The following is a 69,565-nucleotide window of genomic DNA, read 5'->3' on the forward strand; positions in this document are numbered from 1 at the left end:
ACAGGGCCTAACACAGGGTTCTGAACTTCAGGAATAAACGGGGGCTCAGGAGGAGTAGGCAGGAGGGGGGCTGGCAAAGGACCTAGAAGTTCCCATCCTGGGCTCTTGATCTCTTGCAGTAACTTCACAGCCTGAGGCAGAAGCCTAGATGAATGAGAAGCAGGACAGAATGTTCCAGCAGCCACCAACTAGAGCAGAGACACAAATATTTACTAAGCCTAGGGGCCTCCCCAACATGCTGGCAGAGTTGGAGGGAACAAGTGTTTGGGGCCTCTCTGTAAGGGCAGGGAATACATTGCAGGGAGAAGCCCCATGGAGAGGTCTCCCCTGACTCCAGCCTCTCCGTCACATTGGTATATGAGTCCCTCATACCCTCAAGTATGTAAAGCCAGTCACAAAGCACCTTCTCAGCCATGGGCAGTGTGGGGAGCTGATCTCCATCTTATAAGTAAGGAAACTGAGGCCCACAGAGGGAAGATAACATACCCAAAGCCAGAGGGCTGGGAAATGTGAGAGTCTGCAGTGCAAGGCTGGACTGGAAATGCTGCCCCCAATACCAGTAGTCTCCAATCCTGCATCTGCCCACCACACCCCCTCCCCAGGAACTTCTCTTGACCCTGGCTGGCCTCCTCCCTGACTGACCCCCAGACCCTCTTCTTTGGCGAGTCTTTTGCACACTTACTTCCTGCAGCTCCCGGGCTGTTCTCTTCCCAGGTTAACCTCCCCTTTCTTCTTTTTTTTGAGACAAGATCGCACTCTGTCACCCAGGCAGCAGTGCAGTGGCATGATCACAGCTCATTACAGCCTCAACCTCCAGGGCCCAAGCAATCCTACCATGTCAGCAGCCTCTCAGGTAGCTGGGACCACAGGCACGTGCCACATTTTTTATTTTTGGTGGAGATGGTCGTCTCACTATATTGCCCAAACCGGTCTGAAACAATCCTCTTCCCCAGCCTCCCAAAGCTCTGGGATTACAGGTGAGTGCCATCCCACCCAGCCCCTCCCCTTTCTTCCTATTTCCCAGCTCAGAGAAGCTTTCTCACCTCACACCTCTCTCTCTAAATTGTGCCCCTCCTCCCTCATCTAGCTGAGGCCTGGCCTCTCATCTAGGAAGCCCTCCTGGACTGCTCCCACTCACAGGGCTCTTGGGCTCTCAAGATTGCATGAAGTATGTTCATATTGTACTGTCCATTAAAAAAAAAAAAAGCAAGAGGGACTAGCACACAGCGGTTTGGGTCCTAGTTGCAGTTGTCACCAACTTACTAGGGTGACCTCAGGCTCCCCTACTCTCTCTGAGCCTCAGCTCCCTCATACCTCACCAGGGAATGGAGAGTCTAGATGAGAAAACCCTGGCGGTGAGCACAGGTCACAGCTGTTGGGGTTTTTGCTGGCATCAGCATTGCACCCTCTAGATCCCTTCCCATCCATTACCATCTGGCCCACACTGCCTTGTTCTTGTTCTCCCCTAGGGGTGGGGGGCCCGTGTCTGGGTGGACAGCCCAGCTCCAGGAGGTGCTGTGTGTGCAGGGAGCCCTGCTGTTCCCCACTGGCCCCAGTGAGCCAGGCCTTGGCTTGGGGCGGAAAGAGCCCAGGACTGGCAAGCGCTGCCCTAAGCGAGGAAGCCCAACCCCTAACTTTAGGTTTTAACTTTGCCTAGCCAAGAGCAAACTCTCTCTCTCTCTGTGCCAGTAGTATTAGAAAGAGCCCCTGGGAAATGCTGTTTTTGTCCCCTGAGGCAGACTTTTGGGGAGTCCAAAGAAGGGCTCCTCATGGTACCGACTATCACAGAACAGGAGACAGGAGCAGGAGACGGGCTGGGAAGATGCCGCGACTTGGGGACCGGATAGGAGGGCCCTTGTCCTGAGGCTGCGTGGGCGTAGCAAGCTCCAGGATTTTACTTCGTTGGAATGTTCTTTTGAGCTACTTGGGGCTGTGACTGAGAGAGCTCGTGGGGGGCTCAGGCTCTTTCAGAGTCACCCGTGTGGCTCAGCCACTGCGCCAGATCTTGGAACATCTAAGGCAGAAACAGAACCAACACCCGCAAGCCTCCAACGGCCCCTGGAGCTCAATCCAGCTCTTGGGGTGGAGGGGTTGGGGGAGGTGCGGGGGCGGGCACGGTGGGGGGCGGGGCGGGGCCCTGAGGCAGCAGCTCCACCCCGCGCCCCTAGTCGAGTAAACAAGCCACGGGCGGCGACTGGGGGCCGCTCCTGCAAGCCGGGGCGCCCGGTTACATCACGGTTCCCCGGAGACTCCCGCCCCAGCGGCCGGGTCCCTGAGGCCCGCGCTCGCCCGCTGCCTGTGTCCGAGGAGCAGAGAGCTGGCAAGGGCCCGCCAGGGCGGGAAGGCTCCCACGATTTTCACGGAGGCCCCTGGGACTTTGTTGCAATTGGGTTCAGCCAGAGCATGGGCTGAACCTGGACGCGCGGGAACCGCACCTCGGTTTCCCCATTTGTGAAACCTGGAGGCTGTATTAGGATTCTGTGCCTCCTATTAGGATTCAGCTGGGGGAAGGAGAGCGGCAGCCAGGGCCAGGGCCAGCCCCAGGCGGGCTGTGACCGGGCTTTCCACGTTAGGGTTTTGGTGGGTGCCCGTAAGGCCACGGCCCCAGAATGCATGGAGACAACTCTCTGGGCCAAGGCCCAGCAGGACGACCTTGTATCCTAGCATCCTCCTGTCCCCACTTGCTGCTGGACACGGACCCTCTAGGTAAAATTCAACAATAGTTCTTGCCAGCCACCCTCACGGAGGGTTTGTGCCAGTGCTTTGGAAAAGATGTTGGATTGCCCAATTAGGCGGGAGGGAGATTTCTGCTCAACATCAATAACTCGATCCACCTCGGAGCCTGAGCCACTGGCCTGGAGGAGGCTGCCGGGGAGGCAGGGGTCGTGAGCACCCAGCTTGGGAGACACTCAAGCAGAGTACGGGCCAGGCACGGGGAAGAAGGTGGCAGAGGGCATGCTTGGCAGCATCTCCAGGAGCTGTCCTGCCCTGGGGTCCATGATTTAATGATTCTGCACCTACACCGTCTGATAAGGTAGCTGCTATGACTGTTGAGTACTTGAAATGTGTGGGAACCACTAGGAGCCCTAGAGTTGGCATAAACATTATTTTAAGCTGAAGACATTTGAGATTCAACAGATGCAGAGAAAAGCCTCCTAGGAGCTTCCTTTATCTGACAAAAAACAGTAACTTCTGGGAAGTAAGGCTACCATAAACTCTCTCATAGGGGGAGTTTCATGGCCCCAAGAAGACAGAGAGACCACTCATACCTGTATAGACAAATATTTTCACAAACTTTATCACCTGTCAGTTCTCTTAAAACCCATTTGTCTTTCCTAAAGAAACTTATTTGTTTTTCCCATAGAAGCTCTTTCTTTCACCTCCCTTTTCCCTACTAAATTAGGTATATAAGCCTTCAACTCTATTTAACCAGCCAGCTACGTCCTTTGTTGGTATGGTATGCAGACATAATAAACTTCTCCTCCTGTTAATCTGTCTTTTGTCAGTTTAATTCAAAAACTCCAATCACAGAATAAAAGAGTGTAGAGGAAAACTTTTTTCCTCTCCTGCAGGGGCTAGTATGTATTGATATGGGTGGTAAGTGTAATGTATACACAGGGTTTAGGAGACTTAGCATGAAACAAAAGAATGTGAAATATCTTAATAATTTTGTATATGATTACATATTGAGATGGTAACATAGGGTTCCATTAGATAAATTGGGTTCTCTTAAATATATTGCTAAAATTGATTTCATCTGTTTCTCCTTACTGTCTGCTAGAAAATTTCAGATAACATATGTGGCTCATGTTTTATTTCCATTGAATAGCACTGCTAAATGTCAGGTGACCTTGTATCTTTGGGTTGGCTTTTCCCAAGCAACACCACCACATCTCTATTAACTGAATGCTCTTGTGTCAAGTCCTGAGCAGCGTGGGCAGTGGGGAGTGGAAGAGGAGGGGGCACAGTGCCAGCCCTCGGGAAGCTGCCAAGCACCTCTTGGCTTCCAACTTGGTCTGGCCACATCCTCCTGCAGTCCTGCTTCCCCTCCTCCACAGGACAGTCAGGCCAGCAGAAACCTGGGCAGAGGGTTCTGGGGCTGGCCAGGGCTCTGAGAACTCAAGGAGGGAGCTCCATGTTGGCCAAGGATTCAGAAGACAGTGTGGCCAGCAGCCAGGAACTATGACTGCACCGAGTGCTGTTCCCATGCCCAGGACCACAGATGTGTCCCGGGCCTCACTGCCCAGCACCTCCTGGCTTAGTGGCCACAGAGTCCTCTTCCTGCTCTGCCAAGCACCATCTGGCTGTGGTGGAACAGGCTCCCCTGCTCTCCCATCCTCTCTGCCATCTCCCATTCCCCAGGCCTTGCTGGATTAAAACATTTTCCTGATAATCATTCAGGGATGTAGGCTGAGGTCTAAGAAACAAAGCTACCCTGAGGCCCCTGAAAAAATAAAACAAAATAACAAACTTTAGCTGGTATTTCTGATAAACAGCCCACACTTGGCAATTTAGAGGGATGGTCTGGGTTGGTGTGACCCAGGTTTAACCCCTGCAGCTGATATGAATGTGACAGCTTTACAGTCCTGTAAAGCTAACCAGACCTGTACATAGTTAAACAACCTTATCTAACATTCCTCTTCTTCTCCTATATAAACTTGCTCATAACAGCCAGCACTCTTATCATGCTTATTGTGTGCTAGGCCCTGCTTTGGGATCTTACAGGTTTGTTTTGTTTTGTTTTGTTTTGTTTTGAGACGGAGTCTCGCTCTGTCCCCCAGGCTGGAGTGCAGTGGTGCGATCTCAGCTCACTACAAGCTCTACCTCCCAGGTTCATGCCATTCTCCTGCCTCAGCCTCCCGAGTAGCTGGGACTACAGGCGCCTGCCACCACGCCCGGCTAATTTTTTGTATTTTTAGTAGAGACGGGGTTTCACCATGTTAGCCAGGATGGTCTCAATCTCCTGACCTCGTGATCCGCCCTCCTTGGCCTCCCAAAGTGCTGGGATTACAGGCATTAGCCACCGCGCCTGGCTGGATCTTACATGTATTAATTCATTTAAGGCTGGGTGCAGTGGCTCACGTCTGTAATCCCAGCTACTCGGGAGGCTGAGATGGAAGAATTGCTTGAGCCCAGGAGTTTGAGACCAGCCTGGGCAACATAGTGAGACCCTGTCTCTACAAAACATGAAACATTTAGCTGGGTGTGGTTGCATGCACCTGTAATCCCAGCTACTTGGGAGGCTGAGGTGGGAGGATCATTTGAGGTTGGGAGTTTAAGACCAGCCTGGGCAACACAGCAAGACACTCCCCCTACAAAAATTAAAATTAAAATTAATTCATGTAATTTGGATTAAATTGGATTTCATGCACAACAAACCCGTGAAGTGAGTGCTATTATTATCTGCTATTCACAAGTGAGAAGCTGAGGCACAGAGAGGTTAAGTAAACTTGCTCAAGGTCACACAGCTACAAAGAGGCAAAACTGGGATTGCAACCCGGGCTGTCTGGCTTAGTATTCGTGCTCCAAATCACTGCATGACATGGCTTCTCCCGCAATGCTGGAGGACTCGATTGTGTTTTGTTTTCCTAAACTTGTTCCCTTTTGTTTTCCTAAACTTGTTCCCAACTTATGATAAACCTGTGACAGGTGTTCATGATCCAAAATGTGTCTGAGTTTGGCTTTAACAAATTAAACATGAGATGGGAAAGTGACCAAATGCATGAGGAAGAAGAAAAAAATTCCAGAAGAATAAATCATTCTACCATCCTTTGTCCATGGTGTCTGTGTGGGTGGACAAGGGAATACTATGTAAGAATGGGTGTAGCTTGTTCAAAGATAAACTATAGCTGAAAGTTGCAGCCTGCATTGATAGTCGCCCCTAGTATAGCAAGCTGCCTGAGAGGGCTCCAAAATGGAGACATATCTGATTTGCAGAGGCAGGGGAGGAGGGCTACATTGTCACAAATAAGAATAAAAGAACAGGCGTTTCAAACAGGGATGGGGGTGGGTAGAAACCCAAGAAGGCGTCAGCAAGCTGTGACCTGAGTGGGGTGTAGCTGCACAGGAAACAGCTCTAATGGGTTTTCAAACAAGGACGGCTACTGTTTAATCGTCCCCGTTGCTTGTGCTGAGCTGGGATGTCATTCTTCTCAATCTCCTGACCTTTGGTCAAAGCCTAACATCAACCCTGCTTTATGACCGTCAGTGCTGAGCCAGTCAGTGCTAAGGGGTGAGGGGGCATGAAGCCTGGAGAGGAGTGGGCCTGGAGGCCATGGGCACTGGGCAAGTTGCTGAGTGGGGAGTTGACCTGGAGAAACAAAGGCCCCTTTGCCATCCTCAGAGTCACTAGGGGTGCCGGGTTCCTGCCAGTCACAGGATGTCCAGCCAGAGTAGCATCTAGCTCCTGAAATCCAGTACATGCTCTCCTCCCAAGTCAGGTGTCCTGGCCCAGGGCTCTGTCTGCAGAGTGGTGCCTTTGGGTTGGCAATGGCCCTGCGTGGATCCTCTGCTGAAAGCTAAGGACCTTGGGTCCCAGGCACAGGGCAGGCCCTGGGCTACTGCTCTAGACTTCCTGAGTCAGAGAAAGCCCTGCTGGGCCTCCCAAGGCCTCATCCTGACACCTGAGTCAGCCTCCTTCCTCTTTCTGAGCCACCCTCATCTGACCTCCCCCGGCCAGCCTGCCTCTGCAAGTGGGGCCTCATAGGGACATTGTAATGGGGGAGCAGACTCCAGGTGTAGTTCATTTATTTATCCATCCTTTCCTGTTGTTTATATTGACCTGTATGCCAGATACATAGGTTTTCTTTTTCTTTTTTTTTTTTTTTTCATTGCACTCAGGCTGGAGTGCAACAGCATGATCTCGGCTCACTGCAACCTCTGCCTCCTGGGTTCAAGAGATTCCCCTGCTTCAGCCTCCCAAGTAGCTGGGATTACAGGTGCCCGCTACCACGCCCAGCTAATTTTTGTATTTTTAGTAGAGAGAGGGTTTCACCATGTTAGTCAGGCTGGTCTTGATCTCCTGACCTCAGGTGATCCACCCACCTTGGCCTCCCAAAGTGCTGAGATTATAGGTATGAACCACTGCACCTGGCTGATACATAGGTTTTCTAATTTAGTCTTACAATATACCAAAACATAGGTTTTGTTTTTGTTTTTTTGAGACAGGGTCTTGCCCTGTCGCCCAGACTGGAGTGTAGTGGCATGATCACAGCTCTCTGTAGCCTTGACCTCCCAGGCTCAAGTGATCCTCCCACCTCAGCCTCCTGAACAGCTGGGACCACAGGTGTGTGCCACCACACTAGGTAATTTTTAAAATTTTTGTACAGATAGGGCCTCACTATATTGCCCGGGCTGGTCTTGAACGCCTGGGTTCAAGGAGTCCTCCTGCCTCCCAAAGTGCTGGAATTATAGGCATGAACCACCACACCCGAATGCTATTTTTATTCTTATTTATTTATTTATTTATTTATTTATTTATTTATTTATTTTGAGACGGAATCTCAGTCTGTCACCCAGGCTGGAGTACAGTGGCGCGATCTCAGCTCACTGCAACCTCTGCCTCCTGGGTTCACGCCATTCTCCTGCCTCAGCCTCCTGAGTAGCTGGGACAACAGGCACCCGCCATCACGTCCGGCTAAAGACGGGGTTTCAACGTGTTAGCCAGGATGGTCTCGATCTCCTGACCTCGTGATCCTCCCACCTTGGCCTCCCAAAGTGCTGGGATTACAGGCGTGAGCCACTGCTCACAGTATTTTTATTCTTAAATAACAGATGAGGAAACTGAGGGGCCCAGGGCAGCTGGGACACAAGTCCTGTCTGAATTGTGCTGGTCTTCCAGCTTGGTGGGGGTGGGATGGAGGCAGCCTGGGCTGGGGACCTGAAAGCAGAAGAGGGGATGAAGGGAACTGGGTAGGCTTGTGGACCACAGGCCCACATGGAAGCCACATCCTGGCAGGCGAGGGGATTGTGAAAGAGAAGGCAGGTGGGGTACAGGAGAAAGATGGGAAAACGGGGGCAGGGAGCAAGAGACCCTCCAGGCCTTGCAGATGCAGGAGTTGGGCAGGTAGAGGATAGATGTAGTGGGAGGGAGGTGGGTGCCCAACAGGGATCACTCTGCAGGGGAGGTCTCAGGCAGTAAGTGATGAAACTAATTTGAGTGGGGGTGGCCGATCCAATACCTCCTTTTCTGCGCTAAAGAGGAGGGAGGGGAACTAGCTGAGCAATCTGTGCATTCAGCCACCCCTAGGGGCTGTCCAGGGGCACTTGTCCCCAGAGAGGAAGGTCAGCTCTGTCCTTGGAGGTTGAGAGCGAGTAAGCAGACAAGCACTGTGCTAGTTGCGTTTCATTCAAGATCTTCCCTCCACACCCAGTAAGAAAGGCATGACACTAGGAGTTCAGAATCAGCCTGGGCAACAGAGCGAGACCTTGTCTCTACAAAAAAAATTTTAAAAATTAGCCAGGTGTGGTGGCACATGCCTATAGTTTCAGCTACTTGAGAGGCTGAAGCGGGAGGATCACTTGAGCCCAGGAGTTCAAGGCTGCAGTAAGCCATGATGGCACCACCACACTCCAACATGGGTGACAGAATGAGACCCTGTTTCTATAGAAAAAAAAAAAAAGGCATGACAGCCCCATTTTAGAGGTGAGAAAACTGGGGCCAGCCATGTCCAATGACTTGCCTGAGGTCACAGAGTTAGGCTGGGGTGCAACCAAGATGCAAACTTGCCTTTGCTAGTCTGGTGAAAGAACTGGGTATAAATAGAAACCCCAAAGCAGTGGGTGCCAGGAACAGGACTGGAGGCTATGAGGGGAGCAGGGATGATTGAATACCCCCACCCCAATACTACCCCCAAGGCATCTGCTTATTCTGGACCCAGAAGGAGAGGCTGGGGGCATTTCTAGGTATCCTGTGGGTACCACAGAGGTTATGCACACTCTGGCATAGTAAGCCAGGCAGAGTGGTCTGAGGGAAGGGAGTGGGGATAGGGGAAGGGGTAGAAGAGAAGGTGGGGAAGGAAGTAGGAGGAGGGACTGAGGGGGAGATGGAGAAAGGGAGGAGGAAGGAGGGAAGGAAGGAAGGAAGGGGGGGCAGGGAGGGAGGGGAAGGGGAGGGAAGGAAGAAAGGAAGGAAAGGGGAGGGAGAGAGGAAGGGAAGGAGGGAAGTGGGGAGGGAGGGAGGGAGGGAAGGAAGGAAGGTTGGTTGTCGGCCATGGTTGCATGTGTGTGCCTGGCTGGTTCTGTGTCCCTCTGTGTGTGTGCACGCATGTGCTCACATGTGCACGTGTGCATGAGTGCAACAGTTTTTTCTCCTTGGTCCTCTAAGTTCCTGTGAGTCCTGCCGGGCCAGGAAGTCTCCATTTGGGGCATGGCATTGGGATCCCGGCCAACAGCCCTAGACTTGTCCACAGGCATTGGGGGTGGGTAGGAGGGTTGGAAAGGCAACGGGGAGGGGTAGGAGGGGTGAAGCCTTCAGGCTTGGGGTGGCTGGGAGGGACAGTGAATGCCCCAGGCAGGCCTATATACTCTGGGGGGCTCTCTTGGTTATTCCAGGCCAGATAGTCCCCAACACACATGTGTACTCCAGGCTGCACGGCCCAGCTGGGATCCTTCCCCACCCCTTAGGCTTACTTTCTCTAGAAGCACTGGGCATTGCTGTGCCCATTCTGCACTAGGTTCTTCATATTCACAGTCAGTTGATCTGCCTGATTATCCCATGATGTGGTTAATGGTTATCCTCATTTTTTTTTTAAAAGAATATCACTGTATTTATTTTCCTACAGGTAATTTTTCTATGGCTTCAACATTTTCTCTTCAAATTAAAAGAAAAATTTCCCAAAGTTTAGAACTGGATCACTTGGCCCTTTCTCTTATCTCCTTCCAGTTCAAAATGCTTGCATCTCTTAATGGCCAGCGTCCTCTTGGATCTGCAGGTAGGCTCAACACATTCTAGCCTTAGCACAATCTTCTTTGTGGTCTTGCCCTTCCTATACTGTGTCACTTTGTGAGGCTGATGCTTACCACACTTTTTACAGAAGGCGCTTCGGGTTTTAGGTACGTTGACCATCTTTGCAGCAGGGCTGTTTTGTCTGTATGATGAAAACAAGAAACAGCGTCCAAGACCTTCACCTCGCACAGCTCTCCCCTAACAGGAAAGGGCCCCCCCCCGCTTTTTTTTTTTTGAGACAGAGTCTCCCTGTGTTACCCAGGCTGGAGTGCAGTGGCATAATCTCAGCTCATTGCAACTCTACCTCCTGGCTTCAAGTGATTCTCCTGCCTTAGCCTCCAGAGTAGCTGGGACTACAGGTGTGCGCCACCATGCCCGGCTAATTTTTGTATGTTTAGTAGAGATGGGCACTCGCCATGTTGGCCAAGCTGGTCTTGAACTCCTACCTCAGGTAATCCACTCACCTTGGCCTCCCAAAGTGCTGGGATTACAGATGTGAGCCACCACGCCTGGCCATCCTCATTTTTTTTTTTTTTTTTTGAGACAGGATCTTACTCTGTTGCTCTAGCTGGTGTACAGTGGTGTGATCATGGCTCACTGCAGCCTTGACTTCCTGGGCTCAATGATCCTCCCATCTCAGTCTCCTGAGCTGGGACCACAGGCACATGCCACTACCATACCCAGCTAATTATTATTATTATTATCAATTTTTTGCCAGGGGGAGATGGGGTCTTGCTATGTTGCCTAGGCTGTCCTTGAACTCCTGGGCTCAAGCAATCCTCCCACCTCGGCCTCCCAAAGTGCTGGGATTACAGGCGAAAGCTACCTTGCCTGGCCTTATCCTCTTTTTTTTTTTTTTGAGACGGAGTCTCGCTCTGTCACCCAGGCTGGAGCGCAGTGGTGCAATCTAGGCTCTCTGCAAGCTCTGCCTCCCGGGTTCACGCCATTCTCCTGCCTCAGCCTCCTGAATAGCTGGAACTACAGCCACCACACCCGGCTAATTTTTTGTATTTTTAGTAGAGATGGGTTTTCACTGTGTTAGCCAGGATGGTCCTGATCTCCTGACCTCATGATCTGCCCGCCTCGGCCTCCCAAAGTGCTAGGATTACAGGCGTGAGCCACCGCGCCCGCCCTCATTTTTTATATCTGTGTAAACTGAGCCCCAGAGAGATGAAGTGACTTGCCTAAGGCAGCACAGCTAAGAAGTAGCAGAAGCAGGATTTGAACCCAGGAAGACAGGGCACCAATCTCAGCTCCCAGCCCCTTCAGCACAGAGTGAGGGTCCCATGCCTTCTACTCCACCTCACCCTTCCAGCCTCAGGAGCACATTCACAAGTACAGGGAGGGCCCCTCTTCTGTTCTGTGAGGCCTGCATCAACTTGTCATGGGGTGGGAAGCCCAGCTCCCTGGTAGAATCACATCAGGTCATAGTGACAGAGTCCTGGCTCCCCAGGGACTGGCTCCCAGCCACAGCTCTGGGGGCTGGGATAGCACTCTATACCACTGAACCTGCAGCACAGGGCCAGCCAGTCATGGAGCCCCTCAAATCCATTGGTGCACTGGGGGCCAGAGGGCTTGCAGGAGTGGATGAGAGGTGGCTCAGCCTTGGGTAGGCCCTGGCTGAGAAATAAAGAGGCCGTTCATGAGTGCAGATGTGGTTCCGGTTGGCTGGGCCCCAGGGAGCCTGAGCAGGCCTTTCTTGTCTGAACCCAGATCTACTTCTTGGGTTCGTCAGCATTCCCTACCGCTGCCCTCAGCCCCACAGCCTGGCCAAGCAGTGGGACCAGCCTCTCAAGTTGCCCTGAATGCCTTCGCGGGCCTCTTGCCTTCAGGAGTTGCGTGCTGCACCTTCTGGAAACAAACAGGGACCATGGTACCAGGCGGGGCTAGACTGCCACTCCTGCCCTCCCCCTGGCTGCAGTCAGATGTCAGCGTGCAGCACTGGGGGTGTGGGTCACAGGAAGGCCCTGTGGGCCTCTGGAGGGTTCCGCTCAGGAGAAACATCATGGGCAAGGAGGACTGTGCAGGGGCCGCAGGTGCCCCTCCGATGGCCTGTTAGAGATGGGGAGCTGTGGAGGTTTCTGTGTCCCTTCCTTTTAACTGAACAACCCCGGCTGGACACAGTGGCTCACGCCTGTAATCCCAGTATTTTGGGAGGCCAAGGCAGGTGGATCACCTGAGATCAGGAGTTCGAGGCCAGCCTGACCAATATGGTGAAACCCTGTCTCTACTAAAAATACAAAAAAAAATTGGCTGGGCATGGTGGTGGGCGCCTGTAGTCACAGCTACTTGGGAGGCTGAGACAGGAGAATATCTTGAACCTGGGAGACGGAGGTTGCAGTGAGCCGAGATCTCACCACTGTACTCCAATCTGGGAGACAAAGTGAGACTCTCTCTCAAAAAAAAAAAAAAATTGAACAACCCCTTTCCAGGACTTTTGTCCCCATTAGGAGTGTCCTGTTGTGTTCTCTGGCTACTGCCCCAGAATTAGGTTAGGAATGGGGACAGAACTGGGCCTGGGAGCTGGGATTAGAATGGGCTGGGATTGGGATGAAGCTGGGCTAGTCTGGGCTGGGCACAGCTGGGGATAGGGGTGGCAGGCTTGAAAGCAGAGGGTTTTACTGGAATGACTGTCTATCCCCCGGCCCCTCTGCATTGAGCCTGTCAACCTGAATGATGAGATTCAGGCAACATGATTAAATACTGAGTTTATTGGAGTGCAAAGTTTGACGAGGGCATAGGCTCCAAAAAAATGGGGTCCAAGTGCTCTGAAGTGAAGAGATTTGAGGGTCATTTATATAGGCAAGGATGTAAACAGGATTACATCATTTTTCACACATAGTTACAGCAATTGATTGCTTATAGGCAGTGTTTCTTTTTTGGGAAAAGTATATTTGATATTCCACATTAAGGATATAATAGTCAAGGGGTCTTTCATCTCAGTCAAGGGGTCTTCTATCTCAGGGACATCTGGTCTAAGCCAGGAACAAGGAAGGAAATTAATTTATAATAAAAGGTCAGTAATTAAGAGGTCAAGCTCTGTGACTCAGTCTCCAAAGGCAATCTTCCTCAGAGCCTAGTAACTGTTATTTTCATTCTTGTTGTTTTGTTTGTTTTGCTTTGTTTTTGTTTTTGAGACAGGATCTTGCTCTGTCTCCCAGGCTGGGGTGCAGTGGCGCAATCACAGCTCACTGAAACCCTGACCTCCTGGGCTGGGCTGAAGTAGTCCTCCCACCTCAGCCTCCTGAGTAGCTGGAACTACAGGTGTGCATCACCACTCCTGGCTTCTCTTTCTCTTTCTTTCTTTCTTTCTTTTCTTTCTTTTCTTTCCTTCCTTCCTTCCTTCCTTCCTTCCTTCCTTCCTTCCTTCCTTCCTTCCTTCTTTCTTTCCCTCCCTCCCTCCCTCCCTCCTTCCTTCCTTCCTTTTTCTTTCTCTCTTCCTTCCTTCCTTCCTTTCTGTGTGTCTTTTTCTTTCTTCCTTTCCTTTCCCCTCCCTCCCTCTCCCTCCCTCCCTCCCTCCCTCCCTCCCTCCCTCCCTTCCCTCCCTCCCTCCCTCCCTCCCTCCCTCCCTCCCTCCCTCCCTCCCTCCCTCCTTCCTTCCTTCCTTCCTTCCTTCCTTCCTTCCTTCCTTCCTTCCTTCCTTCCTTCCTTCCTTCCTTCCTTCCTTCCTTTTGGTAGAGACAAGGTCTCACTATGTTACCCAGGCTGGTCTCAAACTCCTGGGCTTCAGCAGTCCTCCAGCTTCGTTCTCCCAAAGTGCTAGGATTACAGTTGTGAGCCACTGCACCTGGCCCCTAATAACTTTTAGAAGCCCCAAACAGATGATCCAGTTCCTTCAGAAGCCTTTGGAAAAATGGCAGACTGAGGAGGTGGTTTTGGCTTTCTGGACTTCACAGAACTTCTTCCCAGAGAAGGGAAAGCAGACTTCAGCCCCACATTGTTGGGAATAGGCCCCCAAATCTGGCCATAAACAGGCCCCAAAACTGGCCATAAACAAAAAATCTCTGCAGCACTGAGATACTCGTGATGGCCATAATGCCCATGCTGAAGGTTATTGGTTTACTGGAATGAGGGCAAGGAATACCTGCCCCACCCAGAGCAGAAAACCGCTTAAGGCATTCCTGAACCACAAACAATAGGATGAGCAATCTGTGCCTTAAGGACATGTTCCTGCTGCAGATAACTAGCCAGAGCCCATCCCTTTGTTTCGGCCCATCCCTTTGTTTTAGTAAATCTATAATCTAGAGAAACAATGCTTATCACTGGCTTGCTGTCAATAAATATGTGGGTAAATTTCTGTTTGTGGCTCTCAGCTCTGAAGGCTGTGAGTACCCTGATTTCCCACTCTGCACTCTATATTTCTGTGTGTGAGTCTTTAATTCCTCTAGCGCTGCTGGGTTAGGGTCTCCACGACTGAGCTGGTCTTGGCACCACATCTTCTCAGAGTCCTGCCTGCTTCTTAGGAATTGGCCTGAGGAAGGAGGAACACGGGTTGAGGCTTACTGCCTGCTGGGCCTGATCCAGTGGCATTAGAACACTGGGCACCTGACCCCACCACAAACTTGGGGACACAATTCATCATCCCATAGTCAAAGACCCTGGAGCTCAGAAAGGTTAAGAAGCTTGCTCCAAGTCCCACAGCCAAGAGTGGCAAGTTGGGATCTGGGCCTGGATTAGGTGGCTGGTGCTGATTCTGTCACCAGAGTATCCCTAAGAAGGCAATACTAATCCAAGCAAGGAGACACTAACAGAGGTTGTCAGCACCAGGAAAGTGACGCCGTGGTTTCCCAGCAGTGAGACTTTTCTGGAAGGAGTTAGAGACCCATGCTGGGGTCAAGCGCTGCTCCAGCCAAGCCTCCTCCCCAGCTGCAGGGCATTTGCCTGGCTCCTGCCACTGGGGTTCTAATCTCATGACTGGCCTTGGCTCAGGGTCAGCCCCAAGATGCCTTTCAGTCTGGGGGCTGTGGTCAAGGCTGACTTCCGGCCTGTCTGGGTCACCTGCACCTCTCACCTGTGCTGTTCACACTGGTTCCCTGGGCCCGACCTATGTTCCCTCCACCAAGCCCAAGCTCACCTTCTGCCCTGTGCCACCGTTGCCGGCTTCCCACCAGTTGCTCTGTTGCTCACCACACCACCCACCTCTTGCCATCATCTCCGGAAGCTGGGGGCTGTGACCATTCTTGTTCCAATGTTAAAGATGGGGAATCTGAGCTCAGCAAGAGGAAGCCTCAACCTCCCCTTACCCCAGAGCCACTCCACTGTGACACGGTGCCCATACGTCCCCTGCCAGCACCTCACCTCTCCTTTCCTTTCTTGGCAGGAGGCTCTCTCTGACCCCACCAAACAGGCTGTCCCCTACCCACTGCTCTCAGCTCTGGCAGCCTCTCCAGCCAGAGCCCATAATCCAGCCACTTGCAGCCTACCATGGGCTGGGTTGGGGGGCATTCTACTGTCTTCAAGAGCTGAGGGACTGTCAGGTGAAAGATGGATGCCAGGGACTGAGGGGTCATTGCGGGGGATGCCGGAGAGAGCCAGGAGGCCCCGGATGGAGGCCTGAAGGGATAAGCCGAGCTTTCTAAATCCCTGGCTGTGCCAAAGCCACCCACGGGGACTTTCCGTTACTGACCTAACCTCAACTGGATTTGGGCATCCTCCTGGCTTCCCCAGCCGGCCAGGGCGTACCAACTAGGCAAAGATGGCTGAGGAAGGTGTGTGTGGAGCTGACACGGGGGCCCCGGGACTGCCGGAGAAGCCTTGTCCTGGGTGGGGACCCTCTTCTCCCTGCTCCTTACCCAATTCCCTGGGGGATTCTTTGGTTCCCCTGCCCTATGCTGGGGTGCAGACAGGCCACCTGAGGCCTTGCCAGCCTGGACTTGCTCCAGCTCTGGGCCTTGAGGTCATGGAGACCTCCTGAAACCCTCCCCAGGGGAGCTCTTCACAGGCAGACCGGCCCGATAAGGTGCTAATTACTGAACTAATTGGAGCCTGAGCTACAGATGGCCTGGTTGACAGGAGGTGGGGACTGCTGGAGCAGAGGGGGCTGCGGAATAGGGTCTGGAGGGAGGATGAGGGAGCCCAGAGCTGGTGCAGGGTGGGCTGTGTTTGTTCAGGAGTTATTGATTTATTAGCAATGATCAGCTCTTTGAAATGCGTTCTGGTCTCCTCCATATCTCTCCTGGCCCTGGGTTTCTCTCTGGGAAAAGATCGGTGTTCTGAAGCCACTGCTTGCTGGGAGGGGTTCATCAAGAACTCGGGGGCAGAATGTTCTGCTCTGGTGAGTGACCCGAGCCAGAGGGAGGCCCACGGCCTGTCCTGAGGATTCCAGGCCTGCTGCAGCCAGCAGACATGGCACCGGGTGGTCTTGGAGATGGCCTGTGATAACACAGTGACACCACTGAGCCAGGTCACCTTGGAGGGTTCTGGGGCTCACCCCACACCTGGCTCTTTTGGACTTTGGCCTGCTCCTGCTCCTCTGTGAATAGCTGGTAAGGGGCCAATGACTCTAGAGGACTCACAAATTTAAGATGAGACTGTCTGCTCCCTGGAATGAGGGTAGGGGAGCTAGGGAGTCTACCTTGCTGCATCCAGAAAGGAAAAGCCTAGCACCCTCTCCCCTCCCCCAGACTTCCTTCTTCACAGCCCACCCTTCTGGCACAAGTCATTCTTAACACCCTGGACCCAGGGAAGACTTTGGTCACGTTGGGCCAGGCCCCAACTCTCAGCAGGGTAGCATGTGGCTGTCACTCACCCATCTCTAGCCCCACTGGCTCCCCAGGGCTCCTGGCACACTGCACTTTCTCTGGTCTTCAGACCTTTGTCTGGCTGCCTCCAGCTCTGCCCCCCTGGACTGCTTTCTGCCTAGTCAAGTCCTCTCCACTCCACAGGCAGGCTCCGGGTCCATCTGCATCTCAGGCTGTGCAGTGACCTTCTGCCTGACCTTCTGCAGCATCCCCTGCCCCCGCTCCTCCACACTCCACACGTGGCCCAGGACCCATTCTGTAGGTTATGAAAGCTGGGAGGCTAACCCCCTACCCACTCTGAAGGCTTGTCTACCTCTCTCCCAGAATGCGCTGAGAACTAAATGAAGTGATGGATAGGAGAGGACCGTGGCAGTAACCGTGACAATTGCTCCAATTGTATGAGTGCCTATTTCTGAGCCAGGCATGGTGCTATGTACTTTCTGCACAGGTCTCCTCATAGTAACCCTACAGGGCTGGAAGTTTTCCTATACCCACTTCTCAATGAGGACACTGAGGCTCAGAGAGGCCACGCAACTGATTCAAAGTCACACAGTTCCTAAGTGACAGTCTGGGGACTCCAAAGTCACCATCTCTCACAATGGGAAGGGGGTTGTTGTTATTTTTTTGCCAGCCTGTTTCCTTCCTGCTTTCCCCTCCCTCCCTGCCTGCCATCATCTGCCTGGTGAGTTTGCATCACTCCTAGAGCCCAGGGGTCCAATTAGGGGACTCCCCCAGGGAAGCTGACTGAGGCAATCCCTGCCCCAAGGGGGCCTCCCTGAGCTGAAGTTTTAATTAGTCATCACTGCTCTTCCTGAAACTCTGACCTGCCCATGGCTGTACCATCCCAGGCTGGCCTTGTGGCAGGAGGCAGGAGGCAGGAGGCAGGACTGGCGTTCAACCCAGCTGCACAGCAGAAGCTGCCCTGGCAGAGCAGAGAGATGTGGCCGGGCTTCCCTCCCACAAGGCTCTCTGCATCCACCTCAGCATCACCTCATTTATTTTTTTTTTTTTTTTTTTTTTTTTTTTGAGACGGAGTCTCACGCTGTTGCCCAGGCTGGAGTGCAGTGGCGCGATCTCGGCTCACTGCAAGCTCCGCCTCCCGGGTTCCCGCCATTCTCCTGCCTCAGCCTCCTGAGTAGCTGGGACTACAGGCGCCCGCCACCGCGCCCGGCTAATTTTTTGTATTTTTAGTAGAGACGGGGTTTCACTGTGGTCTCGATCTCCTGACCTTGTGATCCGCCCGCCTCGGCCTCCCAAAGTGCTGGGATTACAGGCTTGAGCCACCGCGCCCGGCCAGCATCACCTCATTTAATTCAATAAATGGATTACAAAATAAATGGACTAAGTGACTTCATCCATTAAATATATGAAATACATTAAATGAGCTAATATTTGTGAAGCATTTTAAACAGTGCCCAGTACATAGTAAAGACTAGGAGTGTTTGTTAAATCAAAAAAACAAGTCAGCAGAGATGAGGGGAACAAGGTACCGCATAGGACCCAGAGCTATTTTTGGACATAAAGATGGCACATTCCTGGGTCGCTTGGCAATGGTGGGTGGCCCATGTGTGGGTGGTCAGCATCTGTAATCCTGCCCCTGCAATGTGGGAAGCTTGGGGTGTGTGCCAGGCACTGCACTGAGCATTCATGCCCTGCAAGCTGTCTTAAGAAATGGGGTTAGAATCCCATTTTTCAGAGGAGATGATCAAGGTTCACAGAAGCAATAAACACGTCCACAGCCGGCACGGTGGCTCACGCCTGTAATCCTAGCACTTTGGGAGGCCAAGTCAGGAGGTTTGCTTGAGGCCAGGAATTTGAGACCAGCCTGGTCAACATGGCAAAACCCCATCTCTACAAAAAAATTAGAAAAATTAGGTGGGCGTGGTGTGGTGATGCACACCTGTAGTTCCAGCTACTTGGGAGGCTGAGGTGGGAGGATCACTTGAGCCCAGGAAGTGGAGGTTGCAGTGAGCTGAGATCGCACCATTACATTCCAGCCTGAGCAATAAAGCCAGACTCCATCTCAAGAAACAAAAAACAAAAACAAAAACAAAAAACAAAACATGTCCAAGAAAGCATAACCCCGAGAGGTAGGGCAGGATCTATTGTTTATTGTCATTATTATTTTTAGTTTTCTTTCTGTTTGCTTGTTTTTTTTTAGGGCAGGATTTAGATCCAAAGCCTAAGCCCTGCACACCGGAAAATCCAACTCCTTATGCCCCTCCCACCCCTACTCAGGACACAGGGTGGCCGGCAAGAAGGCCACAGGGCCACACCACCAGACGCAAAAGGGAGAAGGGTGCCCTTCTCTGTTCCCACTCAGCTTCCCTTCAACCTCCAGGAAACCTGAGGGCTCTAAGTATGACTGTTTGTGTTGAGGACCCAAAACCCCCTTTCCTGGGGCCAGGCTGTGAGTCTAAGGCGAGATAATAACAGGGAGTTTCTGAAGCATTGCCCCCCTACTCTGGTGAGCAGGAGGCCTCCTGACCGTGACCCCAGTCTCCCACCCTGCTTGGCTGCTCGCCTCTCGCCTCAGCAGCAGTGCCGCTGTGCCAGCCCTGAGCCAGAGCCAAGCCCTCCTTGGACGCGGTTGCCTGGTAACCCGCCCTAAGTGACGGAAACCCCAGCGGGCCGCTAATGAGGGGGCAGCAGCCAACCACCTGGCCAGACCCAGCCGCCCCAGCCAGCCTTAGAAAGGCTTCCACGATAGTCCACCTGGCCCGCCCACGGTAGGAGGGGAGGGTGCCCTAGCACTGGGGGAGGGGGCACGGTGGGGCAAGGAGGAGCTGGATTGGCAGCCCCCCAAAACTTTGAACTGGGGATCTGGGGGAAGGTGATTCCCGATGAAGGCCAAGGCTTGACCAAAGCGAGGGGGGGCACTGGGCTGGAGTCAGGGTTGTGGGTAGGGCGTGCCCAGGCCCAGGCTCCAACCACCACTCTGGAAACAGCTGTGATGGCTCTGCCCAGGGCGCCGAGGCCGGGGGAGGGGATCCCCAGGGAGAGGCCCTGGCGGGGGAGAGGAGGTGATGAGGGCGGCTGGCAGGAGTCCAGGCTGTGGGTAGGGGAGTAGCTCCTGCAGCACAGAGGGAAATGCATCAGTCCCTTCCCTCTTTGCAGGGGTCCCCCCACTTCTCCTCACAACCCTACCCCAGGCTGACGGTCTCCAAGGAGGGGGCTGCAGGCAGCATGAGGCAGGCAGGTGGAGCTCGGCCAGGTGTTTTTCCATCCTAGGTCTGAGAGGGGAGGAGGGGACGGAGAGGAAGTGGCAGTGGCAGAACCAAGAGGAGGCCTGGTGTATGGACTGGACAGGCCTTCGGGAGACTTGGGTTCTGGAGTTGCCTGCCTGAGACCCCAGGCAGATAGCTGGCCCTCTCTGTCTCATTTGCCCCGTGTTGAAATAGGGGCTGGAAACAGGCTGCTGGTGTCATGGGTCCTAAGAGGCTGACAGGGGTAGCCCAGGGCTTTAGGGGAGCTTTGGGCAGTAGAGGCTCCTTCAGGCTCTCATTTCTGGGCCTGGGTAGGTTTTTCTGCCTTTCTTCCCTTTCAGATGTGCATAGCCCTCCTTCACCACTAAACCTTCACTCCATAACTACAGCCTGACTCAGTCCTGTGGTGGGCACTAGAGTCACAGCCCAAGGGCAGACCCAGGCTCCACCCTGGAGGAGGTCCCTCCCCAGGATAAGAGGCAAGTCAGGCTTATAGTCAGGCAATTTCAGCACAGGGAGCTGAGGCTAAGATGGAGGTCTGCTCTGGGACCTCAGAAGAGATGACCAAATCCAGCCTGCAGCTCAGGGAAGGCTTCCTGGAGGAGGGGTCCCAAGCTGAGTTTTTTTGACGGGGGTTGTGTAGGCTCTTGGTTTGTTGCCCAGTCGGAAGTACAGTGGCCTGATCACAGCTTAGTGCAGCCTCAACCTCTTGGGCTCAAGTTATCCTCCCACCTCAGCCTTCCGAGTAGCTGGGACCACAGGTGCATGCCACCATGCCTGGATAATTTTTTTTTTATTTGTCCCACTCAGTTGCCCAGGCCAGCCTTGAATTCCTGGGCTCAAGTGATCCTCCAGCCTCTGCCTTCCAAACTGTGGGAGGATTACAGGCATGAGCTACCGTGCCCAGCCTCTGAGCTGAGTCTGAAAGGCCAAAAGGAATTAGCAAGGAAACCAGACAAGCAGCCAAGGCAGAGGGAGAGCATATTCCAAAGCATGGAGGTGTGACCTGAAAGGAACCTTGGCTGGTTGGGGAGACAATCGGTACGATCAGGAGACATGCCAAAGCCAGAGTGGGGAACTGGAACCTGAGGGCACCGAGGAACCACAGGAGACTCCAAGCTAGGAGTGACCGGCTAGACATAGGCATTACAAAACTCTCTCTGGAGGTAGGGAGGGAATATTTCCTGCTGCCTCCAGCACCAAGCCTTCAATGGCTGGGCTTTGGCACAGTCAGAGTTGGACATCACAGTCCCACCCTCCCCGAGTCCAAGGCCCAGCAGTTCTGTTCCTGAGGCCTCTCTCCCACTGTGGCAGACCCACCTCCACACAAGCACCCATCTCACTGCAGAGCAGTAGTCTGTTTGAAGTCTGGGAGACAGCACTGGGACCCATCTACTGCTGTACCCTCAATGCCAGCATAAAACCTGGAGATCCTCAATATGTGACAGAAGGAAGGATGGGAAGGAGAGAAGGAAAATCAGCCCACCATAGCTGTTAATTAAAGAGTGTTCCCCTCCTTTGCAGGAGTCCCTAAATCTTTTTTTTTTTTTTTTTTTTTTTGAGACACAGTCTCACTCTGTTGCCCAGACTAGAGTGCAGAGGCACGATCTCAGCTCACTGCAATCTCTGCCTCCCGGGTTTAAGTGCCTCAGCCTCCTGAGTAGCTGGGATTACAGGCTCGTGCACCGCGCCAGTTAATTTTTGTATTTTTAGTAGAGATGGGGTTTCTCCATGTTGGCCAGGCTGATCTCCAACTCCTGACCTTAAGTGATCCGTTTGCCTCAGCCTCCCAAAGTGCTGGGATATTTTTTTTTTTTTGAGACGGAGTCTCACTCTGTCGCCCAGGCTGGAGTGCAGTGGCCGGATCTCAGCTCACTGCAAGCTCCGCCTCCCGGGTTTACGCCATTCTCCCGCCTCAGCCTCCCGAGTAGCTGGGACTACAGGCTCCCACCACCTCGCCCGGCTAGTTTTTTTGTATTTTTTAGTAGAGACGGGGTTTCACCATGTTAGCCAGGATGGTCTCGATCTCCTGACCTCGTGATCCGCCTGTCTCCGCCTCCCAAAGTGCTGGGATTACAGGCATGAGCCACTGCACCTGGCCAGGGTCCCTAAATTATTGTGCACGGTTTGTTGTTGTTGTTGTTGTTGTTTTTCTAGCCAACAGGCCAGCAGATGCAGTCCTCCAGAGGGATCCAGTGAAAGCCTGCCCCACTTCTCAGTCTTAGGGCCTCCTCTCTGAGCGACTCTGATTTTCTCTGGAGGTAGTTGGGGGGCTCCTTCGGAGTTTGAGAGGCTCCCACTCCCTGCTCATTGTGGCAAAGCAGCAGGCTGCCCCCACCCCCAGCCTCCCCTGCAGAAGGATGCCAGTTTCCCAGCACACCTTTGGAAACTGGCTCACCTCACCCCAATCGGACCCCATGGCCCTGTCCTCCTCCTGTCCTATCCAACTCAGATCCCTACGATGCTCTGAGTCCATGCTGATGGCCGTCGACACAGCCCAGCTTCAGGCTCTGCTTGCTTTAGTGGCAGCGCGTTCTTGAACAACAATTGTGTCTGAGCTTCCCTCAGAACGCACTGGAGTCACACAGTCCTTCAGGGACAATCCTAGCTCTCCATTTCTCAGCTATGTGAACAAGTGGCCTCCCCCTCCTTCTCTAGAGCTACCGTTACTGGTTGAGGGTAGTTGCCCAGGTTATTGGTATTTCGAACAAAGAATTGGACAAAAGGCACAAGCAAGGCAGCAAAAGCTCCAGCAAGAGGCTCACGAGCACTGGTTACAGAATTTTCTAGGGTTTGTATACCCTCTAGAGGTTTCCCATTGGTTCACCCCAGTGACCCGCAACCAGTCTGACTGGTTGAAGAGTAGGCCCACGACCAGTCTGATGGGTTGCGGGAGGGGACCAATCAGAGGTACTTTCATTTTCCAGCTACCACTCAGTAACTGCCATACAGCAAAAGGCGGGATTGCAACTACCATGCAGCAACTGCCACCTAGTAAAAGGAGGGGTTGAAGAGGGAGTAGTCTCTGATATCCAGCATGAGTCGGCCATAGGTTCCCTGCCTCCAGACCCTATTCTCCTGCATCATTACTACTGGTTGAAAGCTTACTACAAATCAAGCTGTGAAGTCACTGGAGCCCTGTAGCAAGTCATGTCCCTGCAAAGATGAGCGAGCTGAGAGCTAAGGGGCTTGCCTAAGCCACACAGCTCAGTAGATCAAACCTCAGCGTGCTTGTTTTTCAAACTCCTGCTTCATATGGTTGTAAAAATTAAATGAGATATCAATTATCTCAGAGATAGGTACAGGAGCTCCATGCCCAACCACTGACACTGAGATATTCCTCTTCCGGGAGGGGAGAGGGAGCAATGAGCAAGTAGAGGGCAGACAGGGCAGCAAAAACAGTGTGAGGGGCCTCTCTGGAGGAGGCAGTGTCTATAGCTGGGTCTGCAAGGATGGAAGGGGGCATTGCTGTGTGTCTCAGGGAAAGGTGCCACACTTCTCTGTGTCTCTGCCTGTAGAGTAGCTGCCAGCTCCACGTCACACTCCTTTGGGGTGTGGGAGCTCCTCCAAGGAAGGTGATTTGTAAATAGCAGGTGTGGCCTCATTAGAGGGAATGCCATTGTTATTAATAACCATAACATAATGAGCCAAGGCTTAGGAGCTGACCTTTTACCTTGCATTCCCAGGGAGCCAGGAGAAGTAACCGGTGTCTGGGACGGGGTGGAAGAGGAGTGTGTGTGTCCCATGTGGAACCTGGGCAGACCTGGTGGTGATGGGGGTGGGGTAGGGTGAGAAGAAACCTCCTTTTCTACACTACTTTCTTTTTCTGTGTTAACTCCACCCAGGAAGCCCATATAAGCACAGAGGGTTCCCTTCTCTGCTTTTATTCACACTATTCCTTCTCATTAGAATATCACATCTCTGCAAGACCACAGTGCTGATAAAAACATGTAGAGCTCCCAAGGCAGTTACCTTATATTGATTGCCTTCATTCTCTGTAGGTGCCACACTCCACCATTGGTATAGAGAGGAAAAAGGGCAAGGTCAGAGTCTTCAGGAGCTCATAGTCTGGGGACACTCTATGAGCTTCCTAGAGTTTACAAACAATTTCCCACACTGATGTTGGCCCACACCACAGTTGCTAAGGCACGTCTCTCTCTGCTCCCTTTTTGCAATGAGGAAATTTGAGGCTCAGAAAGTTACAAAGTAGCTCCCAAGTCCCCCCAGTGTTGTGTCCTTTCTTTGGCAGTCCAGGGTGTTTAAGTGATGTGGAAAAGGAACAGACAAGATACTGTTGAGTGGGGCTGCTGTCTGTGTGAGGTGTCCCTGAATTAACACAAGGCTCAGCAGTGCTGCAAATCTTAACTAGCCCCTAGTGTCTCAAGACAGTTGCTCATCCTGGCCTGGTTGGTCCCACTCCAACTCAGGGAAATTGGAGAGACCACTGGGCACAACTGAGCACACAACCTGAGACTCCCAGACCCCAGGGGCTAAGAACACAGCCCTCCTCCCACCCCACTAGCAGGGCAGGGACAGGGTCGCGGGCACGGTGCTGGAGGAGGAGGGCTGAGCAGAGTTGGTAAGGGGCAAGAGCAGGGAATAGCCTGTGACCTCCAACCCTTTCTGAGTGTGTCCTCCCTATATGGTTCCAGACTCTATTTCTAAGGTTCTTCCAGCTCTACATGAAGTGACACTCTTCCCCCACCCCTGCCCCCACTCCCCAGGTGACCTCACTTCCTCTTCCTCTTTCTCTTCCTACCTGCAGCCCCAGGCCCTCCTCCTCAGCTCCAGCTGCTCCAGCTGCTTGGTGATTCTTGGAACCTGCAGCCTCAGGCCTGTTCTGCTGACTCAGGCAGAACTTACCTTTGGGATCTGAGGGGATAGTTTTGCTTCCTGAACTGACTCTGGCCTTTGGCATGTCCACCTGCCCTCCCCTCCCCCACTGCACACACCTGTTCCCAGTCCTCAGGCAGCCCAGGAACTTCGTGGGACCAGATTCTTTCAGATAAAGTAGCACTGAGGGGCTCTCATCCACAGTCAGATGGCCCAGGAAGAAGCAGCCCTTCCCCACCCTCCAGCCTCTCTTTGCAACACACCATTCCTGGCTGGGTGTGCTTCCCTCCACCCGCCTCGTAGGCTGCGCGCAGGTCTGCCTCACGGAGGGAGCCTCGCCCAGGCTACTTTGCAAATCCCCCAGCACCCTCATTCCTGGTCGTTCCAGGGATGGGGAGATTGCCGCTTCCTCAGACAATTGCCCTGCCCTAGCAGGAGTCTGGAAATTGCCCTTATTGACTACACCAAAATGAGGGGACAGATCAAGAAGCCCTTCTCCAGCCCCCTAATACACTAGTGCTGGACAGCGGAATGCCGGCACCTACTGTGTGCCAGATATTTGCAAACACCCTTTTCCAAGTTTACACCGCCACCGCTATGAGGAAGACAGAATTCCACTTTTGCAAATAAGGAAACTGAAGCTCAGCGAGGTCAAGTGGCAGGCGCAAGGTCACATCGCTAGAAAGTGGCAGTGAATGAACGATCTAACGGAGCGACTGAAGGCGCGTGACCGGCCCGCCGGGCACTGGTTCGTGGAGCGTGGCGGGTACCGGCGGTGCACAGCGCCCGCGGCCCGCTCCCGGCAAGCTGGCCCCACGCTGGCCCCGGCACCCGCTGCACACAGGAGCGCAGGCTCCCAGAGGCGGGGCCGGGCTCTGCCCCCACCCTGCGAGGCGCCCCGCCCCCGCCCCCGCCCCGCCCCCAGCCCGCCCCGCCCGGGACCGCAGACGGCGCCCGGCGGCGGCGCGAACGGCAGTGAGGAGCGTTACTCGGAGCTTGCTGTTCACCGCGACTTCTCGCGCAGGGCCCGGCCGTACTAGGACCCGCGGCCTGGGCGACGCTGGAGGATGCGGACGCGGAGGCGGCCTGGGGTAGCGGCGGCGGGAGACCTGGCGCTCTGCGGGTAGGAGCTCGCCAGCTCGGCGGGCGCGGAAACTTGGGCCGAGTTTGCGGGCGGCGCGTGGGGAAGGGGCGGATGGCGCTGCTCCAGGGCGCCCCTACCGGCCGGCCTGGGGACGGAGCGCGCCGCGTCTGGGCCGAGGGGCTGCAGCTTCTGGCTGCCGCCGGCCCTCCGCGACCGGGCTGCGGGGCAGGGGTGGCGACGCTGCTCCGACTTTCCCTGGACTTCGAGGCTCCCGGGGCCTGCTAGCGCCCTGGATCTCCGGCGGAGGCCAGGCGCCCAATCTGGCCAGAAGGAACTCAGGCCGAGCCCTCGGGCCTCCCGCAGGGCCCTGCTCAAGTGGATTGCCGGGGGAGGGCGTTGGGGGGAGGTAGGGGACAAGGGGGCACTGGAGGGCTGGGCCTGGGGGCGGCGGGCGCTGAGGCGCCGCGGGGCCCTGGACGCGCCCTGCTGGGATGGGACGGCCCTGCGGTTTTTTCGCCACCTCTTGACTCACCCGTCTGGCCTCAGCCCAGGCTGGCGGGATCGCCCTGAGGCGGAGGCTGCCCGGACCCTGCGGCCGGGCCGCCCCTGCTCCGGGACCTCCAGCCGGTCTGCGGGCGTCGGTGTGGGGCTGGGTGCGCGGGCCTGCCTGCATGCACACGTGTGCCCGGGGCCAGAGCGAGGGGAGAGCGCAGTTCTGGAATGGCGTGTGTGCAGATGTGGGCCATGCACGTACGTGCAGGCACGGGTTTGCATGCGTGGCGGCGGCCTGTGTGTCAGCCTGCTGGATGCACGTGCGTCTCGGCGCTGCCGGGAGGGGCTTGGGGACACCCGGAAGCCCGCCAGGTCGGGCGCGGCGGCAGCCTCAAAGCTAAGTCGGCTGTGGGCCCTAGGCACCAGAATTATGCTCAGGGCGGCTAGGGCAAAGGGGATAGAGACTGATCCCTTTCGCTTTCCCCTCCACTGGAGAATTTGGGCTGCCCCAGGTTGGATTGTAGCGTCTGGAGAGTCCGGAGCCTCAGGTAGGGAAGGTGGGAGATGGGAGAACATTCGGCGAGGCCCGGTTCAGCCCTCCAGGAGAATCCACATGCTGGCCAGAGTTGGGCAGGAATCTCGCTCTTCATCCTGATGTTTACCATCGGCCATCCCTAGGCACCTAGAAGCTGAAAGTGGGAACAGAGAGCTGTTTCCTTTCCCACTGTGTAAGGCAGTGGTAGTGCTGCGGTGGTGGGCTCTTCTCTGGAACCCTGGCCTGGGTGCTGGCTGAGTGACATTGGAGCTTGGCAGAGGATCAACAGAGCTACCTCTCAAAGATGACCTGAGCCTGCTTCCTGGGCACCTGCCCTGTCCGAGAGCTTGCTTGCTTTAGTATGGGTCTGGGAAGGAGGCACCTACATTTTGGCAACTGTCTTGAGTGGAGGAGGAGTCTCCCTTGAGGGAGTGTATCCTGGGCTTTCCACCTCCTCCTGGCAGGAGATAAGGTCATTCCCACGTCCCTAAGAGTTCTGTCTTGGCTCCCTGAAGCCACCACCCCTCCCACGAAGACTCTTGAGGGTCCCAGGTGGTCTCCTGTCTATTGGCTGGGTCCCAGTTAAGGGCCTCAAGAAGTCTCCAGGGCAGAGGGTATTCCTTGGGCTGAGGCCCAGGAGAGAGGGACTCCTGGGGTTGGGGGTGGGGACCCAGCAGACCCCAAGGAGCGTGTGGGGGAGGTGAGACCGAAGTCAACACTTAACCCAGAGTGTCCCAAGGGTAGGGTGGGCAGGGTCCATACCCCAAAACCCTACAATTCCTTCTCACAGCATTGCTGTGGAGTGAGATGGGGGCTTTCACCCCTCGATAGCAGGTTTCTATCATAGGACACTGTTGTTGGGACTGTCACCTGTGTCCTAATGGCTCCTCCATGTCTTCTCTAGGCTGGCCTGAGATGTGGGGTTCTGTCCAGATGAACCACCTTGCTTTCTGAGTCTGCCTTGGTGTGGGAGTGGGCATTGGCCCCACACTAGGCTTGCCCTTCCTAGCCCCAAAACGTGCTGGTCTAACTCAGCCTGTGGCTGTCATTGGCTCCAACTTGAAGAAGCAAGGAGAGGGCTGGTCCTTGCTTGCCGGTGTCACTGAAACCTGTGACACTTTGCCTTAGTCATAGCAAGATTGAGCTGGGTGGTCCTTTCTAAGCCACTGAGAGCTTCCAGGAGCAGGGTGCTGGCTGGGGGAGGTAGAGGCAAGTCAGTGTGGCCCCAGCAGAAGGGCTTCAGATGAGCCCCTCATGGGTTACTGGGTGCCTCCTGCCCCGAGGGACCTCAGTTCCCATCCTTCCTTGGTCTTGTCTTAGAGCTTAGTCTTTCTGAAGCATGTAGTTTTTCCATCAATACAATGGGAGTAGTGGCTAAGTAGCACTCTGTGGCCCCTGGGGCCTCCCTCCCTGGACTCCCCTCCCCTCCCCTCCCCTCCCCTCCCCTCCTTTTTTTTAGATGGAGTCTCTCTCTATCGCCCAGGCTGGAAGTACAGTAGCACAATCTTGGCTCACTGCAACCTCTGCCTCCTGAGTTCACGCAATTCTCCTGCCTCAGCCTTCTGTGTAGCTGGGACTACAGGCATGCACAACCATGCCCGGCTAATTTTTTTGTGTTTTTAGTAGAGACAGCGTTTCACCATGTTGGTCAGGTTGGTCTTGAACTCCTGACCTCAAATGATCCACCCACCTCAGCCTCCCAAAGTGCTCAGATTACAGGTGTGAGCCACCGCACCCAGCCACCTCCCTGGACTTTCACACATGCCCTTGAGGCTATCTTGCCCCTGCATGTGCCATCTGCAGCTTGGGGGTAGGGGTGGATCCAGGCTCCTCATGCTCTGGGACGTTCCTGCTGGTGCTGTAGCACCATCTGCTGGGCTGCCCTGACTCTCCTGCAGAGGAGGAGGAGTGGGGCGAGAGGAGTGTGGCTTGTACAGGCTGATGTTCCCAGTTACCTCTCCTAGGGGACTGCTCTCCAGAGCCAAGTCCAGTATCTCAGCATTGGCTTTGGGCCTAGGGACCTGGGCTGGAGACTCGACTCTGCCATTTTGACAAGATCAGCAGGTCAGAGGAGTGTCACAGGAAATCTGTGAATTTGTAGACAATACTCAGATTCCATGTTTTGGCTGCAGTGGGCGTCACTATGGCATCTTGGAATAGGACCCCGTGGTGGGAGGCAGGAGGCCTGCTTCTCGTTGTGTCTATTTCATTGGTGATTTTGGGATAAATGGGTCTTCTCATCTGTATATGAGGGGGTGGGGGGCAGGGTATGCCAAGTGACCCTCAGGCCCAGTGCCCCTGCAAATTCTGAAATCCCAAGAAGGAGGGGGTCTTGGGAGTTGTATGGAGGAAAATCGAACAGAAGGGGCTCCTGGAGTAGGGGTGGGTGGAGGTTCTGTGTAGAATAATTCATTAAACAAAGGGTTCTGCAGCTTAAAATATACAGGTTGGGGTCAGGTGCAGTGGGTGGTTCATGCCTGTGATCTCAGCATTTTGGGAGGCCAAGGTGGGAGGATCACTTCAGTACAGGAATTCAAGACCAGCCTGTGGGCAACACAGTAAAATCCTGTTTCTACAAAAAATACTAAAATTAGTCAGGCGTGGTGGCAGGTGCCTGTGGTCCCAGCTCCTTGGAAGTTGGGAGAATCACTTGAGCCCAGGAGGCTGAGACTGTGGTGAGCCAAGTTCATGTCATTGCACTCCAGCCTGGGCAACAGAGTGAGACCCTGCCTCAAAAGAATACAGACACGAATTGGAAAGCTCTGCCCTGTGGCTCATGCACTCACAGTCTTTTTTTTTTTTTTTTGAGACGGAGTCTTGCTCTGTTGCCCAGGCTGGACTGCAGTGGCCGGATCTCAGCTCACTGCAAGCTCCGCCTCCCGGGTTTACGCCATTCTCCTGCCTCAGCCTCCCGAGCAGCTGGGACTACAGGCGCCCGCCACCTCGCCCGGCTAGATTTTTGTATTTTTTAGTAGAGACGGGGTTTCACCGTGTTAGTCAGGATGGTCTCGATCTCCTGACCTCGTGATCCGCCTGTCTCGGCCTCCCAAAGTGCTGGGATTACAGGCTTGAGCCACCGCGCCCGGCCGCACTCACAGTCTTAACTGAGCATCAATTAAGTGCCAGGTTCTTAGGTGTAGCAGTGAGCTGATGAGAGCAGCAGCCGTCTGCTGCTTTGCCTGTAGCCTGTTTTCCTGACAGCCCCTGCCTTTCTCTCTCTGTCCCAGGTCAGAAGTTGAGTAGCAGGGGCCCAGGAGGGCTCGAAACCTTCACAGCGATGGCAGAGAAGCGACCCGTGAGAACCCTGGGGCCTGTGATGTATGGCAAACTGCCCCGCTTAGAGACAGACTCGGGGCCTGAGCACAGCCTGCCCCACTCTGTTGGTAACCAGGACCCCTGCACCTACAAGGGGTCCTACTTCTCCTGCCCCATGGCGGGTACTCCCAAGGCCGAGTCTGAGCAGTTGGCGTCCTGGACCCCATACCCACCCTTGTATTCTACCAGTATGGCAGGACCCCCACTTCGGACGGACAACCTGCTGACCAACTGCCTGTTCTACCGCTCGCCAGCAGAAGGCTCTGAGAAGATGCAGGACTCCAGCCCTGTTGAGCTCCTGCCTTTCAGTCCCCAGGGTCACTCCTACCCAGGTCCGCCGCTGGCAGCGCCCAAACCTGTCTACCGCAACCCTCTGTGCTATGGACTCTCAACTTGCCTGGGGGAAGGAGCGGTGAAGAGGCCACTGGATGTTGACTGGACTCTGGTGACTGGGCCCCTGTTGCCCTCAGCTGACCCACCCTGCTCTCTGGCCCCAGCTCCTAGCAAGGGTCAGACCCTGGATGGCACCTTCTTGCGGGGGGTGCCAGCTGGGGGGTCCAGTAAAGACTCCTCAGGGAGCTTCTCCCCATGCCAGCCCTTCCTGGAGAAGTATCAGACCATCCACAGCACGGGCTTCCTGGCCTCCAGGTACACAGGTCCTTATCCTAGGAACTCCAAGCAAGTAATGTCCGAGGGGCCAAGTCCTTGGACCCAGCTGGCCCAGCCCCTGGGGCCACCCTGTCAGGACACCGGGCCCACCCACTACCCTCCATCCCACCCTCCACAGGCTCTGCCTTGCCCTCCAGCCTGTCGCCACCCAGAGAAGCAGGGTAGGTACAGCCCAGCACTTCCCCTGCAGCCTCTGGGGGGCCACAAGGGGACCGGGTACCAGGCTGGTGGGCTGGGCAGCCCCTACCTGAGGCAGCAGGCAGCCCAGACACCTTACATTCCCCCGCTGGGGCTGGACACGTACCCCTACCCCTCTGCCCCTCTCCCAGCACCCTCTCCAGGCCTCAAGCTGGAGCCGCCTCTTGCTCCACGGTGCCCATTGGACTTTGCCCCCCAGACACTGAGTTTTCCTTATGCCCGGGATGACCTTTCTCTCTATGGAGCATCCCCTGGGCTTGGAGGGACGCCACCTTCCCAGAACAATATGCGGGCTGTGCCACAGCCTGGTGCCTTCCAGAGGGCATGCCAGCCTTTGCCAGCGAGCCAGCCCTGCTCAGAGCCTGTGAGGCCTGCACAGGAAGCCGAAGAGAAGACCTGGCTGCCCAGCTGCAGGAAAGAGCAGCTCCAGCCCCGGCTCAGTGAGCACTCTGGGCCGCCCATCGTCATCCGAGACAGTCCAATTCCCTGTACCCCCCCAGCACTGCCCCCCTGTGCCCGGGAGTGCCAGTCTTTTCCACAGAAGGAGGGTGCAAGGCCACCCAGCTCTCCACCAATGCCTGTCATTGACAATGTCTTCAGCCTGGCTCCCTACCGTGACTATCTGGATGTGCCGGCACCCGAGGCCACAACTGAGCCTGACTCTGCCACAGCTGAGCCTGACTCAACTCCGGCCACCAATGAATTTCAGGACAAAGGCTGCAGGGGGACCCCACCCGCCCAGGAGGGCCCGTCAGGGAGTAAGCCCCTAAGGGGCTCACTTAAAGAGGAGGTAGCCCTGGATTTGAGTGTGAGGAAGCCCACAGCAGAGGCCTCGCACATCAAGGCTCCCAGTCCTGTGGAGCATGCCAAGCCCACTGCAGCCATGGACGTGCCGGATGTGGGCAACATGGTGTCAGATCTGCCAGGCCTGAAAAAGATAGACACAGAAGCACCAGGCTTGCCTGGGGTGCCAGTGACCGCAGATGCTATGCCAAGTACCAACTTCCACAGCTCTGTGGCCTTCATGTTCCGAAAGTTCAAGATCCTCCGTCCAGCACCTTTGCCTGCAGCTGTGGTCCCGTCCACACCCAACTCAGCTCCTGCTCCCACACAGCCTGCGCCCACCCCCACATCTGGGCCCATTGGACTGCGGATTCTCGCTCAACAGCCCTTGTCCGTGACCTGCTTCAGCCTGGCACTGCCCAGCTCTCCAGCCGTAGCGGTGGCCTCCCCTGCCCCTGCTCCAGCTCCATCCCCTGCTCCGGCTCCAGCTCAGGCTCCAGCGTCAGCCCGGGATCCAGCTCCAGCTCCAGTTGCAGGCCCTGCTCCGGCATCTACTTCAGCCCCAGGGGACTCCCCGGAGCAGCACTTTACAGGACTACACGCGTCCCTGTGTGATGCTATTTCTGGCTCCGTGGCCCACTCTCCTCCAGAGAAGCTTCGCGAGTGGCTAGAGACGGCTGGGCCCTGGGGCCAGGCTGCGTGGCAGGACTGCCAGGGTGTGCAGGGGCTGCTGACCAAGCTACTGTCCCAGCTGCAGCGCTTCGATCGCACCCACCGGTGCCCCTTCCCCCATGTGGTGCGAGCTGGTGCCATCTTCGTGCCCATCCACCTGGTGAAGGAACGGCTCTTTCCTCGGCTGCCACCCGCTTCTGTGGACCATGTGCTGCAGGAGCATCGTGTGGAGCTGCGGCCCACCACGCTGTCGGAGGAGCGGGCACTGCGGGAGCTCGCCCTGCCGGGCTGCACCTCGCGCATGCTGAAGTTACTGGCGCTGCGCCAGCTGCCTGACATTTACCCCGACCTTCTCGGCCTGCAGTGGCGTGACTGTGTACGCCGCCAGCTGGGTGAGCATGGGGCAGCCCCAGTGGCCACCGGAGCTGTGTGAGCAAGTGACAGGTGTGTGTGAGTGCGTCACAGCTGGGGCTGCGTGATTCCAAGGACTCCTGCCTGGGTAGGGGGCTCTAGGGTGGGCTCTAGGTACCCCCACCCCTTGACCCTCCAGACATCAGTGAGCACCTTCATAGCCTCCTTTGTAGTCTTCTGAACATGCCGGCTGCTCTGTCCCCATGGAAACTCCTCAGTCTCCCCTGGTGCTGCACCTTCTTGGATTCCCTCCTCTGCCTGTGCCTTCTCCAGCTTTGGTGCAGTGTTTCCAGTGCTCTGGTTAGGCCCTGTTTTCTAGCTGAGATCATTTCCCCGATCTCCAGCCTCCCCTTTCTGAACTCTAGCCCTAAATAACCCACTGCGTGCTGGGCCTCTGCCCCTGGGTCTCCCACAGTGAACTCATCCCAAATCACACTCCCGAGCCTTCCCCTCGGCTCACTTCCCACCCTCAGTTCTCTTCCATGTCGGTGAATGGCACCCCCTTTCACAAAGCTCCTCATGCCTGGTGAGGGCCACAGTTGCCTTTATGAATGCGTAGTTTTGCAGTCCTCGCTGGCCCTTCCATACACAGAAGTGTGCCCATAAATCGCATTGTTTTGTGGTTTGCTTTTCCTCTACTAAACGATGTCTCGTGCCTACTGTTCTCCAGCTTGTTTTCTTTTTATGTTCTGGAGGACCACACAACTGCCGAAGTGTTGTGTGGTGTGTATGATCACGCTTCTTCAGCTAGAGATCTGGTGATGGGACCAAGTGGATTCTGTCCTTGTCCCTCCTGCATCAGTACACCTGGGATCGCAGCCTGAGGCCCCTCTAGTTTTCCTCTCCCTGCTGCCTCCACCCTCTCCCATTTCCACTGCCCAGCCTCTTCCCTGTAGAAACTGTTCCTAGTTCCATCCCCATAGTGGCAGCCTTGTCCTGGGCCCTTACCTGGTTAGGATGGGGAAGGGCCTGAGGCAGTGAGGTGGCAGATGAGATGAGCTTAGGAGCTGGCTGACCAAAATCCCTGATCCCTGAATACCTACAAAATTGGAGCAGATGCCTTAATGGGATGCAAAGGAAATCCAGACTCAGGCAGTCTGTTACTGATTGAGGGTCCTGAATCTCTCAGGGCTTGGCTGCCTAGCTCAGTCCTCTTCCCATATAGTTGGGCTGTCTGGGGCCCAGAGAGGGTCAGGTCCGTTTCTCCTGGGCTGCCTGATTGGCAGTAGAGTCTGGGCACTCCGCATAGTCCGCGGCTGCTTTGACTGGAGCTTGCAAGAATCGGGGGCCTGGGAAGGAAGTGACTGAGACCAGGCTTCCGGTCTCTGGCTGAATTTTGTTGCCCCTGTCCTCACTCCCTCCCCGCTTGGGGGCCGCCTTTCTGTGTGTGCCCCCAGACAGTTATCCCTGCTTTCCTTTCTTGTGGGTTCCTATGCTCCCCCAGCATGGCTGTTAGGGCAGTCCCTACCTGGGCTCGGCCTCGGGCTTGGGCTTGGGTTCTGGGGCTGGTATGGCAGAAACATGATGGCTGTCTTACATGGCATGGTCCTCTGACGAGTTATGTTCCCATGACTCAGTTTTCCATCTGGACAATGGGTATTGGACCAGGCCAATGGTTCCTGACCTGCTTAGCCCCTTTGCTGTCATCCTTGTACCCAAACAGCCTCTCCTGAGCAGTACCCTCATCAGATGGAGTTTCTGGTGTCACCAGGGGAGAAGCACATCTTTTTGGCTTGGATGGTCTGGCCAGTGGGCATGTGTGGGGAAGAGTTGTGATGCCAGCCTGACTTGGGGTAGAGCAGAACCACTGTTTGGATGGCTTTGGAGGCCAGGAGGTGGGACCTGAGGGTATGGGGTCTGCAGGCTGACTATGTGTTCGTTTTCCAGGTGACTTTGACACTGAGGCTGGAGCTGTGTCCTCCTCAGAGCCCACTTTGGCCAGAGATGAGCCAGAGAGCCTAGCCCTGGCTCGGAAGTCACCGGCCCCCAAGGTCAGGAAGCCAGGGAGGAAGCCACCAACCCCTGGCCCGGAGAAAGCAGAGGCAGCTGCTGGGGAAGAGTCCTGTGCTGCCTCCCCTACCCCTGCTGCCTGTGCCAGCCCACCTGGCCCCACACTGAAGGCCCGCTTCCGCAGTCTGCTGGAGACCGCCTGGCTCAATGGCCTGGCTCTGCCCACATGGGGCCACAAGTCATCAAGACCAGACCGGCCTTCACCCTGCCCACAGCTACTGGACAGCCAGAGCCATCACCTGTAGCACTGGTTGCCAGTGCTGTGTGTATAGTGATCACTCTCCACCCTTCCCTTGTGCCTGCCCAGCTGCCCCAGGGCCAGGAGTGGGTGCTGGGGCTGGGGCTGCTCCCTTGGAGGGGTTCCAGCTCTGACCCTGGGGCCCACCTAGGGTGGGCTGAGAGCCCCTGAGCTTTTAACACGAGAGTCTTTATTGGATGGGACTACTTCCTATTTCTTGCCTAGAGAACACACATGGGCTTTGGAGCCCGACAGACCTGGGGTTGAATCCCGGCTCGTGTTCTTGCTGCAGGACCTGGGCGAGAAACTTCACCTCTGCTGAGCCCTCGTTCCCCATGTGTAAAATGGGACAACACAACCTACCTCACAGGGTTGTCGTGGGGATGCTGCCTGACACATACCCTGTCCATACCCTGTCATGATTTGCTCTCTGCTTCTTCCCTGGGACAGGGCCTAGAATTGGAGGCAGAGAACCTTCCTATAGAAAGTCTTCATGTGTCCTAGGACTTGGCTGTCATAGAGTGGTACCTTAGACAGTGGGTGTGACTCACTTTGAGGAGTCACCCTCCAGCATTTGGGGTTGGGTTGGCCCCACTCCAGGCTGGAGCTCCCTGAGGGAGCCTGCACTCCCTGCTCCCAGTCCCCGCTGTTGGTGCAGGGATGCAGCCTGGAGCTGGTGTCCTTGTTCTGGGCCTGCTGCTGCCACCCCAGGAGGCCCCAGGCCTGTCCTGAATTGACATCAGTGCTTCAAACTGCCTCCCCCACTCCTGGCATTATCCCAGGAAACTTACGTTTTCTAGAAGCTAAGCAGCTGCTGGGACTCAGGGACTGATGCAGGTGGGCTGAGTGGCAGCTCAGTCCTAGAAGGTCTGAAGATCTGGACTGAGGATCCTGCTGCTCCCCAAGCTAGAGCCCATCAGCCAGGCCTGCTGTGAGCCACCTGCCTGCGGAGTGCTGAGCTGAACCAAAGGCTGGCAAGCTCTGGGCCTTATTTAAGGGATTGTGATGGGCCCTGGAGGCAGCCCATTAAAGTATCTGGCTTGTTTTTGGAAGTGGGGCCTGGCCGTGTGTTTGGGGATGGTGGGTTTCGTGTTCCGTCACTGTGTGCCTAGCCCTTTGCTTGCAGGCTGCTCTCCCTGCTCCCAGTCCAGAAGGTGCTGGGTGGCTCCTGCACCATTGTGCAGATGGCTGTGGCTCTGTGGACCCCTTTCACGTACATACTTGCTTGCTCTGGGAAAGCCCTCTCTCCTGAGGCCCTGTGGGTCCTGGTGGTGGTTGGTCTGTGGGCTACTGCCTGGTGAGAAATGCTGGTTATTAGACCCCAGCACGTGCCCCTCTCCCAGGGCCAAGCATGTCTTTCATGGTCTGGGTAGAACTGTCAAGACCTCCCCATGGCTGGTGACCATGCAACCCACTGACCTTAGCTTGCGGGATGGGGGGTGGTGCGCTGGGCCCACCCTCTAGAGACCCCGCCCCTGCCAGGCTCTGTTCCCCCAGAGGCTTGTTCTCAGGGCAGCTAGGGTGGCTTCCTGGGGCTGTCTTCCCACTCCCCCTGGGCCAGGGGCCAGTCCACTGGAGCTTGCTGGACCTGTGCGGCATCCTGGTGGTGGTCATTGGACCCAGCTGCCCTGTCCCTCTTCTGCCAGCCTGGCCTTAACACTAGGCTGGGATTTGGAGTGGCAACTGCCATTGTCCCCTTACACTTCGTATAGGCCCACAAAGAGCTAGTGGGCTGGGAAGGGATAGGTAACCACAACACGTTGTGGCCACTGCAATGACAACCTGGGTGGAGGGTCCATGGGTCCCAGAAGAGGTGGTACCTGAATTGGGCTTTGAAGACAAACACAAAATCACATGCAAAGTGGGGTTTGGATAGAGAACCACATGTGCAGTCTTGGTGAGTCTGGAACAGGAAAATCCCCAGGTGAGGCTGGAGCTCCCAGAACTAGAAGGAACAGGAACAGGGATAGGGCTTGGAAGCCTGGCTAGAAATCCAGCAACCCAGGGACTCAGTCCCACAACCTGAGGAATGGGGGTGTGAGCCACGTGGAATCATTTGAGGCTACTCCTACAGGGAGGAAAGAACTGCAGTGGAGGTGGAGTTTCTGAACCCTGGATCCCCCAGGCCCTGGCAGCCATGGGCACCTCGTCAGCCCCATCAGTCACATCCATCTCATCGTCAACACCTTAACGGAATGATGAGCTCTTTATTCTTTTTCCTTTGGTCCTCCCTTCCCTCCGTCCTCTCCTCTCCCTTCACACCTGTACCCCTGCTGCATGCCTGACACACATCTTGCCAATGGTGACCAGACAGAGTGAGGGCTCAGAACAGGCAGGGCTCAGCACCTGGGTTCTCCTGTGGCCCCAGAGGACTCAGAATGGTGGAGAGGCCAGGCTGGGGTGGTGTGGAGCCAGGCCTGGCTGGAGTGAGGTGCTGCTCTCTGACACTGCTCTATCCAGGGAGGCCCTCTTCCCCTTCCGGCTCCAGTCTGAGGGGGAGAGACTTAACCTGGCCTTGAGAGTTCTAGTCCAAGGGAGGAGATACGACAGTGTCCCAGGGACCCCAGCCTGAGGTGGTGGGGGCAGGAACCAGACTGCCCAAGACTCCTAGTCTGAGGGAGGCAGCGCCCTACCTGGCTGCCACCCGTAGGGCAAGGAAGGAGTGAGGGCAGCGCAGTGTGCTGGCCCCACCCCACCCCTCAAGGAGACCCGAGCAGGTCCACCTAAGGATGGGGCTCAGGTGAGTGAGGCCCAGCCTTCCCATCCTCCCACCTGGCACCCTAGCCCAGTAGAAAAGGCAAAGGGCCTGGGCGGCTGGCTTTGCTGACAGAAGTGGAGCTAGCAAGGTAGTGGGAAGGACGACAGTCCTGTCTTGGGGGACTCAGAGTAGGAGCTGGGAGGGGGAGAGGGGCTCCCCGGACAGTCGTCTCGTAGGGAACAGCACCTCCAGCCAGGCTCAGCACCACCCCAACCCAGCCTCGGCAGGGACCCTGGTGCTGAGCCCTGCTTTTCCTGAGGCCTGGTTCTGCCCTGTCGCTGCTGGCAATGCCCATGTCTGGGGGTGTTATTAAGACCCCAAAGCCCCTTGGTGACGCCAGACGCCTCCTTCCCTCTGCCACTCCTGGCCTCATTGATGTCCCTCTTCCTGTGAGTTTGTTCTCACTCAGGGGGTTGAGTTGAGCCAGCTGGGTCTCCCTCAAACCTCCTCTGGGGATCCCGGGAGCAGGACCCGACTCTGACCTGACTGGCTGTGACTCTTCTCACCCTGCAGTTCTAGTACCAGAGGTGGGGGAGCTGAACTCCCAGCCCAGCCTGCTCCCCCAGCTGGTGCGGGAGGAGGGCCGTGGGGGTGCTTTAGCCCGTGGACACAGCTTTGCTGCTGGCTGTGTGCTGTGCTCTCTCCATGGGCAGCTGCCCAAGACGCCTCCTCCAGACACCCCCTCAGCGGGGAGCACCCAGTACAGCTCTTCCGGAGCGCTGTCTGCCTCTGGAGATGGGATTGGGGGAGTGCTGCCGAGCCCCTCCTGCCTCTCATGCTGCACATGGACCCCTTTTCCAGGCTGGCGGGAAGCTGAGGGCCTCCTTGAGGCCACTGCTGCCTCCGTGAAGACTCCAACTCTGGGTGTTCTAGCTATGGCCCACTCAGAGGTGTCGGTGTTGATGAGCCCTCGACCCCTTCTGCCACAGCCCATAGCCTCAGCTTGCCTGGCAACTGTTCCTCCCACATCCTGCCTCTGTCCAAAAGGGGTCCAGCTTCCAGGTCCCTGTGATTTCTTGGGACAATTTGAACCCAGGGTCCTAGGAAGGGGTGCTGAACCCCTTGGAAGGACCTCAAGGGTCCTTTTCCATGATTACTGGGTTTGGCAGGGGATCCCTTGCCTCCTTGTCCAAGAGCCTCCGATAAGGATCTGCAGACCCTTTTCCTCCTCAGACCTGGATGATGGGACCAGGGCAGGCCCCTCCTGTATCCCCTAGCTCCTCTCCTACATATAATTCAGAACTTGAGGTCCCAAGCTTGGTGGCTGCACCTCCTCAAACCCTGTAAACCTCTTAGACCCAACCCCACCACACCCTCAGAGGGGCTGCGGCTTCAGCTTGGGGCCCCACTGCACAGGAAGCTAGGGCTTCTCTGCCTCCTGCTGAGGCCTTGACGGCTCCTCAGTGAGGCCTTGCTCTCACTCACTTCCTGGCCCCATGGACATACCAGGACCCCAGCTTCCAGTGGCCAGGTCTTTGCCAGCCCCACCTCGCCATCTGCTGCCACCCTGGCATCTCTAAGCCCAGTAGGCCACAAGAGTCCTTAGCTGCTAAAGGACTGGTCCCCACCAGATCTGCCTGGTGCTTCCCCAGAGGCCAGTGGGCATCCCCAGCCCCCAGCCCTTGGTAGCCCAGCCCCATCTGGGTGTTGCCAGCTTGGAGCTTTCTTCTAGACCTGTGAAAGCTATCCCATCTGGAGTTAGCTTAGACCTCTCCTCTGGCCTCCAGGGTGCTTCTGACCCCAATCACCTGGCAGCCTGTTCTCCAGCATTCCTGGGACTGGTGGGGAGGCCTCTGCCAGCTCAGTGGGTGCCCCTCTGCACACCAGATTTGCTTTCCTTGCAACCCCAGCAGGAAGTCTCATTCTTTGTGGCGCCCAGCCCACCCCTCTGATGTGGGCCCTAAACCTCCAGCTGGCCCAGCCCTGCAGAGTAGGTTCCCAAAGGCATCTGTAGCAGTTCCTGTCCTACTGGTCTCCCTCTGGAGCCTGGTACCACAGATCTCGGCGGGGTGGGAGGTACAGCTCAGTCTCCCTTCCCCCTCATCCTGCTCACTGGGGGCCCTGTCCACCAAGGCCCCTGACTGCTGGGGGACCCACACCCACAGCCCTCTTCTTTCTGACTGCTGGCCCTTCCACAGCCTGGATACTTGAGCCCTGGCCAGAGGGATAACGATCCCAGGACTGTCCTCGCAAGTGGAGAGGCTACTTGGCACCAGGCCCTGACTTCTTGGGCTGAGCTCAGCAGCAGGCGTGTCACCAAGGCCCCCCGGGCAGAAGGGGCTCAGCCCTGAGGGCCCATCACCTTCCCAGCTTTCCCACACCTGCCCAGCTTTCCCCCTGCCCCCAGCCGCTGGCAGACCCATCTTGACTCATTCAGGGTCCTGAAGGCCACGCCAGGAAGCAGCCGGCAGCTGGAAGAAGCACCTGGTGTTTCTGCGTCGCCCACGCTGGGTTGCAGTGGCGCCATCTCAACTCACTGCAAGCTCCGCCTCCTGAGAATGGGTTCACCCCATTCTCCCGCCTCAGCCTCCTGAGTAGCTGGGACTACAGGTGCCCACCACCATGCCCGGCCAATTTTGTTTTTGTATTTTTAGTAGAGACGGGGTTTCACCGTGTTAGCCAGGATGGTCTCGATCTCCTGACCTCGTGATCTGCCCACCTTGGCCTCCCAAAGTGCTGGGATTACAGGGGTGAGCCACCGTGCCCAGACTCTGCATCTATTTTTATGGAGCTCCCTTGGGTGGGAGGGGCTACAGACTCAAGGGAGACTGCAGGCCACCCCTTCCCCACTTCCTGGCTGGGTGGGCTTCCAGCTCAGGAGTCTGACTGGAAGGACGGGACCATCCTGTCACAGAGGCAGGTCTGAGTAGTCCAGGCCCAGTTTTACCCTCCAGCGGGGCCCCTCCCATTCACTTGTCCAGCTGGCTTTGCCCAAAGCACAAGTGACGTCTATGTGGACTGTGTCCCCTGTCCCCAAAGGGAGTCTGGCTCCAGTCCTGGCCTGGAACTCGGACACCTTAGTATCAGAGGCCACATCTAGCAGGGTGGACCAGCATGGTCTGCCCACAGCCAGGGCAGGTACCATGTTGGCAGCCCCAGACCTGACACCACTGCTCCCGTGTCCCCTCTCCACTTCCATCCTGCACACTACATACACTACATGCTGTCCCTGATGAATCCAAGCTGTCAGCTTCCGTCAGCTTGGCTGGGAAGTCACGCTGACTGTAAGAAGAATGGTGCAGCCTGAGTTGGGGGCTAAGTGGGAACGGGCCTGGTGTGGGGTGGGGGAGGTGGGGGTGAGGCCGGTGTCTGGCGCCTCTCTGCTTATCTTCCCTTCTCCCTTGCCCACAAAGGAGGCATCTTCTCCACATCCCTCTGCCACGCCGGGGACATAAAATACTGCCCCAGGTCTGTCTTTCCTTGGACGTAGCCCACCTACCTTCCTGTGGGACTCAGGGCTTTGTTTTGTCCTGTGGCCCACATGAGAAGCAATTATCCCTGCTCTGCTCAGCTGAGAGGACAAACTGAGGCAGAGCAGGGGAACAACTCTGTCATAGTCTGCCTGTTAATGGCAGAGTCAAGACCATTGAGTGTCAGGTCCAGTGGACACTAAGTGTGGAGGCTGTATTAGCCTGTTTTGTGTTGCTCTAGAGGAATACCTGAGACTGGGTTATTTATTTATGTTTGTTTATTTATTTATTTTTGAGAGGAAGTCTAGCTCTGTTGCCCAGGCTAGAGTGCAGTTGTATGATCTCAAGTCACTGCAACCTCTGCCTCCTGGGTTCAGGCTATTCTCCTACCTCAGCCTGCTGAGTAGCTGGAATTACAGGCATGTACCGCCATGCCTAGCTAATTTTTTGTATTTTTAGTAGAGAAAGGGTTTTGAAATAGAGTTTTGCTCTTGTGGCCCAGGCTAGAGTGCTATGGTATGATCTCAGCTCACTGCAACCTCTGCCTCCCAGTTCAAGCAATTTTCATGCCTCAACCTCCCAAGTAGCCGGGATTACAGGTATGCACCACCATGCCTGGCTAATTTTGTATTTTAAGTAGAGATGGGGTTTTACCAGGTTAACCAGCCTGGTCTTGAAATCCTAACCTCAAGTAATTCACCCACCTTGGCCTCCCAAAGTGCTGGGATTGCAGGCGTGAGCCACTGTGCCTGGCCCTGAGACTGGGTAATTTATAAAAGAGGTTTATTTGCCTCACAGTTCTGCAGGCTGTACAAGCATCTGCTAGGCTTCAGGTGAAGCCTCAGGAAGCTTTTACTCCTGGTGGGAGGCAAAGAGGGAGCAGGCGTGTTGCATGGTGAGAGAGGAAGCAAGAGAGGGGAGGCATCAACCTCTTTAAGCAATCAGCTCTCCAGTGAACTAATAGAAAACTCACTCATTGAATCTGGGAGACAGAGGTTGCAGTGAGCCAAGATTGCGCCACTGCACTCCAGCCTGGGCAACAGAGTGAGACTCTGTCTCAAGGAAAAAAAAAAAAAAAAAAAAGAAAGAAAGAAAAAGAAAAAGAAAATTAGAAAACTCACTCATTACCATGGGGAGGGCACTACACCATTCACGAGGGATCCCCCACCATGACCCAAACACCTCACACTGTAGGCCCCACCTCCAGCATTGGGGATCACATTTCAACATGAGATGTGGATGGGACAAGTATCCAAACTATGTCAGAGGCCTCACCCTCCCTCTCATCAGAGTCTTCTGTCCTCAGTTCAGGTGCATGCTGGCCTCCATGCCTGGCTTCCTAGGAAATCATCTTGCCCCTTGAGACCAGCCTGGGCAACACAGCAAGACCCTGTCTCTACAAAAAATAAAACTAGGCATAGTGGCATGCACCTGTAGTCCCAGCCACTCAGGAGGCTGAGGTGGGAAGATCACATGAACCCAGGAGGTCAAGGCTGCAGTGAGCTATGATTGCACCACTGCACTCCAGCCTGGGCAACGGAGCAAGACCCTGTCTCTAAAACAAGAAACAAAGTGCACCAGTGTGTGGATACCAGCTTCTCCTGGTGTGTGGACCTGACCTCACTCGGCCCCATCGGTGAGTGGGAGGCTACCTGCTGTCTTCCAGAACATTCCCACCACCACGCCTGTGTCCCTCCTGCATTCTCTGGCAGGTTTTGTGAGAGGGCCTGTCACCTACCTCTCTGGCTGCCCTAAGGCCCAACTCAAACCTTCCCTGTCCCTGAGAACCTTTTCTTGAAGAGTCTTTCCCCCAGTCACAGGCCCCCTCATTTCAGAGCTTTTGTTGGGGTGAGTACAAGGATCAACTCTCTGCTACCAGCCTGGGAGGAATTGTCCCTAGGGTTGGGTCTCTGGATGGCATATGAGGATCTACAGCAGGACCCAGATGCCTGTAACCTGAAGGGCAGGCCCTTGGCTGCCCCAGCTTCTCAGAGCCCCTCGTCTAGCCTGACCTTCCGGGACAGTCCCGATCCCTGCATCCTTTGATCTTGGTCCCTACTGGGATCTCTGGTTACTCTGGCTTACCTACTTTGACTCCAGAGGTAATGCTGACATCCCGCATGAGACAGAGTGACAGACTGAGACATAGGGTTACCTGGCTCAGTCACCGTGTCCAAGCAGAGCTCAGGTCCTGGCCTGGTTCAAGGTCTTCCCCAATGCCCTTCTAGCTCTGGTACCCTGCAGGGTCTACCTTGGAGCACCTGGAGCCCGAGAAGCTGCCCCTCACCTTTGTGATCCCAGGGACCCACTCCCTGATCATGGTGAAGGTGGACCCAAACCCGCCGAGGTGCCTGAAGGAGCAGGGTCGGCCTCTGCCTCCCACGGCCTCTCTGATGGGGAGGATGTTATCCCAGCAGCGTGAGGTGGGAGCAGAATCGGGAGGATGGGGGTTTTCTCTGTGGGTAGCTCTGGGCTCCAGGGTGGAGCTCTTTTAACCTGGCCCTTCCCCTGTGACTCTCCTTGGCCCCAGGCAAAGAAAGCAGCTTGCCCGAGGTCACATGACAGGAAGGAACAGAGTGGAACTTGGGTTCTTTTTCACCCAGCTGCAGTTCCCCCTCTCCCCTGCCACTTCCCCCAGGTGATGGAGAACCTGGCATGCTGTGCCCCATAGAAGAGTCCCCTTTCCTTCTAGTGAGGGATGGTAACCAGCTTGGGGCAGGAGGGATGAGGGGGCAGGGGGCTCTCCCAGCCCTGCCTCACATTTGAAGGATAGTATCTAGGTGGCAGCATTGTTTAGGCTAGACCAGGTGGCCCCTAGGTTTATAGCCTGGCCTCGGGCAGGATGCTGCCATGCCACCTTCTCTTCTGAGCATCCTGACCTGGCACCCTACCTAGTTAAATGTCCTCAGGCCTCCTGCCCCCTGGGCATTGCCCCCACTCGCTGCCCAGGCACAGCTGTCCTTGTCCTGGACTAATCTTCAGAGATTCTTGTCCAGCCCACAGCTTTGCTGGACATCAAAGGCTGGGCCAGGCCCCCTGCCCAGCACTAACATCTCTCTGTGAGTCTCAACCAGACTGAGCTGCAGCTTCAGGGTCAGGGTAGGTGCTGACTTAATTGATGTGACCCAGGACAAGGGGGTTTATTGATGGTGTCACATCTGCTTAAGCTCTTGACCTCTATGGTCTCTTTGGGGCACGATATCCCTCTGTCCCATGCTTAGGTGCCCACATGTGGCCACAGTGCCTTTCCTACCTCCATCCCTACTTGAGGCTGGTGTCCAGGCACCTGTGGCTCCAGGCAGAAGGCTGAGTGCAGAGCCAGGCCGGGGCAGATGTTCTGCTGGGGCTGCAGGAGCTGACAGCCCTGACCACCCAGTCTGTGGCCTTCCATTCCCCTTCACCGTGGCTGACCCCTCATCCACCATCCTTCCAGGGGCCAGGCCTGGGCCCAAACTGACTTTTGCATGCCCCTGGTCCTTCTTGTGTTCTTGGCTGAGCATGATGGTCTTGCCCATTTCCTTGATTATCCTCAATCAGAGGTTTATAGAGCCACGTGGGGACATCACATCTCCTGTCTACCAGGTCCTCACCAGAGACAGGACTGCCTTGGGCCAGGCCTGGGATAGTCAGGGGTCACACTCGCCTGTTGGGACCTAGCATCAGTGGCTTCAATGTGGGCAATGGCCTGATGGGCGGCTGCCCCTTCTCTGCTTGGGGGAGGCAGGAGAGGAAGGTCAGGCAGGGGATCTGCTTCCTGCCCACCTGAGGCTGGTTGGAAGCAGGATGCCCACCTGTGCCTGTCTCACCTTGCTGCAGGTGCATCGGAGACTGAACCCCTCTCCTGATCTCCTGCAGGTGCAGATTCCAGGTTTCCAATGGGTGTTGGGGTGGGCTCCAGTGCTGTCCTGGCCCTAGGGAACCCTGGGCTCCATAAGGCCTTGGCCTAGCCAGATTGTTTTCCACACTGTCACCTCCCCAAACATGGGGCTGCATGCTCTGTGCCTTGGGTGGGACATTGGAAGAAGTTCCACCTTCCAGGTTTGGATCACAGTAAAGCCTCTGCCATGGGGATGTGCTGGCTGAGACAGATGGGGTTGAACCAACCCTGTCACTTTGGCCTTGGGCAAGTCACCTGTGCCTTGCTTCCCTTTCCCCAGCAGCCAGATGGGGATAATAGCACCTATTTCACCTGTACTCAAGTGCTCACTTGTTAGCGGGAATTGAGTCCCGGAGGAGGTGCAGGCAGAGCCATGGAGGCAACACTGCAGCTGGACCTGGGCCTGAGTTGCAGCTCCTGGCTGTGAGATGTGTCTCTTTCTCTGTTTATTCATCTGAAGGACAGGGCTGTGCTCTTCTGGGGTCACTGTGACAATGCAGCTGGCCTGTGTGAGTTGGTGGTGGCCTCCTGAGATGGTTTGAGGTGAGCTGGAGGTGTGTATTGAATGCCCCCTCACCCCTGTGGGGAAGACCCACTTAGGGAAGACTCATGTGTCTGTATGGAGGAAACCAGGTTCCCTGTCCCTCAGCTGTCATCTGTCCCTTCCCAGCCCCCTCTATTGTCCTGCAGACTCTGGCGGTGGCCATCCAGCCTGGTGGCCATCTGGCTGGTCCACGCTTCCAGGTGGACCCTCTCTTCTCATGTGGTGCAGGTCCCATTGCGTCACTTCCAGACAGGCCACACTAGCCCCAGGGCCTCCCTTCCCTGCTACCCATTCCCCACCCCCAGGTGTGTGCCACCTCCCTAAAGCCCGCTGTGTTCACCAGCTGTGTTTGAACTCTGTCTCTGTGCAAGGCCTTATGCAAAGCCTGAAATAGCCTGGCTTGTAGAGGGCCAGGAGACCAAAGCTTTAAGACAGAGTGGTGGTCTCCCAGACCCCACTTAGCCTCAGCTCCAGGGCTGTGTCCATGCTGTTCCTGGCTCCAGTGATCCAGTTCTCTCCCAAGAGCCTGTAAGGGCTCCTGTGGTGATAGAGGTGGCTGGAAAGAACAGGCTGCCATAACCCTCCCTCCCTGAGAAGGCCCAAAGGGGAACGTTTTAGGCTTCAGGGCATCCCGGGGGGCATCTTCCAGGGACCCCTCCTACACCCTGCCCCGCCCTGGCTCTCTAGTCAGAAATTGCAGTTGCTTGGACAGCGGGGCTGACCCAGGACAAGTGCATCTATTAGGCTGGTCTTCGGGGTGCTGGGGTGGGGGCAGGGGTGCTTCAGGGATAGGAAGGAGAGGCCTGTGTGTTCCAGAAGTACAGAGGAACCTGGTGCTGGCCACAGTCAACCCTGATGTGATGATCTTTCTACCCGCCCTCTTTGATGTCTTGGTGCTGGCTGCTGTCTTTGGCCAGGTAAGCTCATGGTCTGGGCTCCTGGGGTCCCCTCACTGGGCCTGCCCACTCCTTGCAGGTGGGGGAGCCTTCCGGCCGGGACTATCCTTGGCTCCCCCTTCCAGGTCATAGGTTCAAAGACCATTCCTGGGTTCCACCACCATCAAGCCTCAATGGTGTCCTGATGGGCACAGGAGCTGCTGGGGCTTTCTAGGTTAAGGGCCTTGCCTATCCTGGTGTTCCCCTCTGCAGCAGGGCTGCAGGGGTCAGCCTCAGTCTCTGCCCTGCGAGCCTGCCTTACCTTGCCCTGGTGGCTCCACACCTGCCCTGGAAGACCCCACACACCCACTGGCTCTGATCCACTGTAGAGCAGCCAGGGGCCCCGTTGCTCACACCCTCTGGCCTGAGGATGACTGGCTCTGTGGCTGGGTTCAGGGAGTCAGGGAGGAGGGCAGGCCTTGCCCTCAGCAGCCCCCATTCCCACTCTGACCCCTTTTCAGTCTCTCTCCTCTTGTGGGCGGTACCCTGGGGCCCTCCCAGCTCCTCACACCAGATGACCATCTAAATATCTAGAAATCAATTTTTTAAATACTAACTTTGGATTGCTTCCTGGCTTTTCTGTACCCCCAAAGGGCCTGCGTTTCTCTTAAGACTGACAGTCTCTCCAGCCCTATTGGGCCAGACCAGGCGGGCGTAAGGGTGCCCCTGCCCCAACCCTCTTTGGGGTGGGCTTCTGTCCTCTTCCTGCTGCCTCTGCAGCTGAGTTCCTGCCCCAGGAAGAGAAACTTAACCAAGCTCTGTGGGGATGAAGGTGCCCTGCAAAGCGCCACGGGAGGATCGCCGGGCTGCCGCGTTCTGCTGTCTGAGGTCCACCATGCTGGGCCACGCCCAGAACCGGCCTGAGTACCCCCACCTCCACGGGCTCTGTGATGTGTATGTACAGGATCACGCCTTGCCCTTTCCTCCTGGCTGACCCTTCCCTATCTCTCCGCCCCAACCCCGTGCCCTGTGTGTGAGTACCCAGCTCACTCTCGTTCCTTCCTCTCCAAAGCATGGTCCCTGGCAGCATGAGTGGCAGGAGGGTCAGCAGAGACTGCGGACCCCTCAGCTGTGCCTAAGACCTCAGCTGTACCTAAGACTAGGTGTGTGTGCTGGGGGAGGCTCTTGGCCACCATTTCCCCCCTCTGTAAATGAGACCGATACCTGTGGCATGGAGGGCGGGAGGCTAGTGTGAGTGCCAAGCACTTGGAGCAGGGCCCTGAGTGAGCATGGACGTGGGAGCAGGGGTGTTCCTCGACTTTATGCACCTTGGGGATGGGAGTAGGGCTCCCTGCGTGGGTTGACAAGGCATTGCTTTCCCCCACCCCACCTCTGTCCCAGCCCTGCAAGTCCAGTCCTTGGGGGTCTAGGAGGGAAGAAGCCCCTGGCTGTGTGGCCTCGGGCTGGACCCTGGCCCTCTCTGGTTCTGAGTTCCTGGGAAAGTCGGTGGTGTTGGAACTCCGGATTCATTCCTCAGCGTTGAGGCACTGTCTGTGGAAGCCGTGGGACAAGGTGAAGGTGGGGAGAGGAGAGGCTTGGAGTTTGGGTTTCAGCAGAGGGATCAGCAGCGTGAGGGGTCGCCTGTGTGTAGAGGAAAGGGAGTGAAGGCCAGGAGTGAGGAATGAGTCTGAGTGCACCCAGGATGGTGCTGCGTCTCCTCCCACATCCACCTGGCCCTGGTCGAGGGAGAAGAAAGGCCACGAGACAAAGGGGAAACTGAGTTGGGTCCACACATGTCCTTCCAGGACCTGGAGGTGCTGCTGTCTGGCCATAATGCAGTGGGAAGTTGGAGAAGGAAGATTCCCTCCCCACACCTCCTGTTCTCTGTCCCAGGTCTCCTGGCCCCCTGTGCACCTAAGTTCAGTCTCTGTCGGCCCCCAGCATCATTTCTAGGGTTGGTGGGAGGCAGCTGGGAACAGGCTAGGGGTAGGTGGAGCCTGCTTGGGGGAGTCTGCTTGACTGCCTGGGCCACTGCCCACGGTTGTGGGGAGCTTTTCTGGCACACTGACTGCACCACCCAGGGCTGCCAACGACAGCCCCCTGGGGAGTGTTTGCAGAAGGCCTTGGCAGTGGGGGGGGGGTGGACTCCACCAAGAACAAACACCTGCGGTGGGATCAGGGAGAACCGCCCTCCACTTACCTGTCTGGAGAGGATCCTCTGTACCACACTGCACATCTACGCTCCCCGGCTGAACACCCCAAGGGAGGCCCTCCACTTTAGCACCTTGACAAGAAGGGCAGTGTCACTGGGATCAGGCCCAGCCCCCGGCCCCAAACCCCACAGCCCCAGCTGCAGGCTGAGGAGATGCTGGGCTTGGGTGGGGAATCAGGGATATAAAGGGGCCTGCTCACCCCTCAGCTTGGCTTAAAGACTCAAGAGGTCAAAGGCTCAGCCTGCCCCTCAAGAATGAGCCTGGGCCCAGCCAGACACTCACCAGGACAAGGGCCAGTGTGACCAGCAGGAGACCCAGGATGAGGAGAGCCATGGCATAATCAGGGATGGAGGCATCCAGTGGGCTGGAGGCTTTGGGGCTAGGGGTGCCTGGAGCAGAGCAAGAAGGCCATGGCCAGGCGGGGCCCTGCTTCCCAGACTTCTGAGAAGGCAGAATCTGGGCCCAGAAGGTGCTGCGGGACCAGAGAGCTGGGGCTACGAGCACCTTGAAGGGCTCCGTGAGGAGGGGAGGCAGGCTTCAGATCCGGGCATGTGGAGGCAGGGAGCCCAAGGGAGGAGGCAGATGGACAGAGGGAGGGGGCCTGTAGGGGGAAGGAGGTACTAACCGAGGTCTGGGATGACCACCTCTACCAAGAGGCCCTCTGCCTCCCCCAGGATGTGCAGACCCTGGCGCACACAGTCCCACATGAGAGCCTGGGCTGGCGCTGCCCTGAAGAAGGTGGCACCCACTCTGGCGGTCAGTGGGTCTGGCCTGGTGGGAGGTTCATCACAGACTTCAGGGGGCTGGGCAGCCTTGCGGGACTAGGGGCGGTCATCTCTTCCAGCCTCCTGCCCTCAACCCCAGAACCCAGGTCTGAGCCCTGCATCACCCAGGGCCACCCCAGACCCACCAGGATTCCTCCACCACCACTTGGTCAAAGTTCTGCAGAGGTCTGAGGACGAGGGTCAGCTGGGGGGTCAGGAGAGGACGAAGAGGGTCACAGCTCTACCAGAGCCTTGTCCAGTTATCCCCCATCTTCCTGAGGCCTCTTCCCCGACCCCCCCACTTTATCCCGCCACTTCACCCATCTTGTCAGCTGCCCCTGAAGTGCGCAGAACTCAGGGCTGGTTTTGTCCTCCAAGGCCTTGGTGTAGGGCTGGCCCAGGATCTGCAGCCAAACTTCATACAGCACCAGCTCCGCCTTCTCCCCTAGAGCGATGGGGATGGAGGCGGCATCAGCCTGCTCTCCCTCTCCTGGAAACCTTGGGGTCGGGCACGCACCCAAGCTCTAATGCTCCATCCAGGGGTCAGCTGCTGCTGGTCTAAAAACCAAATTTCTTGCTGCCTGTTTTTGTGTGGCCCACGAGCTAAGAATGGCTTTTACATGTTTAAATGGTTGAAAACATGGAAAGTAGAATCGTATCTTGTGACACATGAGAAGTACATGACATGCAAACTTCCACGTCCATAAAGAAAGGTTTCGGGGAACATGGCCATGCTCATTTGTTGACATGTTGTCTAGGGCTGCTTTCTTGCTGCAGGGGAGGGTTTGACTATGTGATGATGGAGACACAGTGGCCTGCGGAGCCTTAAAGAGTTTCCATCTGGCCCTTTACAGAAAACGCTTGCTACCCCTGCACTGATCCATCTAATGGAATACGCTGCTCACTCCGAGAGTTGATCCTAGTAGGAAATGTTGCTGACAATCTAACAGATGCTGCTTTTATGTTTTATTTTGTCGCTGCTCTGGTGGGAGACATGTAAGAAAATTCACCCCCTGGGAGGAGGTCATGGTGGGGCTTGTGGCCATCAATGGTGAAGCCTCTTTAAGAGGATGCGTGGGGAGCTCTACCGTCTGCTGAGGGGGTTGTGATGGGCCCTCTGTGTTGAGGAATGAAGAGGGAACATGGTCTGTCTGCTGGGAACTGGCTTTCTGGGGAGCAGAAGAGATGGTGGTTCGGGCCTGTGGAGGCAGAGGCCCAAACCAATCTGGTCTCTGGGGCAGCCGGCAGGGAGAGTAGTTGTGTAGGAGTGGCTTTGAGGGCAGAGCCTGAAGGAGGGCACCCCTGACTGCACCCCCAGGAGGCTGCGGTGGTGGGGGTGGGGCAGTACTGTAGGAGGACCAGCACCTTCTGTGACTGAAGGGTCCTTGGAGAGCAGCTTCAGGCTGTCTGCACCTGGAGGGGACTGATTTGACCCAGCACTCTCCTAACTTGAGTGTGGAATAGCTCTCCCTGTTAGGATGGCTTGAGCTTGCAGAAGTCATCCTATCAGGAGGCCCCAAGAGGAGATATGGGTTTCTTGCAGCCCCAGCACTAGGGCAGAGCTGAGGGGTTTTGCCTCTGACTTGGTGGGACAGATCTTGTCATGCATGTGAGGACTCAGTGAGGTCCTGGGCAATCAGGGAGGTGATGGGACCCTCTTATCCCTCTGATCTTGACTGCTTCTCGCCTCTGTCCAGCTCCTTGCTAAAGCTCTATGCCCCATTCCTCTCTGTGGCCCCAACACATGAGCAAGTATTGTCTGAAAGAAGTTTTGCCCATTCTCTAGAAGAGAAACACCGAGGTTTAGAGAAGGGAAGAGCCCGCTGGCCCAGAGACACACAGGGATCGCAGCCCCGACTCACCATTGGCCATGATGCTGGATTTCTGGAGGATGGGATCTGTTATGTTTTGGGCCATGTGATTAGCCAGGCCTTGGAGGTGGGTAGGGATGGGGGTCTGGAACTTGTATTCGATATAAACGCCCACCCACTGTTCAGCATTGCTAGAGAAGCACAAGGGGAGAGTGCAGGGGTCACAAACTTTTTGCCAGCACGTTTCTAGAAGCAGGTAGAGTCCCCAGAAATGCACACCCTCTGGTGTGGGGCTCCCTACCTCCTAGGCAGAGCCAGCTTACATGGCCAAGCTACAGCTACCTGGGGCAAAGTCCTTTCCCAGGTAGCCCCAAACCTACACCCCCATATTTTGGTTCTGGGTCAGAGAGTTGCCTCCTTATGCCCCAGGGCAGCCCCCAAGAGAGCAGCAGGGCAAGCTGGACGGATGGGACGGGGACTCGACCCACCTGAAGAGGAGCAGGGGCCTCTCCTGGGGACTCGCCTTATAGAATCCTGACACCACCGGTGTGACCTGTGGGAAACCCTGGAGGTCAGGGCGAGCCTGGGAGCTGTCTCTCCTGAGACCCAGTGTGGGATGGGGACCAGGTGAGGCGGGAGGTAGGACCTGGGAGGGAGCCACCCTTAAACACAGCGTCCTGGGTAGGGGTGTCTGCTTACAGAGCCTGGCCATGTTCCCCTGCGGACAGAGTCTCCTCCTCCTTCAGAGAACCCTCTCCCCCAGGGCATGCTGCCCTCTACGCCCTCTTTCCCCCACAATGCTGGGTGCTGCCTCCATGCTGGAAGGCCTGCTTTCAAGGGAGGCATAGTGAGTGTCCCAGACCCCAGAAGGGGTGGAAAAGGCCACCTTACCTGTTGAAGGATCTGCCTTTCCAGCAGGACAAAGGAGACAGAACCCGGTACGAGGAGCTGCGGCAGGAAGGGCCTCATGGCTGTGAAGCGGATGCTGATGGTCTCCTGGGCCAGGGTGATCAGGTCGGCCCCTGCAGAGCCATGGATGGGAGTTCCGGAGGCGCCAGGCCCCGCCTCACCCACTGCACCACCAGGTGCTTCGGGGTCAGGGCAGGAATTGGATCCCTCTAGGGAGTCCACCCAGTGCTCCCCCTGGGCAGGTGAAAAGGCACTGTGGTAGGGGTGGCTGGGGATGGGACTCACCATCAGAGATGAGGCTGTTCTCAGCCAATGACAGGTTCCCCAGCATCTGCCCTGAGGTCTTCACTTTGCGATACAAAGCCCAGAGGACATCACAGGGAGAGGGGCCTGGGGCACGGCCCCCAAATACAAGAGAGGCGTTCACCACTACAGAGCCAGGCCTGTGGGGGCAGAGCCACATCCTCAGCCAGGGCCAGTGGGGGGTATGAGGGGTCCTGTGTGCCCGGTGGGGGCCTGGCTGGTGCAAGAGTTGGCATCCCAAGGGAGGGAAGTCCTCAGGGGAAGCCATGGGCCACGCAGAGAAGAGCCTCCCTGTGTGACTCAAGGCAAGTCACCTTACCCCTGAGGGCCTCGGCTGCCTCCTCAGTAAAAGAGGGATAATGATCCCTTTCCCAGAGGATGGCTGTGAGGCCTGAATGACTCAGCCACCAGCACCCAAAGCAAACACTCAGTGAAACTCAGTTCCCTTGGACACCCCAACAAGCCGGCTGTCATGGGAATACCATGAATCCCGCCCAGGGAGCGCCCAGGGCAGGGTTACTCAACCAGGTTGCAGCTGGCTGTGAGGTCTCAGGATGATAATCTGGATCACACTGAGAAAAACATCTTTGGCTGTATCACAAGGTGCAGGGGCTCTGGAGAGAGGGAGGTGACAGGCCTGAGGAATCTCTGAAAGCCAGTGAGAAATGGACCAATTGCCCTGGCCTTAGTAGGGCACTGAAGGAGCTTTTGGGGAGAGACCAGGAGACAAATAAGAATCCAGTAAAACTTTTGTCCTTCCCCTGAGCACTTGCTTGCTGTGCATGTTGGGAGTGGGGAGAGAAAAACCTCTCTTCAGGCGCAGGGCAGGGAAGTCATAGAAAGTTTCCATTTGTTAAAAGGGAAAACAGTCTGAGCAGCTCAGGAGCATGGCCTGGAGAGAGAGTGAGCTTCCTGTCACTGGGAGCATTCCAGCCTTTAAATTACTTACAGGATTCAAAGCCCACACTGAGCTCACAACTCAAGTGGGGCTGCAGCGATTTGGACCTTCTCAGCCTTTGACTTGACACGGCAGGGCTGCTCTCTGCTGGCAAATGTGGTCTTGGGTCTCCCCCAGCATCCTCTTCCCCTAGAGGCTTAGAGTGGAGGGCCCTGCCCAAGGGATTTGCATCCCTTTGCATGTCATTTACATGCCTGCTGCCCTTGCTGCCCCTGCCTTTCCCACTGCACTCAGACAACGCTTGGCATTCCTGCCCAAATCCTGCAGCTGGAATCAGGGATCAGGGCAGGTCAAAGGGCATCTGAGGTCACATAGCATAGCCAGTGGCAGAATCAGATGTGGGCCTCCTCCATGCCTGTCCAGGGCTCTTCCTGCCCCTGCCCCCAGGTGCTCCTGAATTGGGGGTGGGACGGGCAGAGCTAGGCATCTGAGACAGCCCTTGTGGCTGAGAAGGGTCAGAGCAGCTGGTGGATGACAGGTGGGCCCTGAGAGCCATGTGCACTCACCTGAAGACCAGGACACCGATGCCCTGGAAGCTGGGGAAGGCCTCGTGGTAGAGGGGCTGGAGCTGAGGACAGGCAGAGGCATGGAAGGCTGGCACGTGCCACCCCAAACCTTCCCTCCTGCCCTAACCCACTCCCTATCTGACCCTACCACCTACCCTTGTCAACCCTCCATCATCTTGGCGTGGTCCCTGCAATGGTCCCTCACAGACCACCTGGGATTCCCAGGCCCCGCCCAAGCTGTTCCTCACACACTGGCCAGAGATAACCTGCCAGTCATCCTCTGCTGAAAGCCTCAAGGTCTGTCTGGGCGCCATGGCTCACGCCTGTAATCCCAACATTTTGGGAGGCTGAGGTGGGAGGATCGCTTGAGCCCAGGAGTTCAAGACCAGCCTGGGCAACATGGCAAAATCCCTTCTCTACCAAAAATACCAAAATTAGCCAGGCATGGTAGTGTGTGCCTGTAGTCCCAGCTACTCAGGAAGCCGAGGTGGGAGGATGGTTTGAGCCCAGGAGGCAGATGCTGCAGCAAACACCCAGCCTTCCTAGGTTTTTCCCTCTCTACTGTTTTCTTGAAAATTGCTTTCCAATGCAGTCATTCTCATCTCTGCATTGGACAGCTGCCATGTTGGCCTGCCATCCAGACCTCTCTGGCTTGGACGACTACCCTGCTCCTAACAGGCCTCCCCTCCTCCCTCTCCCACCCCTGTTTCAAATTATTCTCCTCACAGCCCCTCTCGCTGGCGTCCCTCTGCTTCTGCTGCCTCCGACCACCTCTTCACTTCAAGGTCATCACAGGTGCCGTTCTCTGCCTAGAAAGCCCCTCTGTGTTTCATCTGGCCACCTTCTTGTCCCAGTCAAAATTCCCAGTTCTCAGAAAGGTGTTGTCTGGGCAGCCACCTCTCCCCAGCAGCTCCCTCTCACTGCCTATCCTGTCTGCACTTCTCCTTTCCATAGCTTATCACAACTACGACGACATCTGGATGTGTTTGATCACTCCTTGTAGGGCTGTCCTCTCCTCCAGACTGCAGGCTCCCTGAGGGCAGGGGGCATGCTTGCTTTTGCTTACTGTGGTGTTCCCAGCACTTAGCACCATACCTGGTACAGTAGGTGCTCAGTTAGTGGTAGGAAGAAGTGAGTTAGTTGAATAAATGAAGGAATGAACCAATAAACTAATGGACAGAGACTCAGAGTTCCCCCTGGATGCCAGGCAAGAAATGGCACTTGCCGGCTAGGGCATCCATGGTTCCAGAACCAAGGCGAAGGCAGATTTGGTTTTGGCTGCAGGAACTCTGCCTCACTTTGCCTCACTGGCCACCTGCGCACCGGAGGAGGGGCACTTACCTGGTGGTGGATGATCTTATGCAGCAGCTGGTGCTTCCAGGAGTCAGGGTTCAAGAGTGCAGCCGAGAAGGCTTCATTGGTGATTGTGAAAGTCACGGAGCGGGTCATGTGACTGGGTCCTGGGGTAGAGGAGACTGAGTCCTGAAATGAGAAGGTCTGGCTGCGATGAGGCAGGGCAGAAGACTGGATGGGATCAGTACCCCCAGGGACCCTTGAGGAACTGGGGCTGGGTGGGACAGAGGGAAGGCTGGAGGAACATCTGAGAGGGAGGGTGGCTATGGGGGCTGGGCTAGCAGGGACCCCTGGCCCAGGCTGGACTGTCCCCTGTAGAGTGGCTGGTTCTGCAACCATCAAGGGTGGTGGGGTGGGTGGGAAGCTGGAGGTATCAGTGGGAGAATCTGTGCCTGTGCGGGGGAACACAGACACAGAAGGCTCTGCAGAGTTTCTGGCTCTGGTACTTACAGGGGAAACAGGGGCCAGGGTTGGGGATAGTGATGCAGTTGGTGACTGAAATGGCCATTGTGGTGGGGAAAGTGACAGTGACAGCAACAAAGATGGAACGGTGGGTAGTGGGGACAAGGACGGGGCCAACACAGGTGAGAGGCGTGCGGAGAAGGACAGTGGGGTCTGTGAAGGTGGTGCTGTTGAGGGTGATAGCAACGTCAAAGGAACACTGGGGCCACGGCCTCCCGGGTGACCCTGATTCCCCTATGAGGACTGGGAGGTCATAGCCAACCCTGACCCCCCTGGACCTACAAGGGTAAGAGGCTCTGTGACTGCCAACATGTTAACAATTGACGCACGCACAAGTGGGCTGGTGGGTTCTGAGGATACAGCCTTCCCCGTGGTCCCTGGAGCCAATATCAGCGATGGGGAGGCTTCTGGGCCAAAGCTGCTAGCCCCTGACACAGACGGCATCCAGGCATAGGGACTGAAGGTGTATCTGCTCGGGAGCCAGGACATCCGCGGTGGGGATCCCAATATGGGTGCAGGGGTGGTGGGGGCAGAGGATGTTCCAGTTGGCTGCTGGGTGGGTCTGGGGGTGTCAGATGTCCTCAGGGTTGCAAGGGCAGGAGTATGAATTGTCACAGACAATCCAGGGGCCCCACTGGACTTTTGCCCAGACCCGAGGTGCCTTGGGCCAGGAGAAGCTGCTGGTGGTAATGTGGCAGCAATCTCTGGAGATCCAGGAACCAACGTCTCCTCTGTAGGTTCAGCCACAGGTGCAGCCACAGAGGATGCTGGCTGGGCCTCAGGGGTTCTGTGGACTGTAGGCCAGGCCAGTGCTGATGGGGCTGGTCCAGGTGGGGCCCTGCCCAGGACCCCAGCAGTTCCTGAAGGGACACGCTGGTCCGAGGGGAAATCCAAAGACAAGGCGAGAGGAGCTTCCTGGTCCCCAGATACCTCAGGAGAGAGGGTTTCTACCCTTGTGCTGGGAGTCTCCCCTTTCCTCTCCGCTGAGAGAGAGACTCCATCAATGATGGCTTGCGGGATGCTCAGTGGCAGGAGTGTCTTCCTGCTGTTGCCTTGCAAAGTGGACATGCCAGGGGCTGAGGGAGGCCAGCCGGTGTCTTTGCGAGTAGAAGGAAGGCTCGGGGAGGAAGCTGAGACCATCCAGAGAGCTGCAAACAGGAGAGGACTGTTCTGCCTGCCACCCAGGGGGCTGGGAGGTGGGACTGCCCACAGCCTGTTGGACACCGCACCCTCCCTGTTACCTCCCTCATTTGGGAAGAGGCCTGCGGAGATCCAAACCCTGGCCCAGCTCCAGCCCCAAACCGCTGAGCTACCCAAGGCAAACGCGCTGATCCTAACCCACCAGAGCTGAGGGAAGCAGGAGGGGACCCTGACACTCCTCAAGGACCCCTCCCTGTGCCTCCCACCTCAACACCACCCGTCGCAGTGTCCTTCCCCAAGGGCCTCAAGAGCTCCTCAGGGCGATGCTGTCTCCAGGTTGGGGGCCCTGGACTGTTCTGTTTGAATGACCTGTGAGGTCCAGGCCAGCCTGAGGGTACCGGGAAGTGCTGCCCAATCCTCATCATAAGACAAGGCTGTTGCCTTGTCGCATCCTTAGAATACAGGAGCCTGACAGCTGGACCTAAAAGTATTTTGCGGGGAGGGTGGGGGGCATCTCTGAAAGCCTTGGGGGCTAATTCCACACTTACCTACAAGTGTACACTGAGATCCATGCGGGGTCTGCCCCGTGCCAGGCTCCCCAAAGCTGCTCACCCCGAGTGCCCCTGGGAGCCCCAAGCCTGGGGGCTGAGGAGTGGACCTTGGCTATGTCCTGGTATCCCCCAGGCTGTTCATGGCCAGACCCACATGAGGACAACGAAGGCCAACCCAGTGTGGAAACTGATTGAGAAGAAGGACCCCTGGCCCAGGCCCAGCCTGCCCCGCCCTACTCCCTTACCAGCCAGGAGAATCCCAACAGCCAGAAGCCACTGCACGCCCATGCTGAAGGCTCTCTAGGTTTCTAAGGCTTCAGAAGCAGGTGGCAAACATGAAGACACCCTCTCGAATTTCCCTTCAAAAAAGGACTCATGTTGCCCAGCCTTTCCCACGTTTCCATCCCTGTGGCTGGGGGTGCAAGCCTGGCTGCCCTAACTCGCCAGGTGGCCTCCAGTAAAGCCCTTGACCTCTGGGGCTGCAGAGTCTTGAATGGGGGCAGCCTGTGCCTGCCCCACAGCCTGGGAGGTTATGGGCCTGAAAACACATTGAGGAGGAGTTCAGAGTCCTGTCCAGTCTTCAAATGGAGGTGGTGACCATGCTGGTGATGGGGGTATGAGTGTGGGTTTGGGTGTGATGTGGAGTGACTGTTGTGAGGACGGTGGCTGCAGGGATGCCGGAGGTGCTGATGGTGGTTATGGTGGGAGCTCTGTGTCCAGGTGGCATGGAGCTCACTGGGGAGGGGTTGGTCCATGTCCCATTCCCTGGCCATCTCCCATCCCAGTTTGGCCCTGCTCCCATTCCATCAGGCTGCATGGGGGTTTGGAGAGGGGAAGATCAGAAGAGAACAGTCCCCCTCCCACAGCGCTTTTCCCGTGTGGAATCCTGATCAGAGCCCTGGACTGGGCAGGGTGAGTGTGGAGGTGGGCGTGCCTGGGTAGAACCGTCCTTCCCAGGTCCCCTGCGCATTCTTCTCATGCCCCTGCCCTTCCGCAGCCTCCGACACAGGAGAGGGCCATGGCAGCCCTAAGAGGCTTAGAGAGCTGCCAAGGGACAGGCAAGGTGGGAGGCTGGCGCCCTGTGGGATGGCTCAGGTCTTAGACTTAGCCTCCCACCCCACCTGCTGGCGTCCTGGGGAATTTCCAGAGCCTCTCCCACCAGGCTCCTGGCACCTGTGTGACCCTGCCATGATTTGTCCCAGGTCACCAGAGCCTCATCTGGTGGGAAGATAATGGCTGGAACCCTTCAGTAGGAAATCAGACCTGGAGAGGGCCTTGGCCAGACTCCCGTCCTCCCCACCCAGGTCCTTCTACCTGGATACCCCTTCCCCCATCTCCTGGGTCCTCATCTCTTGTCCCCTCCAGGTCAGGCTGGCTGGAGTCAAAGCTGGGGGACAGGGCTGTCTCCCCTCCCCGTTGGAGCTATTTTCCAAGGATGGGGGAAAGCAGTCCTCCACAGCCCACCCTTTCACCCCCAGGCCTGTAACCTAGGCTGTACACACCTCCCAAAGCAGCCCTTCTTCCTCCCTCACCACAACTCATCTGCTTGGAAATTGCATCCTCCGCTGTTTCCTGGCTCCTCTGGGAGAAGTTGTTAAGAGGCCAGCCTGGCCAGGTCAGGGTGGGGACGGATGGCTTCCCAAGGACAGGGAGGGAGGCAACTTCTACCTTGAGTCCTAGTTTCATTGGCCCCTATTCTCCTCCAAGCCCTTCCATGGGCCACCCATCTAGTGGCCCGTGACCCCATCTCCAGGCCAGCCAACCCACTCTAGCACCCCCATTCTGCCTCCCTTCCCTGTGACCCCAGGATACCCAGGTCTCACCTGGTGGACCTGGTGCTGCTGAGAAGCCTTTGTCTGTGGAGGCGCTGGTGTCCCACAGAGGAGGGGTGAAAGCAGCATCAGCACCCTCTGCCCAACCTCTGCTGGACCTGGAAGGGCCACCCCCTTCTCTGGCACACTCAGCGCCTGGAAGATCTGGTCTCTAATGGCTCTGCCCACACCCTAGGACACTGGGTCCTCATCTCCTGTCCCCTCCAGATCAGGCTGGCTGGAGCCAAGGCTGGGGGGCAGGGCTCTGGCATTGCTGGGCCTCTGCTGGAGAGTCTGTCAGTGCAGAGGCCCTCCTGGCAACAATGGGGAAAAGAGCAGCTCCCTGGGACATGATGAGCGATAAGGGACAGAAACACACCTGAAGGCCATTCCTTGCCATCGGGCAGAGGGCTCAGGTTCCAGGAGTGGGGAGGTGAGGCAGGAAGCCAGGTGCATGCCCCCTCCCCACCAACACCCTCTCCTGACCAAGGACAATTTTGGAGAAAACTCAACCAAGAACTGGAGATCCGGCTGTCTGTGGACCAGGGTCAGGATTCAGTCTATGTCTAAGATCAGGGCTCAGAGAATGGCCAAGATCAGGGCTGAGTCTGTGACAAGTGTCAGGGCTCAGTGTGGGGTCACGGGTAGGCAAGTCTGGAATTTGAATGTGTGCCAGGCTAGACCTGGGCTCTCTCTCACACTGTTCTTCCCCTGCCCTAGCCTCTCATCAGAGGGCATCCGAAGACCTGAAATAACCCATCCTGATACCTGAAATAAATTGAATGGGAACTCTGGCCTCACATCGATAAATGTTGCAACAATAATACTTTGGAAACAGCCGCAGTGTCCAGGACAGGATAGGGGTTGGGCCCCGAAGGTTGGGTGATATTCCTCCTGTCATGAGCCAACTTCAGCCCCCTGGGCCAGGACTTCCCTGGCCCTCCAGTCCACGGCAGCATTCCCCTCCTCCTCTGAACTCCAGAGCCTTGCCAGGCCTGCAGTCCAGCTGCAGTTACACCCTGCTGTACCGTGGTAGAGTCCTGCCCCTCTCCACACCCCTCAATGCACCTCCCTGCACAGCTGAGCACAGAGGGGACCCTTCTCCCACTGACCGTTCAGGGCCGTGGCTTCCCAGCTGCTCCATTCCACTTGGCTCCCTGGGGCAGGAGGAGGGGGCTGCACTGGGGGCTATCCTGTGTCCCTCCTTCAGGACTGGAGGAGGGGCTGTGTGGAACCCCAAAGGGTCCTGGAGAGTGGGGTGGCAGCAGGCAAGGTAGGGCCCCAAGGGGAGGAGCAGGATAGAGGCAGGTCACTCGGGGGCTAAGCCAGGAAGACATTTGCCTAGACAAACGGGCAGTGGGGCCAGCGGATGATGCACTTTGCTTGTGTACCTTCCAGGGCAGGCTTGCCCAGCTGCAGGAATAGGGGGCCAAGCTGGCCTGTTCTTTCCTGCATCCCAGCCCAAGCTCTGGTGGAGGTGGGGTGGCATGCCATCTTACTCTCCTGTGTGGCCCTTGGCAAGTGCCTGCCAGATCCAAATCTTAATCTTCTGTCTGTTACCTTACTCATCAGAGAGAAGTGCTTTGAAGGCCTGGGGACCCGGGCCCATGGATCAGGACAGAACTTGGGGCTTATAGGAAGAACAAGGAGGAAAGGGTTGGGGAACCTGGGACCCTGCACATCGTCTGCAAATTCTGAATTCTCCAGGTGGCATTCAAGGCCTCGGTGCTTCAGCTGCAGTCTGCCTTGCTGACCTCAGTCCTGGGGCTGGGTGGACCAGGAAGTACTCACAGTCCCATCTCTCCCCCATCCCTCCAGTCACATGCCAGAGCCCTCCAGTTCTCTCCCTACCCCAGGGATCCAGCCAAGGCTCCCTGAGGGCCTGGAAGGGGCTTGGGTTTACAGCCCTGCTCACTGCCTCATCACTCAGATATCCAGAATGGATGTCACACACATCTTCCAAGCAGGTTGACAGGGTCGGAATTGTTCTGTGAGCCGCTGTCGGGGGCAAGGATGAGTGGATGTCCCTGCTGAACTAGGCAGACTGCCTGCCTCCCTGCCCAGCCTTAGTCCCACTGGCTGCCTGTCCCTTCTCCCTGGGAATAATGATGTCCCAGCCAGGAAACCTGGCCCCAAAACCAAGACTTACCCTTTGTCTCCAAAGGCACTTCTTCCTGGTCAGGGTCCTGACACCAAATGTCACTCACTCCTCCTGGACTCTCAGGCCAGGCTGGTATCTGTCCTGCTAGAGCCTCTGCCTGGATCCTGTACTCACAGTGTTGAAAGATCATTTTTTTAGAAAGGAAAATCTTGACTCTCACATAGATAAAAATTGAACATATGTAAAAGATAGTATTTAACTCATTATTAATGAGGGAACCTGAGACGTTATAATCGGTTCAAATGAGAAGTCAAAGAAGCATACATTTATATGGAGTCAAGGAATGTTGAAATAAATTTACAAATAGATGTAAAGCTGACTTTTTTACTTGGGGGAGGAAGTCAATTTAACCTCCACTGGACCATTTATTTGCATGATTATAGAGTTGAATTATTTTGCATTGCGATCTGTCATCTGCAAGGTACAGAGTTGTAAAACAGCTAGAAGGCAATGAAGGGCTAGAATAATTAGCCAGAAGGGTGTGCTCTAATCAAAACAATGCAGTTTTCCACTGGAGACATCCAATAATGTTTTTTTCTTATTCCAAATTTTCTTACAGTGGTCTGTCTCTCTGAGCTGTGGGGCAGAGGAACAGGGACTTAGGAAGTATTGGAGATGTCAGGGAAGGCTTCCTGGTGGAAGAGAAGACAGGGGAGGAGAGGAGAGGGACTAGAAGAGATCACTAGTTGTCCCCAAGTAATCCTCTTGTTTATTAAAATAATTAATTGGGAGTCATGACTGAGGTGGCTATAGCACACTGAGTTCTTTTTTTTATTGTTAAAAAAAAATTGAGATAGGGTCTCACTCTGTCACCCAGTCTGGTCTTGAACTCAAGTGATCCTTCTGCCTCAGTCTTCCAAAGTGCTAGGATTACAGGTATGAGCCACCATGCCTGGCCATACCCTAGGTTCTTATGTAAGCAAACTGAAACCCCGCTCATCATGAACAGCCATATCCTTACAAAATCAGAGACTGCCAACTAACCCCTATCTAGGGACTTCACCAATCAGAAACCACCAACTAACCTCTAACTAGGGACTTCACCAATCAGAAAACACCAATTATCCTCTAGGGATTTTACCAATCAGAAACCACCAACTAATCTCTAACTAGGGACTTCACCAATCAGAAAACACCAATTATCCTCTAGGGATTTTACCAATCAGAAACCACCAACTAAGCTCTAACTAGGGACTTCACCAATCAGAAATCACCCACTAACCACTAACTAGGGACTTCACCAATCAGAAACCACCACTGACTTCTAAGGACATTAAGGCCACTGCTCCACTTTAACTAATCAAATGCTTTCTTTTCTTTCTTTCTTTTTTTTTTTTTTTTTTTTTTTTGAGACGGAGTCTTGCTCTGTAGCCCAGGCTGGAGTGCAGTGGCCGGATCTTGGCTCACTGCAAACTTCGCCTCCCGGGTTTACACCATTCTCCTGCCTCAGCCTCCCAAGTAGCTGGGACTATAGGCGCCCGCCACCTCGCCCGGCTAGTTTTTTGTGTTTTTTAGTAGAGACGGGCTTTCACCGTGTTAGCCAGGATGGTCTCGATCTCCTGACCTCGTAATCTGCCCGTCTCGGCCTCCCAAAGTGCTGGGATTACAGGCTTGAGCCACCGCGCCCGGCCTCAAATGCTTTCTTTGCCTTGCTTCGGTGTGCACCTTATACAAGCTTTCCCCTTGGGCTCCAAACCACCCACCGTCTGGCACTGCCTGATTCTTGAATCACTCTCTACTCAAACTCCTAAAATTTTAAGTGCTTAGGTTTATCTTTTTTCTTTTTTTGAAACGGAATTTCGCTCTTGTCTCCCAGGCTGGAGTGCAATGGCGCGACCTTGGCTCACTGAAACCTCCGCCTCCTGGGTTCAAGCGATTCTCGTGTCTCAGCCTCCCAAGTAGCTGAGATTACATGCATGTGCCACCACACCCAGCTAATTTTTATATTTTCAGTAGAGGCTGGATTTCGCCATGTTGGCCAGGCTGGTCTCGAACTCCTGACCTCAAAGTGATCTGCCTGCCTCGGCCTCCCACAGTGCTGGGACTATAGGCATGAGCCACTGCACCTGGCCAGGTTTATCTTTGAACACATCCTTAATTAGTAACAGTGCTCCTGGTTTTTAACTGGGCATATGGTGCTCCAGAATAAAGACTATATTTCCCAGCCTCCCTTGTAGGTGGGTGTGCCTGTGTGACGCGGTTCTGGCCAATAGGATAAAGTGTCATGAGGCTGTAAGTGCACTAGACATCCTTGTTAAGCCACCTTACCAATTGTGAACTGCCACCTTCAGAGTTGTTTTGGTGTGAGAGTGAAATAAACTTCTCTCTCATTCAAGCCACTATTATTTGGGGCTTTCTGTTCTTCCCTGTCCTCGCCTGATTTATACGTCCATGCAGGGCAGAAGTCATGCCTGGCGCACACCCGCGCCCCACCTTGGCAGCACCTAACTCAGCCAACGCAAGTTGGACTCACTCAGTGGAGAAGGAGGGCAGTCAGTGGGCAGGCATTCCCTTGCAGTCAGCCTACCCTTCCAAGCCTTCTTGGCCTTTCATGATTTTCCTTTCTTTACCCTTCTCCATGTCTGGAGTGAACACCCTTCACTCCAGACGAGGGGACCTGTTATTCCTCCCAGGCTCATTCCTGCCTCCATGCTTTTGCTTCTGACTCAAGGAGCAGGCAGTATGAAGACTTAACCAAGGAAAAAAAATGAGAAAAGCTGAGCAATTTTTACCTTTAATAAAAACTGGCTACCAAAAAACCCCAAAATCTGTTCGAAGGCATCAAAGAGTTAACACAATAGTGAAGAATTTCTAGACTAAGACACAGGAAGAGACAGCCATCAGAGACATAACTCAGCACTTGGAGCTACTTTTCACATGCGGTTGTTCCCCACTTCTAAAAAGGCAGCTGAGAAGTTGGGCAGTACACTTTGAACAGCCTCTAGGTGCAACGGGGACAAAAGCTGGAGTCCAGAGACTGCCAATGCCTGGGACAGGGTATTGTGTGTAGCTGTCATAAGCCCACAGACCATTAGGTGGGGACAATGAAAGGCTATACCTTGAGAGTTAAGGTAGTCTGAAAGCAAACTGAACCTCACAGAGACTGCAGTCCAGCTTTGAGTCTCAATTCCTCCAATTTTTTATGTTTATATTATTATTATTATTTTTGATACAGAGTCTCATTCTGTTGCCCAGGCTGGAGTGTAGTGGCACAATCTCAGCTCACTGCAACCTCTACCTCCCAAGTTCAAGGGATTCTCCTGCCTCAGTCTCCCGAGTAGCTGGGACTACAGGCACCTGCCACCATGCCCAGCTAATTTTTTTGTATTTTTAGTAGAGACAGGGTTTCACCATATTGGCCAGGCTGGTCTTGAACTCCTGACCTCAGGTGATCAACCCGCCTCAGCCTCCCAAAGTCCTGAGATTATAGGTGTGAACCACTGCACCCGGCTTCAATCCCCAAAATTGAATTTAAAATTTTTGGATTGCTAGTGCATTCAGGTATGTGGAATGGGAGAACAGAATTGTCTCTGGAGGAAGACAACATTATCATAAGCCTCAAAACATTACAAACTGATTTTTAAAAAATATTTGGCACACAACTAAGGTAGGTAGACTCAGTAGGACACAACACAACATGAACCAAGAACTATCAGAAAGAAGCAACGATAGAAACACACTCGGAGATTCCGGATATCGGAATCAGACACAGGCTACAAAATAACTATACTTAATATGTTCAAGGAAGTAAAATATAAGATGCAAGAGTTTAGAAAACTACAAAAAAAAAAAAAATAGCACCACAGGTACTTAAAAAGTAAATTCTAAATTGAAAAGTACAATAGCATTAACTTGGGGCACAGTGGCTCATGCCTATAATCCCAATACTTTGGGAGGCCGAGGCAGGAGTACTGCTTGAGGCCCAGGAATTTGAGACCAGCCTGGGCAACACAGTGAGACCCCATCTCTACAAAAGTCAAAGACTTAGGTGTGGTGGTATGTGCCTATAAGTCTATCTACTCTAGAGGGTGAGGCTGGAGGATCACCTAAGCCCAGAAGTTTGAGGTTACATGGAGCTATGATCGCACCACTGCACTCCATCCTGGGTGGTAGAAGAAGACTGTCTCTTAGAAAAAGAAAGGAAGACAAAATACAATAACTAAAATTAATAATTCCATGCATGGTTTCCAGAGCCAATTAGACACAGTTGAGAGACAGTTAGTGAACTGGAAGATATTAAAAGTAATGGCTGGCCAGGCGCGGTGGCTCACGCCTGTAATCCCAGCACTTTGGGAGACAGAGGTGGGCAGATCACCTGAGGTCAGGAGTTCAAGACTAGCCTGGCCACCATGGTGAAACCCCATCTCTACTAAAAATACAAAAATTAGCCAGGAGTGGTGGCACAAGCCTGTACTCACAGCTACTCAGGAGGCTGAGGCAGGAGAATCGCTTCAACCTGGGAAGTGGAGGTTGCAGTGAGCCGAGAGTGTGCCACCGCATGCCAGCCTGGGTGACAGAGTGAAACTCCATCTCAAAAAAATAAAATAAAAGTAACTCCATCTCAAAAAAATAAAATAAAAATAAAACTCCATCTCAAAAAAAATAAATAAATAAATAAAAAAATCGCAATTACTTTTGCACCAACCTAGTAATTCAGAAGAAAATATTCAGAATGAAACGTGAAGGGACAAAAAAGAAATAAAACACACAGACGAGAAAGTAAGTGATACAGAGGACACACTAGGGATCCTCTATAGGTATATTTTCATAGTTTAAAAAATATTCGGTCATTATTTTTAAAAATTAATGCCAAGATTACAGGGATGAGCCACCACACCTGACCCAAATATCTTTATTTCGTCTTTTTATCTGACAGATATTTTCGCTAAGAATGGAACTTGAGGCTGGCAGTTATTTTCTTTTGGTACATTGAAGATGTCATTCCATGGTCTTCTGGTTCCTGAGATTTCTTTTGAGAACCTGTCAGCCTAATTGTTGTTCCTTTGAAGGCAACTTGAATTTTTTCTCAGATACTTCTCGAGAGGCAGGTGGGGCAAAAAAGGGGTCATACACTCCCAGAGTGCTGGATTACAGGGTCTCACTTTGTCACCCAGGCTGGAGTGTAGTGGTGCGATCTTGACTCACTGCAGCCTGGATCTCCTGGGCTCAAGCAGTGCTTCCACCTTAGCCCTTCAAGTAGCTGGGACCACAGGTGCACATATTTGACTAGGCCAAATACACCGTTAATCAGCATCCCAGAAGAAAAGGAAAGAGGGGCCAGGCGCAGTGGCTCACACAATCCCAGCACTTTGGGAGGCCAAAGCGGGCAGATCGCCTGAGCCCAGGAGTTCAATACTAGCCTGGGCAACATGGTGTAACCCCGACTCTACAAAAAATACAAAAATTAGCCAGGTGTGGTGGTGCACGCCTGTGGTCCCAGCTACTAGAGAGGCTGCTTTGGGAGTATCACTTGGGGCTGGGAGCTCTAGGCTGCAGTGAGCACTCCAGCCTGGGCAACAGAGCAAGACCCTGTCTCAAAATAAACAAATAAATAAAATAAAGGAACGGAAAGAGATAATGAGGCAGAAGCAATATTTTTACAAAATAACGACAGAGTACTTTTTAAATTATGAAAAACAATAGTTCACAGATTTAAGAAGCCTCATGAACCCCAAGCAGGACAAATAAAAATAATAGTACACCTCGACACATTATGGTAAAATTGCAGAAAACAAAGGCAAAAACATTTTTTTTATCTTGAAAGTATCTGAACCAGGCATGGTGGCTCATGCCTGTAATGCCAGCACTTTGAGGTGGGTGGTTTGCTTGAGCTCAGGAGTTAGAGGCTGTCCTAGGCAACATGGTGAAACCCTGTCTCTACAAAAAATACAAAAAATTAGTCAGGTGTGGTGGTGTATGCCTGGAGTGCCAGCTACTCGAAGTACTGAGGTGGAAGGATTGCTTGAGCCCAGGAGGTCTGGGCTGCAGTGAGCTGAGATTGCACCACTGCACTTCAACCTGGGTGACAAAGTGAGACTCTGTAACCCAGCACTTTGGGAGTGCATGACCCCTTTTTTATGCCCTCTACCAAAAAAAAAGGATCTGAGAAAAAATTCAGATTGTCTTCAAAGGAGCAACAATTAAGCTGACAGTCAACAGAAACCTCAGGAACCAGAAGACCATGGAATGACACCTTCAATGTACCAAAAGAACATAACTGCCAGCCTCAAGTTCCATTTTTAGCGAAAATATCTGTCAGATAAGAAGACAAAATAAAGATATTTGTGCTAGGTGTGGTGGCTCATGCCTGTAATCCCAGCACTTTGGGAGGCTGAGGTGGGTGAATCACCCGAGGTCAGGAGTTAGAGACCAGACTGACCAGTATGGTGAAACCCCATCTCTGCTAAAAATACAAAAATTAACCAACCATGGTGGCATGTGGCTATAATCCCAGCTACTCAGGAGGCTGAGGCAGGAGAATCGCTTGAACCTGGGAGGTGGAGGTTGCAGTGAGCTGAGATTATGCCACTGTACTCCAGCCTGGGTGACAGAGCGAGACTCTATCTCAAAAATAATAATAAAAATAAAATAAAATTTTTTTTAAAAAATTAAAAAGTAGCCCTAGAGAGTAGACTTTTAGGACAGGATTCTGGAACTCACTAATCAGATGGCAACAGGATCCATTGCTGGTGGTAAGTGGGGTAGTGATGTGCTGGTGTGCTGTAGCAATACTGTCACTAGGAAACTCACCTACTGTGGATTGGGATATGGTACAGGTGGAAGGGCAGGCATTGCTGATGCAGTAGCGCCAGAACAAAGTTCTCCAAATCTGGTTCCTGGATCATCACCAGCATCACTGCTGGCATTTCATATCAACCTAGAAATGCAAATTCTCAAACACCACCTTAGACTTATTGAATCAGAGATTCTAGGAGTGAGGCCATCGATTTGTGTCTTAAGAAGCCCTCAACATGATTCTTATACATGCTAAAATTTGAAAACCACTGTGCTCGCACTTGGACAGTATGGGGGCAACTGTAATTATAAGGATTGTGGAATTGTTGACTTATTTGATTTCTTCAGACACCTTGAAGAAAGGAATGACAGGCTTAAACCTGTCAGCTCAGAGCATGTTATGGAAGCCAGAAATGCTCTTCTCCTGCCCAGAGCAGAACAGGCTGAAAATCAGACATGGAATTGAACTATAAGGATGGTGGAACTGCAAAAGGTCAAGTGTAATGGGCCACTTAGGCTAAATTCAGGGCCTCTGATAGAAAAGTACTGGGGCCAGGCATGGTAGCTTATACCTATAATCTCAACATTTTGAGGATGCCAAGGTGGAAGAATTGCTTGAGACCTGGAGTTGGAGACCAGCCTGGGCAACATAGGTAGATTCTGTCCACAAAATATTTAAAAATTAGCTGGGTGTGGTGGCACATGCCTGTGGTTCCAGCTACTCACGAGGCTGAGGTGGGAGGATTGCTTGAGCCCAGGAGGTTGAGGCTGCAGTAAGCCATGATCACGCCACTGCACTGCAGCCTGGGTAACAGAGCGAGACCTCATATAAAAAAAAAAAAAAAAAAAAAAGAAGCCAAAGAAGGGGCTGGGCACACTGGCTCACACCTGTAACCAAACACTTTGGGAGGCTGAGGTGGGTGGATCTCTTGAGTTCAGACGTTTGAGACCAGACTGGGCAACATGACAAGACCCCATCTCTACCAAAAGTACAAAAAATTAGCCAGGCATGGTGTTGTGCACCTGTGGTCCCAGCTATTCAAGAGGCTGACGTGGGAGGATCACTTGAGCCTGGGAGGTGGAGGTTGCCGTCAGTTGAGAACATGCCACCGCACTCCAGCCTGGGTTGACAGAGTGAGATCCCATCTCTAAAGAAAAAAAGAAAAAAAGAAAAGAAAAGAAAAGGGATCCTGATATCTGATATGGAGAAACTTAAGTGGATATATCTGAGAACTTTGAACCTCCAGTTTTCACTGAATGCTCTGGGGTAGAAGAAAGAGGAGAGGAGACGG

At 54.9% G+C, this 69,565-nt stretch overlaps 1 protein-coding gene and 1 long non-coding RNA gene across 4 annotated transcripts; one reads left to right on the forward strand and one right to left on the reverse strand.

The window, feature by feature from the left end:
• The first annotated feature begins 25,670 nt into the window (after positions 1-25,670).
• Positions 25,671-36,184, forward strand: C7H15orf39 (chromosome 7 C15orf39 homolog). 2 transcript variants are annotated; one of them, XM_045395814.2, is made up of 3 exons: positions 25,671-25,848; positions 30,064-32,865; positions 34,772-36,184. In XM_045395814.2, the coding sequence occupies exons 2-3, from the start codon at positions 30,114-30,116 to the stop codon at positions 35,137-35,139; spliced, it is 3,120 nt and encodes a 1,039-aa protein (XP_045251749.2). In that variant the 5' UTR covers positions 25,671-25,848; positions 30,064-30,113; the 3' UTR covers positions 35,140-36,184. The 2 variants fall into 2 exon arrangements, with proteins under 2 accessions (XP_045251749.2, XP_073852498.1); XM_073996397.1 differs by lacking the exon at positions 25,671-25,848 and adding an exon at positions 25,957-26,215.
• Positions 36,185-48,341: 12,157 nt separating this feature from the next.
• LOC135971850 (uncharacterized) lies at positions 48,342-51,586 on the reverse strand. Of its 2 annotated transcripts, XR_010588171.1 has the most exons (5): positions 51,436-51,586; positions 49,720-50,018; positions 49,435-49,580; positions 49,092-49,198; positions 48,342-48,880 (listed from the first exon to the last, which is right to left on the reverse strand). It is a non-coding gene; the product is annotated as an uncharacterized lncRNA (long non-coding RNA). The 2 variants fall into 2 exon arrangements; XR_010588172.1 differs by having other exon boundaries at positions 49,435-50,018.
• Between the last annotated feature and the right edge of the window lie 17,979 nt (positions 51,587-69,565).

The sequence above is a fragment of the Macaca fascicularis genome, chromosome 7 (genome assembly GCF_037993035.2).
Source record: "Macaca fascicularis isolate 582-1 chromosome 7, T2T-MFA8v1.1".
Classification (NCBI taxonomy): Eukaryota; Metazoa; Chordata; class Mammalia; order Primates; family Cercopithecidae; genus Macaca; species Macaca fascicularis.

Excerpts from the sequence above, each read along its gene's own strand:
- C7H15orf39 (XM_045395814.2), top strand. The coding sequence starts at position 30,114 with ATGGCAGAGAAGCGACCCGTGAGAACCCTGGGGCCTGTGATGTATGGC. Across the intron at positions 32,866-34,771 it reads CTGTGTACGCCGCCAGCTGG|GTGACTTTGACACTGAGGCT; the intron begins GTGAGCATGGGG and ends TTCGTTTTCCAG.